General features: G+C 32.3%; 2 protein-coding genes across 4 annotated transcripts; both read left to right on the top strand.

Annotated features, from left to right (window-relative positions):
- The first annotated feature begins 13,708 nt into the window (after nt 1-13,708).
- On the top strand, nt 13,709-14,820 carry LOC117922673 (ethylene-responsive transcription factor ERF084-like). The gene has a single exon (XM_034840850.1). The coding sequence runs from the start codon at nt 13,709-13,711 to the stop codon at nt 14,558-14,560; it is 852 nt and encodes a 283-aa protein (XP_034696741.1). The 3' UTR covers nt 14,561-14,820.
- A 23,414-nt stretch (nt 14,821-38,234) lies between these two features.
- Nucleotides 38,235-71,011, top strand: LOC117921969. 3 transcript variants are annotated; one of them, XM_034839918.1, is made up of 11 exons: nt 38,235-38,753; nt 38,908-39,057; nt 39,234-39,368; nt 40,159-40,245; nt 40,867-41,001; nt 56,935-57,018; nt 57,447-57,557; nt 57,653-57,916; nt 69,862-70,181; nt 70,253-70,587; nt 70,692-70,804. In XM_034839918.1, the coding sequence occupies exons 1-11, from the start codon at nt 38,243-38,245 to the stop codon at nt 70,714-70,716; spliced, it is 2,157 nt and encodes a 718-aa protein (XP_034695809.1). In that variant the 5' UTR covers nt 38,235-38,242; the 3' UTR covers nt 70,717-70,804. The 3 variants fall into 3 exon arrangements, with proteins under 3 accessions (XP_034695809.1, XP_034695808.1, XP_034695810.1); XM_034839917.1 differs by having other exon boundaries at nt 70,253-71,011; XM_034839919.1 differs by lacking the exons at nt 56,935-57,018; nt 57,447-57,557; nt 57,653-57,916 and having other exon boundaries at nt 70,253-71,011.
- The last annotated feature ends 1,078 nt before the right edge of the window (nt 71,012-72,089 follow it).

The raw sequence follows: 72,089 nt of genomic DNA, 5'->3' as shown, positions 1-72,089 counted from the left end.
CAAACCGAAAAGTGAGAGCCTGAATCACAAAATGAATGAGTGCATAACTGTTCGCTAGTTAATAGGATATCATCAACATATACTAATACCAAAACCAAATGACCATTCTTCTGAGAGCGAAATAAGAAATTATCAGAAATAGAAGGCTGAAATCCCCATGAGACTAGAGCACTGCGAAGCTAAACAAACCAAGCTTAAGGAGCTTGTTTAAGCCCATAGAGTGACTTAATCAGCTTGCAGACTTGAGTAGGATGAGTAGAACTAACAAACCCTTCAGGTTGACACATATAGACATCTTCATGAAGAATGCCATTTAGAAAGGCATTATTGATATTGACCTATTGTATGTCCCAATTGTAAGCGACAACAAGACTAAAAATTATCCGAATAGTAAGAGCTTTGACAATTGGAGTAAATGTGTCTGAGAAATCTACATTGGCATGTTGTTGAAACCCCTTAGCAACCAATTTGGCTTTGAATTTATCCAAAGAACCATCAACCTTCGACTTGGTTTTAAAGATCCATTTTTTCTGGACAATATGCATTCCTTCAGTTTTAGGAACCAACTGCCAAGTACCATTGCGAACAAAGGTAGAATATTTAGCCTCCATTGTTATTTTCCAGTGAGGTAATTGTAAAGCTTGTCGAAACACTAGAGGCTCTTGGAAGTAATCTAGCAAAACAACAACAGCTGTGTAAACCTTAGGTTTGTAAATGCCACTTTTAGACATTGTCTGCATAGAATGAATATTGGTAGAAGTGTGGAGGAGAGGTTGAGACATAGTAGCAGTAATAGGTTGAACAACATGCGTGCAAGTTGTGGAAACTATGTTGTCAACAATAGGAACTATAGTGCTAGTAGCAGGACAGGAGGGCAGTGAAGCAGAACCTATCATAGAATTAGAAAAACTAGAGCATGCATTGTCATATAAAGCATTAGAGACAGGCAGGGTAAGAGCCATTGGAGTATCGGTAACAACTGCAGTAAAAGTATTAGACATATTGGCAAAAGAAGAAATATGGAGTTGAGAAGATGAAGTAGGTAAATGAGTAGAAGGTGGAGAAACCGGAGGACAATAAGGCAACACATATGATGGACAACTAAACTTGTGGATAAAAGACTGATGTGGAGTATTGGGTTAAGTAAACAACGTAGAGTTAGGAAAGTCATTTTCATTGAATGTGACTGACTTAGCAACATAAATTCGACCAGAAAGACTCAGGCATCTATACCCTTTATGAGTAGGGCTATTACCAAGAAAAAAGACACTTGGTGGATTTGAAAGAAAACTTGTGAGAATTGTAAGGACGTAAGTAAGGATAACAAGAACAACTAAAAACTTTGAAAAATGAGTAATCAGGTTTAAAACCAAAAAAAGTTTCAAAAGGAGATTGAAAATTTGCTAGAACTTTTATAGATAATCGGTTGATGATGAAAATAGAAGACACACAGGCATCCCACCAGAATGTCAAGGGCATAACAGCTTGGGCAAGAAGTGTGAGGCTAAGATCAATGATATGACGATGCTTTCACTCAACTCTTCTTTGTTGTTGATGGGTGTAGGGACAAGAGTGTCGAAAAAGAGTACCAGATTTTTCAAGAATAGGTAATAAGAGCCAAAATTCCCTTCCCCAATCTGTTTGCAAGGCTAAAATCTTAGAAGAAAGTTGTTTTTCAACAAAAACTTGGAATTTAAGAAATAAAGAAGGTACCTTAGACTTGTGTTTCATAGGATATATCTAACAAAAATGACTAATATCATCTACAAACAGTAAGTAAAATTGATAACCTTCAATGGAAATATTAGGAGAAGGACCCCACACATCTGAGTGTATCAATTGAAGAGGTTTATTAGTTTTGATGGCAATAGAAGAAAAAGATTCTTGATGAATTTTGCCTAGTTTACAAGCATCACAAGACATCTGATGAGAAAATAGTACGATTGACATAGAATAACCTCATCATCAGATATTGGTGATCCAAACAACAATTCTTGGTTTCTAGACAGTGGAGCTACACATCATATTACAACTGACAACTCTAATTTGGCCAACAAGAATAATTACAACGACAAAGAGAAATTGGTTATCGATAATGGTTATAAACTTCATATTAGTCACAGATTCTTCCTATAGTCTGAGCGTATGGTCTTGAAGGATTTTTAACTGGTGATCGTGTCCGTCCACTTGCCATGGTAGCTAATGCAAAGGATCCTCAAGTGTTTGTTGAAAATCCTAATTTCCTCTATTGGACTCGTTAGGGTCAATTTCTTGTTAGCTGTTTAATTGGATCCATTTCTGAGGCAATGCTTTGACATGTTATACGGTGTACTTCCACAATAGAGATTTGGAGCACACTTCATGAAGTATTTGGAATTCAATCTAAGGCAAGAATTCTTTAGTTGTGTCAACAATTACAACTTAAGAAAGGTGTTACACCTGTTGATGAATATGCCTTAAAAAAACGTACATTAGTAGATTGTTTAATTGCTGCTGGTAAACCAATATTTGATGATGAGGTTATTTTTTACATTTTATCTGGTCTTGGTCTAGAATATGAGTCTGTTGTGGTGAATATAACCTCTAAAGATCATATAACACTTCAACATGTTATGTTCATGTTACAAAATCATGAACAAAGAATTTAAAGTTGTGAATCTACTACACATGTGGATGTTAATGGCGCTAGTGCTCACTATGCTACCAAGGAGAACTCCTTCAACTCTGGTTATAACAGAGGCAATGGCAATTACCGTGGACAACCTCGTGGTTCGCGAGGTGCAAGAGGAGAAGGAAATTAGTCCAAGAACAAACCGATCTATCAAGTCTGCAGGAAACTTGGACACATAACATTAAAAATGCTATCATCGGTTTGACCTTAGTTATCAAGGTCAAGAAACTACTGCCAACGCTAATTCAGTTTTGATACCAACTTAACAGAATAACAACTTTGTATATTTGAGCTGAAGAGATATCTTTCTATTCATTATGAATGGTATATATAATATACAAAGGATAACAATATAACCAACAACCAAACTAATCAGCTTAATAACCAGCTAATAACAGAAGCTAGTACAACTAGTTTTGTTGTTCAATAGCATGATATTTAGTAGTCAATCCCATTAATAAGCATAAATGTGACATAGTCTCCTACACAATACTCAGAGTGTTCAAGAGCAGGGAGAGATTTAGCAACCCAAGCATTGCATTCATCGTGTTAGGACCTTCTGAAAATTTTAGATTTGACGCTAAACCAGATTCTAAGGAGCATCAGGCTTCTCTAGTTCCAAGATTCAGTGTTTGTGTTAGCATGCTTCATAGTGACAAAGATTGAACTGGGTTTTCGGGGGGGGGGGGGGGGGGGGGGGGGGGGACAATCCTCTACTCTAAGGGTATCTGAAAATTTTCTTCTTTATGAAGAATGGTGTATATGGGATTCTCCTAGAAACATAACAACCAAGATGGCCAACCCAGCTAAAATACTCATCACCCCAAACACCCCAAAAAAAATATACAAATATAGAGGATAGCAAAGACCAAAAAGAGCATAAATAAACAAACCAAAGACCATTTAACCTTGCTCCATCTTATGGTTTGTCAATGAGCTAGAAAACTGATCGGGGGTAGCCAAAATGGACTCAAAATATAAATAAAAAACATGGTTGTAGACATCTTACAAAGAAACTAAAACAGAGCAAAGAAACAGAGCATGATTGCAGGTTCTATATAAATAAAGAGAAAAAACAGAAAGCGTATGCGAATTATTTTAGGTATGCATGTTTTCTAATGTCTACACTTAATCATCAAAGACAAACCCAAATATTTGCAAGAAACAAAGTAGAATGGTGTCAAAATGGGAGAGTACAGAGTATTCCGCGACTGTACCTGAACGACTCCCTTTGAGCAAGGATTGCTTAGCTTCAAGCACTTGATTTCATAGCTTCTTCAAACTTAGCAAAAGTCTCTATCTGCTTTCTCGTTCTCCTTTCCTCTCAGCTAGTACTCACTTTGTTTCCTACAACCAATTTTTTTTTTTTTCTGCACCCTCTTTTCAAAATGACTACTCTCTGCTTGTTTTTCCATTCAACCATTTTCTTATCCTTTAAGCCTCTACCAATCCCACTGTTGACCATTCAACAAAAAGGTCTCCATCCTCAACCACCACCATGTCGAGGTAGTGATGTCTTTGCCACACGTCCCATGTAATCCGCTCCTTTGCAGAGGCCGTCCCCTACTCCAAATAAAATGCCCAACTCTCCCAAGATGGTAAGAAATATCATTTGGTCTATAAGAGGGGTCTACACATACTTTTAAAATAATATTTGACTAATGTTTTATTCCTATTAATTTTTATAATATTCATATTCTTTTTACTTTTGATTTTTTTCTTTTGAAGAATAAAGTAAGTTCCCCCCATTAGATAATCCTACGAAGGCAACAAAAACATAAAAGAACAAAAAAAAAAGGGAAAAAAATTAAATTAAATTAAAAATAATAATATAGTTTGGCTTGTGCAACTTTGTGCAAACAAAAAAATAATAATAATAATTAAAAAAAACTAAAATTCTTTGGGGCTTGAGAAAGTTTTATTAATCATGATTCTTGATATAAAAAAAAAATTAAAATCTTGGTAAAATGAATAAAAAGAATAGAATTTCTCAAGAAAATATTAAATATTACCAATTATATTATATTTTATATATTCTGAAATATAAAATAAGTTTTTTATTTTTTATTTTAGTTTGAAACTTTGAGCCAAGATGACATCTGAAATTTCTTTATTATTTTATATTTTTATTGTTAACTTAGCTATTATATTTTTACTTTTAGCCTTAAGTGAAGAGAAAGGGGCTAGGTTACTTGGCCCAGAAAACCCTTGTGTTCAAGCTTCTGACCTCAACTTGGGTTTTAAAATTGAGCCTTCATTCATGATTCAACCCAAAAGATTTGGGCTCACTAATGATGCAGGCGTAAGGTAAATCATATTAATGTATGATTATTGATTTTTTTTTTCTTTAAGCAAGCTCAAAATCATTGAATTGGATAGAAATTTGTTAGCCCCATTTGGATTAATAGAAAATGTCAGGAAAAATAAAAGTGAGGAAATGAATTTAAAATTTTAAATTGGACCTTTCATGAAAAAATATGAATATATATATATATATATATATATATATATATATATATATATATATATATATATATATATATAAAATAAAAATACCATAAAAATTTTCAACATTCAAAGTCTTCATTCCTTTTATAAAAGAGATAAATAAATTTGGAGATTTGTTATATAGCTCTAAATGTAAAAAGGGAATAGAGATGTTGAAATGGTAATCAATAAAAACCCTCAATCTGATGGACAATCTGAAAGGGTAATTCAGATTTTGGAAGATATGCTTCAAGCACATTTTATATTTCGGAGGTAACTAGGACAACCATTTACCCTTAGTGGAGTTTACCTACAATAATAGTTTTCAAAGTAGTATTGGTATGACACCTTTTGAAGCTTTGTATGGTTGAAACTGTAGGTCCCCTATTTGTTGAGATGAGGTTGGTGAGCGAAAAATTTTAGGACTAGAATTAGTACAAGCAACTTCTATAAAAAAAAAATGCCTTAATCAAAGAAAGATTGAAAACAACTCAAAATGGACAAAAACACTATGTTGATAATAGAAGGTGAAATTTAGAGTTCCAAGTTGATGATCATGTGTTTCTCAAAGTATTGCCTGTGAAGTTAGTTATGAGATTTGGTTTAAAAGGGAAACTTAGTCCTAGGTTTGTGGTACCATTTGAAATTTTGGGGAAAGTTGGCACCTTAGCATACAGAGTGGCTTGACCCTCAAGTTTGGAAAAGATTCAAAATGTATTTCACACATCAGCTTTGAGAAAGTAGGTTTATGATCCTTCACATGTTGTGGAACTTGAATCGATTCAATTAGCAGAAAATTTATCTTATGAGGATCGAAGTTATAATTTGAATTGTTGACATGATGGATAAGGTGTTACATCGTGCAACAGTTAGATTAGTCAAAGTTCAATGGAGTAATCACTTCGAACGAGAGATGACTTGGGAACTTGAAGGTGAGATGAGGGAAAAGTTTCCATATCTTTTTCTGATTTCAGGCATGCAGAGTTTAGAGGACTAAACTTTTTTTTAGGAGGGGAGAATGTTATATCCCTAATTTAGTTTTCATGGGAAAAAGTTTAGTCTTTTCCCAATTCCAAGTATGCTAAGATTAAAAGACTAAACTTTTTTTTAGGAGGGGATAATGTAATATCTCTAATTTAGTTTAACGGAATAATAATAATAATAATAATAATAATAATAATAATAATAATAATAATAATAATAAGGATAAGGATAAAGATAAGGATGCATTAGTTAAAAAAGAAAAAACAGGAAAATTACAAATTTTAAACCACATTCGGAAGTTTTAGTTTAATATATATATATTTGACAAATCTTAAGAATATGGAAAAGAGAGAAAAACCTTAAAGAGATAGATGAAGAGATTAAAAAAAGAACAACAAAGAGATAAATGTCAAGATTGATTTCACTATTGATTATTTTTATTCTCTATAGAGTAAAATTTAAGGTAAGTCTTCCAAGAAATTTATTTTTGTTCTTTTTTTTTTTTGGACTTTTTAAAGATATATGTTAATTATTATCATTCATCTAATTATTAAGGGTTAGAAAGTCAAAAAAAGAAAAAAAAAAATTATGATTTAGAGTTCATTTTCGTGATGAAAAACTCTTTTTTTTAAAACATTTTTATGTACAAAGAAAAAACAAAAATAAGCATTTTCAACTAGTTCGGTTTGTGAATATTTTGCATTCATTGACTTGGTTTGTCAATTCCAAATCATTTTAAAAAATTACAAGACTTCTAAACTATTTCAACATATCAAGTTTTACTTAATTTAGAGTTTATGTACCCAAAGAAAAAAATTAGAGAATTTAGGGAAAATTTATTAGATGTGGGGTATAATTAAACACACATAAAGGTGTAAGTAAATTTAGGATAATATTATATTAGAAATTATTAGATTAATTGGCTTAATTTTTTTACTTTAAAATTATTTTAAAAATTATTAGTTTTTAAACTAAAAAATTAAAAATTAAATTTTTTTAGAATTTTTTTATACAATAAATCTAAAAAAATCATGAATATAAAAAATGTTAAAAAATATTTCTTTGTTCGTTTCAAAAATTCAATAATTTTTACATTTGAAAAGCATAAAACACATATCGGATAGTCTCCTTAACTTGCTAGTATGGAGAGCAATTGAGATATTTGAGAGAAAAATGTTGAAATTTTACGGCGGAATTAAGTAAAAAGTCAATTTGTTATTAATAAAACTAAAATAAATAAATAAAAGAATGAGGCTTATGTTAAACAGTGCGTGGATTTTTTTTAGATAAAGTAAATAATTAGGGTGATTTTAAGGAATTTCGAACAAAATGAGCATAAGGGTAGTTTTGACATTTTCCAAGTGGGGATGTCTTCTAAAGGTTGACTTGATTAGTAAAGCAATAGCGCGCCCCCCACCCACCCACCCACCAAAATCCTTTTAATGTTTTAGAAAATAAAAAAGTTAAACAAAAACAAAATAAAAAATAATAATTTTCAAAATTTTGCATAATAATTCCAAAAAATTATTAATTTTTAAAAATGTTAAAAATTATTAATTATATTTATTGTTATTTTAAAACAATAAAATCAAATGAAATTTAAAATGATAAATAATTAGAAATATGACAAGACTTGGGAGGCAACTCAAATCCAACCTTTGCGTAAACGTGTCAAACATGAATCATGCAAATGCAAAACACTAAAGAGGGAGCAAAGAGCAACCCCACCATTAATTGCTTCCGATTACTATTCTTACGAAACAGAACCAAGGGAAAAAAGAATATTGAAAAGTGGCTTCCATCCATGGCTTCAAAAAGAAGATGCAGGAAGCACTTTTACATTTCCCATAAGCCCACACACCGCATCAATCTTTGCAAAGAGCAAAGTACAAGGTTAATAAAGATATCATGATAACATACTTTCTTTGTCTTGTTCCTTTTTCTCCATCCCCCAGAGGGAATGGTTGGGAAGATCTCTCGGACCGAAGGGTGTTGTAGAACACTAAAACTCTCGCGTGCTCCGCTCTTCGTCATTGGGAAACTCTCTCTCCCTCTCTCTCCCTCTCTTTCACTCTGTGTTTAGGGGGTTACGCAGACCGACATTCTCTTTTTCTTCCTAGTGATTGTCCCTACTCTTATTATCAATTAGGAGAACCTTCTTGTTTGAGTTTTGCAACAAACAGAGAAAGTTAAACTGGGTGTTCTCTGAATGTGTGCAGCTGGATGACGAGATGGTGCTGCATGGAACACCACCCTTGTACTGTAGGCTTCAAGGGTATAGCTTATGCTTATTTTGGGATCATATATTGGAGTATGACTTGAAATTAATTAAATAATTAATTAATTAATTATGAAGAATATATTTGATAAGATTTTTCAAAAGAAAAATTAAATTTGAGAAAATAAACTTTCTTTATTTCCTGAGGAAAAATACAAGAAAAAAATTAGAAAGAAAAAAATAAATAAAACAAAATAAATTTAAAGCTAATAATTATTTTTATATCTTATTTTAAGTTTATTTTTCTTATTGAAATCTTTTATATAAAATTTTAATAGTTTTAATATATATATATATATAAATTTTTTATTCATTTTAATTATATTTTATTTTCTTTCATATTTTTCGTAATAAAATCAAATATGAAAAAAAAATATTTAATTTTTTTTAGTACTTTTCAGGAATAAAAAATAGCCTAAGAAAATTTTACAAAGATTAAGATTGTGTTTGGTTCCGAAAAATATTAAGAAAAGAAAAAAAATATAAAGAAAAATTATTTTTTTATATTTGATTGTCTTATAAAAATATAAAAAAAGAAAATTAAAATTAATTAAGATTTTATGTATGATTAAATTATTAAATCTTTATATCGATGAGTTAAAATATATAAAATAGTTTGAAGTAATAAATAAAATAATTTATCAATTTTTAATCTATTTTTTATTTTTCTTTATTTTTTCTTTTCTTCTATTTTTTCTTTCTATTTTATTTTCCTTCTATTTTCCCCAAATTTTCCGATTGAAGAGTGGCCTAAAAGTTGTTTAAAATGGGAAGAGATAACTATTTTTGTATAAATTAACTATCAAAATTAAAATTTATATTTGTGAAGAGTCATTTTCATTTATATGATAAAATGAGTTTCAATAACCTCTCTAATCACATTGAGGGGTGGAGCCAACAGGGAGGGCAAGGGCCCCCCTCAAATTGTTTTAAAAAAAACATAAAGCTCCACTTCTTACAAACTCAGGACCCAGCTTTTGTCCCCCCGAAAAATGTCAGAGTTGGACCATTGAGCTAAGACCCACATTCCTTATAATTGATAAAAATTTATATATTAAAAGTTGTCCTTCAACTAAGGTCCTAGCTCTGCCACCTATTACAATTCACAAACTTAAGAGCATGTAGAATCATTAAAAGATTGGTTTGTTTAGGAATCTAAAAAGCTTTTAACTTATTTTTAAATATACTTTTTATATATAATATTTTATTTTTAATCATTTACATTACTATTATTTTAAAACAAAAATAAAAACAAAAATAAAAAACAATTGAAATCACTTAAAAATATTTTTAAACACATCATATTTTTTTTATTTTAAGAATAAAAAATAATTTTTTTATTATCAAATATGTTTTTATTTTTCTTAGAAAATAGAAAACTATTTTTAAAATATTAAAAAAAACCCTAAATGTTAAAAAAAAAAATTGTTTTCATCTTTTTTTTCTTAAAATTGCTTTAAAAAATAATTATAAAAACATGTATAATAATTAAAAATAAAGCTTCAAACATAAAAATTATTTTTAAAATATATTTAAAAATATAATCCAAATAAACTTGTGTTTTATAAAACATCATAAAACAGTTGTTAATTTTTTTTTAAATTCATTTTTCAAAATGATTTTGAAAACTAGTTATCTAATAGGTATTAAATTATTATTATTTTTTAAATGATAAATGTATATTCGTATTTTTAAACTAGAATTTGATACTATTATCATCATTTCTTGAGCCTTTGTTTATAGCCTTTTATTTCCCATCATTAACCCTCATGCAGATAACACAGTACACTTGTATTAATTTGATGGGACGTGTACAATTTATACCAAGTAGTCTAAATCCGAACAATAAAAATTTTAGAAAGAAATATGAGGAAGTTGTGTCTGGATATTAGTAGCAAAAATTCTAAAAATAATGTGAAAATGATGATCATTAAACGAGGATCTCAGTTGTTAATCATATGTGTTTGTACATAAACCTTTGTCTTCTACAAAGGACAGAATTGTGTTTGTACATAAAATTAATTTTAAAATAGAGAATAAAAAATATTTTTTTAGAATTTTTAATAAATCAGAGGGTTTGATAAGATGTTTTAAAAAATAGTTTTTAAAAATAAAAAATAAAAAGTTTGTTTGGATGAAAGAATTTATATTGTTTTTAAAAATAAGGTACCACTTTTATTTTATAAAATTAATTTATAATGATATGAAATCAAATTCAAATTAAGTCTTATTAAAAAATAAAAATTATATCCATAAAAGATAAATATGTTTTTTTTAATTATGAAAGAATTTTTTACTGTAGTGAAACAAAAATTTCTATAAAATAAAATAATTTTAATATTTATTTTTAATACAAGTCAATTAAGTATTTTAATTATTTTTTTAAAAAATAAAATTGTTTGATTATGATTTCTTATGTATTTTTAGAAACTTTTTTAAAGTTAAAGAATTAAAAAAAAAGTTTTTAATGTTTTATAAAATTAAGAATATTTGGGAAGTTATTATTATAGAAGGATTTTAAAAATAAAAACAAAAAGACTTGTTTGAATATTTTGGCTTTTTTTTATAAAAAAATATTTTGATTTTGTAAAAATATTTTAAATTCAATTTATATAATATTAATTAATTAAATTTAACTGAAGTCTTGTTGAAAATGAAAATAATTTGTAATTACAAATAAATTAAAATATATATTTTTTAGTAAAACATAAATAGTAATATTATAATAAAATCATAAATTATATTTTTAGTAGAAATATACTATTTTATTATATGTTAAAAAATATTTTATTATATTAATAAATTTTTGGGTATTAATGAGTTTATTATTTAAATTTTAAATTATTTTAAAAATTAATAGACTTATTAATAAATCCAACACATTAAATCTTGTTTAATTTGGAGTTAATTTACCTAACGGAAAAAATTGAAAAATAAATGTTCTATGTAGAAGGGAAATAATAGTGTATGTGTTTTTCTATTATTTTTAGAAACCGATGAAAACAATTTTTACTTGTTCTCTAAAAGTTGATTTTTATTTCACTTTATTTTTAAAAACTGGAAATAGAAAACAATAACCAAACAGTAATATAAATTTTTAAAAACATAAAACTGTTTTTTTAAACTCCGTTCTTATTTCAATAGTAGTGTTTTTGAAAGTATTTTTATTTGACGTGTTTTTAATGAAAATATTTTCTTTAGAAGTGTTTCTAGAAAAATCACTGTATTTCTTTTATAAATGACTTTTCATATTTTTAAAAGTTTTTTTTTTTCTAAATTTTGCCAAACATACTCATAAATTGTCAAACATACTCATAAATTTTATTTGACAATAATTTTAAAAAGTGTTTTTAACATTTTTAACACTTTAAGATTTTTATCTTTCAATACCATAGTTTGTTTTTTCTATAAGTGATTTTTCAATATCATAAATGATTTTTCAGATTTTTAAAAATGTTTTCTAAATTTTACCAAATAACATTTTAAAAAATTTTTTTAAATATATTTTTTAGGTTAAAATACCTTCCTAGAATTATTGTAAAATTGACTCTAAAATTCTATTTGATAATAATTTTAAAAAGTATTTTAATATTTTTAACACTTTAAAATTTTTATCTTTTAAAGATTAAAAAGATTAGAAAGGCCTTCAAAGAATTACTGTTAAACACACTATAAATATCATAACACAAGGTATTAGTGTATTGTTAAACTTTATATTAATCTAATTTGTTCTATTATTTTTTCATTGGTGTGGTATGTGTGTCCATATATATATATTTAATAGAAACCCACTTTTACCTTATATTGCTCTAATTTTATTTTTGATTTGTTTCCAAAATTTACAATTTAATTTGTATATTCAATCTAATTTATATGCATAAGTCAATTTAAAATTTAATTACTAATATTATAAATTATAATTGTAGTTCAATTTAAATTATTTATTTTATATAATTTTAATAAATTTAAATAATTTAAATTATTAGTTTCATATTAAAGTTAAATTATAACCATTTTATTACAATATAATTTATATAAATTATTGATATTTTAATAAAACAAATATTTATTATAAATTAGTATTAATTACATACTTTAAAATTTCACATTTATTATCTATCCATACAATATCACCGTTGAATATAAAAAATTATAATTATATCATATATATTAATTTTTTAATAAAATAATTTTAATATGTGTATTTTTATTATTTTTGAATTATCCTTTTGACATTTTTATAAAATTTGATCTATTTTTGTTGTAAAACCAATATTTTTATTTTATTATATTAAAATAAATATAATTATAAATAAATAAAATAAAATTCTTATTTTAAATTTTCTAAATCTTTACTTGATATACTTTTATTTGATTTTTCATTCCATCTATTTTTTTAGGACTTAGAATTCATAATAACTCTACCTGTCTTATAGATTTTGTAGCCATATTTAAATAAATATTGAAAAATAATCATATTTTGCAGAATAAAGAAAAGTAAAAATAACAAAAATTTCAACTTCCCTTCATTATGGCACTTGAACGTAATCATGCTCTTATTCGTATACCTACGGGCTACGCATCAAACAAAAGAATGGACGGTGGTGATCAACTTTTGGAATTCGATTTTAGATTTTCCCCTGAGCGGGCCCAACTTGGGTGATTGACATGATCAGGACTTTTCATGTTTCAATGTAGGCCACTGATTCATCCTACTCTATGCAACCAAACCCACATCTCCTTCTTACATAACGGTCCTCCACATGCACCTCTGTACCACCCGAACATCTCTCCCATATAATGCATGCCATCAAATACCCATCACTTAGCAGTCAAACAATCTTGTCCTTTGACGCCACCCTGACGCTGACCTACACGTTAACCCGATCCCACGGCTCAGATATGCCATCAATTCCTCGAGATCATCCACACCATTAAAATCCCATCACTTCATTTTCCTCCTGTACCCATCTCTTCTTCCACAGTGAGACATTCACAAAGCGTATCGTGGGGGTACTTGCGACATTTCACAAGCGTATATCCCTTCCTGCAGAGGTCGGACGAGCATGTAAATATGAGGGATTGGTGTCTCATCGATGTTGACAGGAATATCTTCTTATATTCTTAATAAAATCTTTTTTATTTTCATATTTTATTTAATTAATTACATAATAAATATTTTAATAAATAATGTTTTATCCTGCTGTTATATATAAACTGGGACTGTAGGACTTCATCACTCTCCATGAATGTGTCTCTCTTCTCAGCACAACAACAGCGGGAGAACCATGGACCGAGAAGCTTTACGAGCTGTTACGTTTTTTCCTAAGCCTGAATCCTTCGAAGTTCATGAAACCTTACGCTACTTGAGCGAAACCGCACCGTTTTACGGATCCCTTCTTGGAGCCCACTTCTCACTTTCTTCTGTTTCTGTCCCGGAGCTCGTCAACCTGCCCAGCAATGGTGCTGTTTTGGCCGATTTATCGGGGAATTTGGGGGATGGTACCCAGAAGGAAGCCGAAATTCCTCCGGTTCTTGACGGAATAGCTGCGGTTGTTGGCCAACACGTTCTCTTTGGAGGGAAAAAGAGTGGGAGCAGCTGTGATGATGGCGGGATTTCGGGGTTCGTGCCGGTTTCGCAGCGTTTCGGTGCCGAAAAGACAGTGGTGGATAAGAAAAATATCGGTGATGTTTCCGTGCAGAAGAGCTATAGAGGAGTGAGAAAGCGGCCGTGGGGGAGATGGTCGGCGGAGATTCGAGACAGAATCGGGCGGTGCAGGCACTGGCTGGGCACGTTCGACACGGCGGAGGAGGCAGCGCGTGCATACGACGCGGCGGCGAGGCGGCTCAGAGGGTCGAAAGCTCGGACCAACTTCGAGATCCCCTCGGTGTTGCCTCTCTCATCCCCATCTTCTTCGTCGTCATCATCTGAAATGAAGAGGAATATGAGTAGTAAGCCTAAGGCGCAGAATAGAAGAAAGTGCTCAGTAGTCACTTCTGTTGCTCATCTCTTCAGTTCTAGTTCTATCCCTTCCACCACTGAAGTTAAGGGAAAAGTAAATGTGGAGCTAGATTTGAAGCTGGGTGTCAATTTCAGTAACAGAAATGCTGCATCAGTGCCTCTTTCATCTTCTACATGATCCCTTTATATCTTAGTTTCTACTTCTTTTCTGTTCTTCTTTTTCCGTTCTGTGTATTTTCTTTTGTTTTGTTTGGAACTTTGGTTCTTAATGGCTATGTCTCACCCATGGACTGTGTTTCCCTTGTGCATGGCTGTGCATGATGAAAGTTGCAGTCCATGAGTCAGGAGACTTGGGAAGATGAATACGACACAAGTGTAGTAAAAAACACTTAGCTCTCTCTTGTATGACGATGCTAGCTAAATTATTACTATATTTTCTACCTGGGTGTTTGTATTTTCCATCTAAAATTGCCATGCATTGGTGGGGGTCCTGCGCGAGATTGCTTCATATCCCCACGGCACACCCCTACCACACACAGTATTCTTTTGAAGGTTTTAATTCCTCTGCAGTAAAATAAAGAGAAATCCCTGTTTTTCATGGTGAACAGTCCAAAAAAATCTTCCTCTACAAGTACTGAACGGCAACTTTTTCTCCTTTCATTCATGCATTTAACATTAAGTTCCAGTCTTGCAGAGAGGGCTGAGCTCAGCTTCAGGAACAAAACACAGACTCATCCAGTACAAAATTTACAAGCGGCCCCCTAAGGAGTCCAAAAACAGTACTGGGTGGGTTTTGAAAAGTCGCCCATGAAAGGCGGGTGAGGGGTGACAGAAGAGATTATGAAGAGGGAAACTCAGCGTTTGATGCTCTCTCTCTCTCTCTCTCTCTCTTTTCACTTACAGCTTAAGACTTAAAAAGTACCATTGCAGACTTCTGATTACTGATTGTGTGGGGTGGTGTACAGTTGCACCGCTCAGCTTAGCTATTGTTTATGGGATTGTGATATGATGCGCCAGAGCTGGTGATAGTACGCTAGCTCTGAAGATCTCTTGGCTTATTACTGAGACGGTCAGGTGCAGTGATGCTTGTATGTTGAACACAAATCACTTCACTTTTCATTTTTACAAATTTTAACCCTTGATCCTCTTATCACTTGACCCCGGTCCCCACCCCACTCCACCCATTAGAAGGCTATGGTCTTGTGCTTCTTTTATTTTTTCCATCTATTTTTTCTTTTGTAAATTATTATATTATTATTTTATTTAAAGATATCCAAGGGGATGAGGCACATTTTGGCTGTTATTTTACCTGCTTGGAATTTTCTTTTCTTTCTTTTTCTCAAATGGAATGATTGTTTTAGATTTGCATGGCAAGAAAATAATAAAGAAAAGTGAAAGGAAGAAAAGTGAAAAAAAAAAAGATTTAAAATTCATAAATTAGTTTTATATGTTATTTTAAATTTATTTTAATTTTTTGATATGAAGATTAAATAATTTGAAAATATTTAAATTTTAATTAATTTTAATTATCTATAATGTTTTTCTATATATTTTTATTATATAAGAAAATAATTTTTCTAAGATAATTATATATATATATATATATATATATATATATATATGTGGCCGGACATACAATAATGATACAGATTTTTTTTTTCTTTTTAAAAGATATTATATGTACAAATAGCTTGTCAGCCTATGAGTTGAAGTAGGGTAATTGTTGAAGGTTTTTGTAAGATTGAATATTTCGACCGCTATAGGTTTTAGTAGACATTGAAGCGTGAGAAAAATTAAAACCTAGTCCACTTGTACGATTAATACAAATGGGTTTGGTGATTATTTTCGAAAATAGTTTTAAAAAATAAAATTTTGATGTTTTATAAAATAAATATAAAACTTAAAATAATTTTGACATGTTTTTGATTTTTTGAATATATTTTAAAAATAATTTTTATATCTAATTTCATTTTTAATTATTTTATAGGCTTATATAATCATTTTTTAAATCATTTCTTAAAAAATAAGTAAAAATAATAGAAAATGACAAAAAGATGTTATTTAAAAAAATCTTATTTTTTATTTTTAAAAATAAAAAACAGTTTACATTTATCAAACATGTTTTTTGTTAATTTATTTTGAAGAATAGAAAATCATTCTAAAAAACAATTACCAAATAAGTCCTAAAATTTTATCAAATAAAATGAGTAATCAAAATAAAAAATGGAATATGGCTAATAGGAAAACTGAAACTTGTTATGAGATATCCAAAATATTTGTCATATAATCCACCATGAAAAGAATTTACCTATCATAATATTTTACTTTTGTATTCATCCTTTCTTTGAAAAAAAAAAATCAAATTATAAGGGAATATTTTGAAACAACAAGTGTACACAAATAGGATGGTTTTATATTATATTATATTATATTATTTTATTTTAATTTTCTTCCAACATTTTTGATAAATATATGTGAAGAATGACAATTCTAAAAGTAATTGAGATGTATGATATTTAAGCTATTGAGCAAATTATGCAATGGTGCTAGATTTGGAGAACAATACACACTTGGTGGCCCCATTGTTTGGCAATTCGAGCCAGCAGCCCAAATTTGAAAATAATAGCCTCCAACAGCCCTTAAACAATGCAGGACATGTAATCCCTATAATAATGCCCTGTAGCTTGATTAAAGGCTTAGGCAACCATCACGAAGCTAGCCCATTTAGCTACTATTAAGAATTAAAATATTAGTTTTTAAGGGTATATCGATAACTTTATTTTACGTGTGTATTAAAAAATATCGATAAATATTTTAAAATAAAATATCGATAAAACAAAAATTAATCAAAATTTATGAAAATATTAAGAAAAAATAATATAAAAAGTAATAATAAACCATTTTGAAGTTATTTTATTAAATAAATTAATACATGTATAATATAATTTATGAAATTCAATAATAATATTCAAAATTTAAGAGTATATTTAAATAAATCTATTTAATTTTGATGTATTTAATGACCTCAAAAAATGATGATACATGTATAAATATATATACATATATATTATGAGATATTTATAATATAAATATATAAGTTTAAGATATTTATATTTAAGAACATATATAGATATAAGAGAATCTTATTTTAGTAGCATAAGCAAAGTTAGCTTAGTGGTATGCTCCACCCCTCCCTCCGTGTTTGAGGCCATGGGTTCTCTAACCCATCCCTCCACTTTCATTCAATTTCTTTTTAAAGATAAAGAAGTGGAATCTATCCATCCACTTTCATTCATGTGATAGAGCCTAAAATTGAGTTCTCTACATCTAGATTCTTTCTCATGCATAAAACCCTCACAGAAGAGCCCATTTCTCGTACCGAAGCCTCAACAAAATCTATCGCTAAGTAAATGTTGTAGTACATGATAAGTGATAGTTTAAGCAATTAGTTGAAGGGGACCTCACAGATGGCAAAGATATTTTTGTTTGGGAACCAACTCCTTAGTTATGGGCTTGAATAAGGTTTGAATGATGTTCATTCCCCTCGTCCCTACATCCATGTTCTTTGATTTGGTCGTAGTAATGGTAGGTTTAGGTCTGAAATGGGTAGGAATGACGTTGTCATGTCAATAAATTGTGCTTCAATAATATGAATGTAATTTATGGAAAATGAAGTACCATTCATGGGAATACTTAGCTGATATGGAACTAGTACTAGGTTTCATAAGTTAGGGTTCTTTGTTTGTTCGATTATTCTGTAACTGGGGTTGATATGCTGTTTGGGCATGTTTTAAAGAATAGTAGGTATTGGAATCCATTTGTAATTGCCTTTGTCTAGGTAATATGCTACCCAGACCCTTTATTTAAATGTGTTGATGATTTAGAACCAACTTGATTATATGGGGTTAAATTAGAGTAGTACGTGTGTAAACTAAATTTGTTTAAGTTGCTACTGATGGGAAGCTTGAATTTCTCCTTCCCAAACCTTGGATCATATAGGTACATACAAAACTATTCTAGACTTCTCTATAATGTAATCTAAGTCAAAACATGGTTTTAAAAACCATTTAGATTATTAAAACTAGAGAAAAAGTAACTCTTACCTAGATTTGGATGTTCTCATATGAAATCCATCTAAAAAAAATAAAGGATAATACTTTTAGAGATTTCGTACACCCAAAGTCTTCCACATGATGGCTCTAACCACGATCTTAACACTCAAAAGTGAGGGCAATGGAAGGAGAGGAAGCTTTGGTTTTCTTTCCCTCTAAAAGTGAAAGATGACTCTTTGGAAGATAGTTAGGAATAACTCCTAAAAAGGTATTTATAAGGTTCCTTATTGGATTTAAGTGACTTGAGCCTACATGAGCTTGAGTCACTTAATTTAACCCAAATTGGGTCTTAATTTATTAATTAACTTTACAAGGCCAGTTAATTAATTAATTAGCCCAATCTAGAGTCCTTGTTCGCTATCTCTTGTGCAACCTCGCATAGTTATTAAAACGTCCTTGTATTTGCTTGGAGCCAAAATATGTGCTCAATGACACATATATGATATGATTTATGTAATATAAAAAACTCAAATCATCCAACTTAACTCAAATTGATGCTAAGATTCTAGTTATGGACCTAACTTCTATTTTGAGCCTAATTCCAAATTTAAGGGATGAATAAATGCAAAAGTCATTCTCAACCAAAGAAATAGAAAGGGTTAAATATGCATAAATAAGAGACTTGGGACTTGTGAACTATAAAGAGTCTAAGAAAGGTTGAAATGAGCGACTCATGAGCATGAAATACTAGCAATGAATGTCATGGAGTGAGATAGATGGCAAGCAACCATGAGGAAGGGGGTTGGAAGCAAATACAATCAAGCAAGAAGTTAGGGGTCCAACGCTTGATGTACAAATTGGTCATTTGAAGACAACTGCATAGAGTTGACATTTCGAAATTATTTTGAAATTCAACTTATGATTTTAAAATTCATTTCAAAATCACCCATTGTCACTTTTGATGTTTCACCTCCTCCACCTTGGGAATTGCATCTTGGGTACTCCATCCGCCCTAATTGGGTCTCACACGATCATGATTTTATTATTTTTTAGTCATTTTTATGTAATTGTTTGTAAATAAGTGGCTAATAGGAACATGTTACGTGTTGGGTTTTTGTGAAAGCTATAAATACTCTATTTTTAGGTTTTCTAGGGGGTTCTTAATTTTTTAGAACTAGAGATGACTTGATGATTCTTAGGGGAGAAGAAGACCTTGAAGGTTTTTCCTGGTTTGTTTGGTTTTATTTATTTTTATTATTGAATAAATTATTCTCTTTAATTTCTTTAAAATCAAGAATGGTTTTTCTTTATTCTTTTATGGCCTAGGTATGTGAGGACATGCCTATAAGAGGCTAAAAAACCATCTTGAGGTGAAACATGAAAACCTAGGATTGGATCCAATGAGAAGCAATGGGTGAAATCAAATTAATAATAGAATGAATGAAAGGTTAGAGCACTAGTATTGAAATCAAAATACCCTCTAAAGTTAGTTTGACTTAAGAAATGGTAAAATTGTGCTAGGATAGAGCCCTTAAAAGCATGATGTGATGTAATAAACTCTTGGATTTTATTATTTATTTAATAAAGTTCCAGTTCACTTTTATCTATCCTATTTTCTTGCATTATATTTTATAAGCATTCTAGCCTGTATCTTTTGCATTGTACATTACTTAGGTGCTTTAGGAGTTGCACGGAAGATCAAACTCATGGGTCTTGTAAATAGATGACTTGTTTATAGTTGATTTATGGGTTTAGGCAACTAATTAGAGGCTATAGTGCACCATCTCCTAATTGGAGGGATGAATGGTCTTGGCTATCGGGATGGGTTTTCCATGGTGAGTGCACTAGTATGTATGGTTACACATTGGACATGATCTACGATGAGTCATGACTTAAGGCTATCAAGTAGTCATGACCTCACCAAGCTGCTTCATTATGTTGTCTCTTAACCTTGAGAGAATATTGAGTTTGTGCTGAAGTTAGGAGCGGCTTTGACTTACAAGTGAGATCATAAGTTGATCATATATTCCCTATGAATTGGGTCACTATTGATGAAAACCAGTAGAAATAAGTATTCTTAATAAAGTTACCATGATATCTTTTAGGATTGAGATAGTGTGTCCCATTGGGTGATCTTAAGGAGGTGTGTTAATGGAAACTATGACCACACTAATTTCTTCAGTGGTACTTGATATAGGCTTTTTAAGAGCTAAGACATATTAGTTGAACGCACAATAGGAGGATCGTAACTCAAGGATAGTAGAGTTAGTCTTGAAATGTTAATAGCTTTTACTTTGTTAAACTACGGACACCAGTTCATGGGGAGATTGACAACAATGGATAGCAGGTCATGGACTTGAGCACTTTGTGTCTCATTGTTATTTACATAGGACACTGGAGCTTATAGTCCTATAGGTCTGAATGGCCCCCACTCTGAGCTTATATACCTTGTTGGTGTGAGTTATCAGGGACAATTGACTCTAGGTTCACTTTTATGTATAAGGACATTTTAATAATTATGCACGGTTGTACAAGGGTAAGTGAACAAAGTCTTTGGATTGGGTTAATTGATAAATTAGTAGACCCTATTGGGTTAATTAATTAATTATGACCCATTTTACACTAGATTAAGTGACTTAAGCCCTTAATGGGCTCAAGTCATTTAAACGTAGTAGGGAACCTTATAAATACCATTTAGGGGTTAGGGTTGTTGGCACCTTAGATCTAAGCAATGGAAGCAATAACAATTTTTTAAAAATTGATCTTTTAGGGTTAAAGATCTAACCTTTAGGTTTGGATGTTCCCAAACCTTAAATTCTAAGTGTTGAAGACAGTCTTCAAGTTGTTGGAGGTCACAAACCCACGATATTCCGCTCGATGACTCAAACCTTGATCATGACACACTTTCGATTGGGAGGAAAAGAGGATGGAGGCTATGGCTCTCAATCTCATTGGATGGTGGAAGACAACAAGTATGGAAACCCTAACCCTTAGGGGGTATTTATAGGGTTCCTAAGTGGGCTTAAGTAACTTGAGCCTACATGGGGTTGGGTCACTTAATCTAGCCCAAAATGAGTTATAATTGATTAATTAACCCAATAAGGTTTACTAATTAATCAATTAGCCTAATCTAGAAACCTTGTTCACTTACCTCTATGCAACCTTGCGTAATTATCAAAACAGCCTTATGCATAAAAGTGAAAGTAGATCCAATCCGACCCTCATAACCTATGCCAACAAGGTATATGAGCTCAGAGTGGGGATCACTAAGACCCATAGGAATACTGGCTTTCTCAGAATCCAATTCTAAAGTTGATTCAACATCCCACTATAAAGAATTAACTGACCTACTATCCATTGTGTTTAGTCTCCCAATGAATTGGTGTCCGTAGTTTACTGATTCATGCCTAATTGGTGTCTCAGCTGATTCGTGTCCAGCTGGTGCTCCTTGATTGAGGGATTAATCAACAAAATTTATAACCTATTACACCATATACTAGGGTAGCAAAGACAAAGCTACTATAGCATAGTGGCTCTAGGATCGTTCACTGGGATGGGTTTTCACTTTACAAATGATATTATTTCAAAGATGAATTGGTGCCTTTTCATTTCAAGGTTAGCTTTAAAGGAAAACATAAAGATGTTTGAATGAAAAAGGAAAGGTTTTAAACTAACCAAAAATAGTAACTGATTTTTCTTACAAAGAAAAGGGTTTCTTGGAGTTTCAGATCACTAGGCTCAGATTCTTCATACAAAAAGGGAGTTCCGGTCACTTGTTTCTTTTCCTCGCATTAGAGAATTAACATATAGTTAATTCTCCAACCGGTGTTGTACAGATGTTTCCCATTAATGGGTTCAAACACTAAATCCCTCTCACTGATGCAACTTGCAATGGCTCGTGCCTCTCACCTAGCACTTGCCATTCAAGGTGATCTTTAACCTTGGATTTCCCGTCACAAGCTCGCAAGAGATAACTAATGGATGTATCCTTGGAGTCCAAAAGCTTACCAAGTGTTGACAATTCTAGAAAATCCTACCTTCAAGTCACCTCCCAAAGGCTCGCAAGGGGTAAACTAGTGAATCTCCATGGATGGAGATCACTTGCCTTACCAAGTGTTGGCCCAGGTGACTCCAAGGTGTTTTAAGTTAACTAAAAACATTAGAAACCATCAACGGGTCACACTTTCTCTTCATTAAAAACTAAAAGAACAAAACTTCCAATTTATGCATGTGGAAACTTACCCGGTTACCTTAGCTCCAAGAGACAAAGAGTCTAGCCTCTCATCCTCTGAGAAAACATCTCAGAGAATGTTTGGCTAGCAAGAAAATGAAAATGAAAGAGAAAACAAAAATATATATGAAAAGCAGAGCAAGTGCTCTGTATTTTACTTCCTTCCCAAAACTGTACAAAGGATCTCCTTGAACCCCCTTCCGAGAGTCCTCCTGAGAGTTTATATAGGAAGGTAATTTACCCTTCCTTGCATACTTCCTAACTAAGGAATTACATGAGTGGCTGAATACAAGGAGAAAATGGAAATTTAGACACAAAAATATCAGAAGAAAAGATCTAAAAGAGTCGGTGCACAGCTATCGGGAAGCTTCAGGACCATTTCGCAGGTGAAAATGAGGTCTGCGAGATTTTGCAGATGTACAAAAAGGGCTGCGAAATTTCTTCATAGCAACCAGCTGATTCAACACCTTCACAAAGTTGACTTCCATCTTGTGGTGCTTGGCTTCCATCGTGGCGTGAAGCTTCAGGGGAAATCCATAGCACTGTGCAAAAGTGTTGCGAAATCATTCCGCAACAAAAGGCTGATTTCGCAACACTTTGCTGAATCCTTCCTTCAACTTGGAGTGATTGGCTTCCAAAGGCTGTAACTTCCTCATTTCAGCTCCAAATCGTACACGGTTTAAAGAATTGGATTCTTGACTTCCTGAGCTTTGAAATGGTATATAGCATGTAGAAAATGGACTTCGGGAAGTGCTCCAAAAGTGCGAAGGAAGACTGCAGCTGCTGTCCTCTGTTTTCTTCACTCTGTTTTCCTCTTTCCTTGCTTCTCTCCTTGCATTCCGGATTTGCTTATGGCAAAGGACTTCAAAGCTTTGGTTCTTCATGTATTTGAGCTTTCCATTGCTTTGCCATGGATTCCAAATAACTCTCCTCAATCTTGGATTGCTTTGATGATCAAATTATTAACAAAAACACCAAAACTTACACAATTTGATTAGAATTGATTGAAAGGGGCCTTAACATGCTAATTGGGTTAAAAGGAACTAACTACTACTCAAAAGTGTTTAAAAGGATTAATTAAAGGCTATCAAATAACACTTTTTGAGTAGTAATCATTTACCAAGGTGAAAACTATTAGCCTTCAAAATTGCCTCTACCATCCTTGAGTTACAAATCCTCCTATTGTGTGTTCAGTTGACATATCTTAGCTCTCAAAGAGCCTATGTCAAGTTCCACTTAAGGAACTACTATGACCATAGTTTCTGTGAACACACCTCCTTAGGATCACCCAAGGGGACACACTGTTTCAATCCCAAGAGATATCATGGTGCCTCTATTGAGGATACCTATTACTATCGACTTCCATCAATAATGACTCAATTCATAAGGAATATATGATCAGCTTATGTCTCACTCATAAGTCAAAGTATTACTAACTTTAGCATAAAATCAATATTCTCTCAAGGTTGAGAGACAACATAATGAAGCAGTTTAGTGAGGTCATGACTACTTGATAGCCTTAAGTCATGACTCACTGTAGGTCCTATTCAATGTGTAACCATACATACTAGTGTACTCACCATGGGAAACCCATCTCGATAACTAAAACCAGCCATTCCTCCAATTAGGAGGTGGTGCACTACAACCTCTAATGGGTTGCTAAAACCCATGAACTAGTTATAAACAAGTCATCTATATGCAAGCAACCCATGACTTAGATCTTCTGTGCAACTCCTAATACACCTAAGTCACGTACAATGCAAAAGATGTAGGTAAGAATGCTTATAGGGTATCATACATAGAATAAGGATAAATAAAAGTGAAACTGAAACATCATTAAATAAATAATAAATTCAAAATTTATTACATCATGTCATACTTTTAAGGGATTTATAATAACATTCTCCCGCTAACCCTCAAAGCATTATGCTTATAAAACATGCCGACTACTCATCTAAAACCTATGTTATCCCTATGACCAACAAAGACTCTCCTTGTCAATGTCTTGGTGAAGGGATCCACCAGGTTCTCCACAGAAGGTATCTTGTCAACCATCATGTCACCCTTTGAACTATTTCAACACTTTGGAGCATAAATACATAATCCATCTTTCTCCTAAAATACTTAAGTATATGCTTGACAGTTGTCCAATATTTTGGACCTAGATTATACTGATATCTACTCACCATACCTACTTCAAAGCAAATATCTGGCCTAGTACATAGCAACGCATACAAAAGACTACCTATTGCTGAGGCATAGGGTACTGATTGCATGTGCTCTTTCTCCCCAGGTGTTTTAGGACACTAATCTTGAGAAAAGGGAATTCCATGCTTAAAAGATAACAAACCTTTCTTGGAATCCTGCATCACCTACTTGACCAAAAGCTTATCTATATAGGTAGCTTGAAATAACGCTAGTTTCTTATTCTTACGGTCCCTAAGGACCTTAATCCCAAGAATATACTATGCTTCTCCCAAATATTTCATCTGAAATCGAGTAGACAACCAAATCTTGACTGATGACAATAACCCTACATCATTACCAATGAGTAGAATGTCATCAACATACAAGATCATAAAAACCATGATGCTTCCTTGCACTTTCTTGTACACACAAGACCCTCTGCTATGAAAATATCTTATTACATCATATAAATGATAATATCAAGATAATCGTTTAAGAACACTATCTTGACATCCTATTGTAATATCTTATAAATAAGATACACCACAAAGAATAGGATTACTCTGATGGATCTGAATATGACTATTGGTGAAAAGGTTTCCTATATTCAAAACAATGTTTCAAATTATAACCTTTAACCACAACCTAACCACATAAAACTTAACTTTTTCCATCTACTCCTTTGTTTTTCCTGTAGACCAACTTACACCTATGGGTTTTATCTTTTCAGGTGATCAAATACCCATATTTTCCATATATAAACACAAAAAGGTTCATACACGTGAGTATGCACTAACTCTAAACATTCATTGGTTCCATGTCCTTTAAAAATAAAGTGGCTTTCTGGTTATCTTACCATTTATACAAGATTTGCAGACTGAAAGATCCCCTGGGATAAAAGTGTCCAGACTTGACTAGTCTTTGGATCCTGTTTAGATTAATATGACCTATGCATTAGAAGCCAAATGTTTGATTAATGTTAGATTTTTTCTTTTTGTGAGATATGACTACTCCCATTACTTAGCAAAGTGATGATGGAGTCTCACATAAAAGAGGTAATACTTCCCACTAACTTACACAATTAATCTTGCAACTAAAGCTAAGGTAAGTACAATCCCATCATGTAACCTTCTCACTTGTTGAAAACCCTATAAAAAACTACAAATAGTGGGTCTGGAATCTATCCACCATAATTGATGAAATCCACCACTATGTATTAAACAATGAGAACATGTTGTGTACTCGCCTATCCTTAGGCATTCCAACAATTCATTTTCTAGTGTCCTAAATGGTGACAAAGGAATTACTGCCCATGAGTTTGTCCTCTCATTCATTTTCTTGAACTTTCCTTATTTGGTGTTGTTCTTCTTCTTATTAGTAGAAGAGTCTGAAGAACCTTGAATTCTATATGAACACCCTTCCACTCTTTGAGAATCTTCTTACCCATCCGAAAGGGATCTGGTAAGATCGCTAAGATAACATAAACCTTGGTGTTGATAATAGTCTTAAGGGCAACTCGTCCAGTTGACTTGACCTTATCACCAAATAACCCTTGCAACTTTAAAGAGAATATCATAGACTATGACAATGGACATGTGTTGCTTTTGTAACACATTATAAAAAGACCCAAGTATGAGAGACTTAGTCTTTTGATCCATTTTATGCCACCTTTGATATGCTTATCTTACTTTATGATAGGTTTGTTCAAAGAAAATAACAAATTCTACGAAAATAAATTTCTATGCAATTAATACTATATCCATATTATTTTCAGTATATAATTAGGTCCAATTTAAATAAAAGATAATAAGTGACAGGTTAGAGACATGATATCTTTAACAAATATAATAATTCCATGCATTAATAAAAAGAAACTAAACATTCAAGGCAAGTTGGTAATTAATTTAGCAAAAATGTAATGCTCTCAAACTACATATATCTATGCAAGGTATCCTAGTATCATAAGAATCAAGCCTACCTTAGGTAGGTCATGACTCTTATTCCTAGGTAAAGACCCTTTCTAATTAATCAACCTGCCTTAAACCTCTAAAGGTTATTCTAAGACATTAATAAACATACCTTTATGTTTAACCCTTAACCCATGCAAGCAGGGCCACTTTAGGTGATTTTACCACTTTATGTCTAAGTTAAGTGTGTAACAAAGATCATTGACATCAATGTTATCAAGTGAAGAGTTTCATCTTTAGGATTGGCCACTCCTACTACAAACATATTTAGTCTTGTCCATAAAGGATAGTCCATATCCCTTGATTCCTTGTCTACCCCATCTTTAGGATGGTGATGGGCCCAAAATCAAGATAGGCTCGATCTTGAAGGCTAAGGGCTTGCCTATAGCCTGCTCCCACTTAATATTTTAAAAGATAAATTTTAAGATAATTTTGGTAACTATCTTAGAATAAATTATCTATTATGAGAATTTTCAAAATTTTTATTTATTACTTGAATTGGGACTCCTGTGTCAAATAGGGATATATTTCATATTCCTTATCTTTGAACTTTCCTTTTCAAACTAAACGGTTTCTTCCTTCTTTTAGGGGGAGAGAGTTTGGAGGACCAATTAAGGTGTCATTCTCCTTCTCTTTGGAGGGGAGAGCCTTTCTTCAAATTAGAATCTTGTGCTAAATAGGAAAAATTTTATTTCATAAAGATTTGGAAAAATAAAATTTCTACCTTAAAAAAAAAAAAAAAAGATTCTTAGAGGGCTGAAATCTAAAAAGATTTATTTATTTTTAAAAATCTCTAATAATTTAATTTTGAAAAGGAAGTAAGTTCCTTATTTATTTCCAACTTGTCTTTACCTAAATAAAAATTTCCTAATTCCTAGCACATTCCAATTTAATAAATTATCTAAAATAAGGAAAAAAAATATATAAAAATTCATTAACTTAAGAATAACAAAATATATTTTATACCAAAAAATAAAAAAACATTAAAGACATAAAAGAAATTAAATAAATAATTCCCATGGCCTTAGGGATTCTATTGCAAATTTGGTAACTAAAACTTGGATAAAATCCAAATTACCAAAATAGCCCTACAACCAAAGATAGGGTTAGTGAAAAAAGAAAAACCCAATGGGCCCCAAAAAAATGAGCCCAAAAGACCAAAAACAAATTGGCCCGTACTCCATCCCATAATTGCATACCCTTTATGCAACCTTGTTGATAAGCCATATCTCTCTCATTTCAACTCAGAATTGTGATCCGTTTGAAGCATTGGATTTCTGACTTCCTAAGCTTTAAAACCATATGTGTTTTTCCCTAAAAATCTTATAGTAGATAGCCCCGATTTTGAGTTGAAGTCAGAGTCACTGTGTTGCCATGCTCTGAGCAACCTTGATTCAATCAGCTATAACTCTCTCATTTCAACTCCAAATCACAGACCGTTTGTGGCGTTCAATTTCTGACTTCATAAGCTTCAAAACCATAGTAGCTTGCCACAAGAAACTCACAAGAGGCTACCCCGATTTTGAGTCAAAGTGAACATTGTTGTGCAGCCATGGATCTAAAAAAAAAAAAAAAACCTTCTCATTTTTTTTTTTCCTAATCAATCAAAGGAAGGATTCAACCTTTCTTCCACAGCCATTAAAAATCCTTGAATCTTTATAGATGATGTTCCAATAAATATCCAATCTTTATTGACATCGTTTAGAAATTTATCTCTTGTAGTCCTCTATAGATGACAAAAAACAAGACTTTAAATCATAAAAGAAATCCTATGCTCCTATAATAGAGCTTACAACCCAATCTATGGAAAAGATTAAAACTTTACAAGAGAAAAAGAAAACCTATGCTCATTTCATGGAGCTTACAACCAAATCTATGAAGAAACAAAGAAAGAAAACAAATTATGTCATTCAATCATCACAAACAATAATAAAAAGGAACGTACACGTGTCCTTTGGCCATGTGATAAAATCAAGGCTACAAAAATGATGTTAGCACACCCTAAATAATGATCTAAGCATGCTTATAACAATATTCTCTGATACTAGTTGCTGGAACCTTAGATCTAAGCAATGGAAACAATAGCAATTTTTTTAAAATTGATATTTTAGGGTTAAAAATCTAACATTTAGGTTTGAATGTTCCCAAACCTTAAATTCCAAGTGTTGAAGACGACCTTCAAGTTGTTAGAAGTCTCACAAACCCATGATCTTCGGCCCAATGACTCAAACCTTGATTTTGGCACATTTTTGGTGGGGAGGAAAAAAGGGTGGAGGCTATGGCTCTCAATTTCTCTGGATGGTGGAAGACAAAAGTTATGGAAACCCTAACTCTTAGAGGGTATTTATAGGGCTCCTAAGTGGGCTTAAGTAACTTAAGCCTACATGGGTTTAGGTCACTTAATCTAGCCCAAAATGGGTTTTAATTGATTAATTAACCCAATAAAGTTTATTAATTAATCAATTAGCTCAATCCAGAGACTTTATTCACTTACCCCAATGCAACCTTACGTAATTACCAAAACGCTCTTATGCATAAATGTGAATGTAGAACCAATCTGACCCTCATAACCCATGCCAACAAGGTATATGAGCTCAGAGCAGGGACCACTGGGACCCATAGGAATACTAGCTCTCTCATAATCCAACTCTAAAGTTGATTCAACATCTCACTATAGAGAATCAATTGAACTCCAGTATTCTATGTAAATAATAACGAGACACCAAGTGCTTAGGTTTGTGACATGTTATTCATTGTGTTCAGTCTCCCCATGAACTAGTGTTCGTAGTCTACCAAGGTGAAAACTATCAGCCTTTCAAGACTACCTCTACCATCCTTGAGTTACAAATCCTCCTATTGTGTGTTCAATTGACATATCTTAGCTCTCAAAGAGCCTATGTCAAGTTCCACTTAAGGAATTACTATGATCATAGTTTTCATGAACACACCTCCTTAGGATCACCCAAGGGGACACACTGTCTCAATTCCAAGAGATATCACGGTGCCTCTATTGAGAATACCTATTACTACTGACGTCCATCAACAATGATCCAATTCATAGGGAGTGTATGATTAATTTACGATCTCACCCATAGGTCAAAGTCATTGTTAGGTTGAGAGACAACATAATGAAGCAACTTGGTGAGGTCATGACTACTTGATAGCCTTAAGTCATGACTCATCGTAGGTTCTGTCCAATATGTAAACATACACATTATTGCACTCAACATGGGAAACCCATCCCAATAGCCAAGACTAGTCATCCTTCCAATTAGGAAATGATGCACAACAACCTCTAATGGGTTGCTAAGACACATGAACCGGTTGTGAACAAGTCATCTATTTGAAAGGAACCCATGATTTAGATCTTCTATGCGACTCCTAATGTACCTAAGTCATGTACAATGTAAAAAATGCAGGCAAAAATGCTCATAAGGTATCATACATGGAATAAAGATAAATAAAAGTGAAACTAGAACATCATTAAATAAATAATGAATTCCAAATTTATTACATCATGTCATGCTTTTAAGGACTCTATCCTAACAAGGGTTTCCATAGTTTTTTCTAGATAGACGTCTTCCATCTTTAAATTGAGAGAGAGAAAGAGTAATAACCTCCACTTTCCTTTCCATTCCCATCTAAAGTGTGTCAAGATTAAGGTTTAAGTCATCGGGCAGAAGACTTCAAGTTCATGAGACTTTTGCGATTTTGTTCTTCATTTTCGTCACGTGGATTTGATTCAGGAACATTTGAATCTGAGACATGGTTTTTATTAGCACTTTCTAAATCCCTTTCAAGTTATTTTTTTTTGTTGTGCATAGGATTTAGAAAAGCCTCAGATAGTTATTGACCAATCTTGTCTATTGTCTAAAATACTAAGCCTTTTACGTAGCAACTTTGGTAAAGAAAAACCAAAGAAAGAGTCATTTCGGATTTTGTAGTACTCCGGGTATTGTCCTCAAGGATTGACTTATGGAAATTGTCAATACTAGGATAAATGAATTGCTTTTGTTTGAATCCTAAAGTAAAAAAATAATATGTGAAGTAACTTTTATGAAGTGAAACTAAGTAAAAAAAAACTAAATTAATTACAAAATGAATATTGATTTTTAATTCAATTGATTAAATCTGGGGCTTTTCACAATCTAACTTAAGGTATATAAATAGAGACAATAAGGGTTTCTTAAGTAAAGTGATCTTAAAGTTTTGGAATCCTTGGCGATTAACTTCAGTTCTATAACTCAAAATTGCATACGAAACCTAATTTTTCATTTTTGAAATAGATTCCTAAAACCATCAAATAAATGAGATTGATTACTGATTTAAGATTTGGCTTTTTAACCCTTCCTACTCCTTATAGCTTTGTTTTGGGGCAAATAACAATAAAGAAGACTAGGATAACTAATGATCAAGAGTTACTAAGAATCACTAGTATCAAGTAATAACCTACTGTATCATTCCTTAAACTAAATCACAAGGATAGGATAAAAGAAATTGATAAATTGTCATCCAACCGATAATTAATCTCATTGTTATAATAATTTACCAATCGTTCCTATAAGTTTCTAACCCTTAAGTTTTCATGCTTCAAGCCCCAAGTTGGCTTTTTAGTCTCTTATGGGGGTGATGTCACATTCACAATCCATAATAGGGTAAAAATCCATAATTTGAATCAAAATAAACTAAAAAATATATATTGAAAAAAGAAGAAATAGAAAACAAACCAAGGTTCTCATCTTCTTTTGCCTTTAATGTCAAACTCCTGAAAAATGATCTCAGATCCCTAAAACCTAGAGTTAAGAGAGTTTATTTAGTATCATTAATGACCTAACATGTGGCACACTCTCATTGGTAATTTATTACAAGGAAAAGTCATAAACAACCTAAAAAGCTTCAAAAATTACGAGTTCTAAATGAGTACAAAGTGTTTTGAATTGGATGGAGGCATTTGGAACTTGTGTCGATGTGTCTCAAGGCTCAAACTCGATCACCAGTGGCTGAATTCAAATTTTGGGTGAGTTCCTAATCAATTTCGAACTCATAAGTGGAAAGAAAAAACTCAGTTCAAAATCAGAATAATGAGTTCGAAATTCACACAGAATTTCGATCTCACTCACTGCCCACCCAAAAACTCCATGTTTTTGGGTTCGGATTGCAGGCCTCTTGCTTGAAATAAGTAGTAGGCTTCAAACTTAGCTACTACCAAAAGTTTCCTTGCATTCATTTGAGTTTTAAGTGGCTGAACACCATTTTGAACTCAACTTTCCTCTTTAACTAGTTTGCTTCAAACATGCATAACTTCCTTATTTCAACTCTAATTTGTACACTGTTTGAAGTTTTAGATTTTTGACTTCCAAAACTTCAAAACAATATATGGTTTGCCCAAAATGGACTTTTGAAAGTACTCCAAACGTTTCATCAAAGTTAGAGTATATGTTGCCACTAGATTTTGAGTTCGAAATTTCCATGCAAATTTGATGAATCTTGCTTCATGCCTCATTGTCCATGTTTATGTGCCTTCTCTTTTACTTCATAATGATCAATTCTTATCTCCCAAACTCGTGACATCCTCGTCATGCATTTCCTCAAATTCCACGACTCTTGACTCGCTCAATTCCTCATTTAACCATTTCTTGATCTTCCAAAATCTAACATGGTTTCAACTTGTGCCATTTTCTTTCCTTAAACCTAAGATATATCTCCAAAATGAAAGTTAAACTTATGGCTAGGGCCTTAGCATTGATTTAGGTCAAGTAAGGTGATTTGAGTTTCATTTGATGTACAAATTATATCGAATATGTGACATTAGAGCACATATTTTTGGCTCCAATCAGTTATGCATGTTTCTAACCTAATCCGGGCTTAGGAAATAAAGAGATCTAGGATTTTCCCATCAGCAACAATGGCCACTAGCACTTTTCCTATCATCAGGGCAACTAGCCTAATCAGCATCAATAAAACATGTAAGAGATAAGCTTGATGAACGTTAGAATGAAATGCTATGACAAATGGTGCTCTTGAGATACTACAAGATGCATTTAATGACCTTTAAGTGAACTGTAGTAAGGAAAGGCATAAATTGACAAACTTTGTTCACATAAAAACTGATGTCTAGTCGAGTAATAGTGTAATATTGCAACATGCCAACAATGCTTTAATAAGAAGTAGGATTAGATAACACTCACCATCATAAAGTGAAATAGAGGCAATAAAAGCCATGAGAGTGATGATAGGCTTACACTCAAACATTAAGGCACAATGAAGGAGGTCAAAGATATGCTTCTGTTGACATAAATGCAGCGTAGAAGTAGTAGAAGTCACTTGAATTCCCAAAAAAATAAGGTAAAACACCTAAATCCTTTAAGGGGAAGTGTTGATTAAGCAGACAAATAAGAGAGTTTAGAAACTGAGAATTGTTGCCCGTGACAATGTTGTCATCCGCATAGACCAAGAGAATAGTAGTGGAGGATCCAGAAGGAATAACAAACAGAGAGGTTTCAAATTTGGAGCTAAAGAATCCATATTGAAGTAAGCAGTTGCTAAGCTTGTTATACCAAGCACGAGGACTTTTTTTGAGACTATAGAGTGCCTTGCTGAGCTTACAAACATGATTTGGAGTAGTAGAGGAAACAAAAGCAGTAGATTGCTCCATAAAAACATCTTTAGCCTTGTCATCATTTAAGAAATCATTGTGAACATCTAACTACTTTAAAGACCAAGAGAAGGTAAGAGCCAAGTTGAGCACAATCTGGATAGTTGTGGGATTAACAATGAGGCTAAATATATCAAAATAATCCAACCCAAGAGTTTAATGAAAGCCTCTAGCCATAAGGTTAGCTTTGTTGCATTCCACTGACCCATTGAGTTTCAATTTAACCTTGAAAACCCATTTACAGTCAATAACCTTTTGTCCAGGTGTGAGGGGAACCAAAGTCCAGGTGTGATTGTTCAAAAGTGCCTGAAATTCTGTGTCCATAGCTTGTTTCCAATGAGCATGCCTTGCAGCCTGGTTATAAGTAGTTGTTTCAAAGAGATCCAACTCAGAGGAAACACCATAGGCAGCAAGTAGGATTTTAAGCTTATAAAATTCCAACCTTGAAGCAAGTAACCATTGGATGTGTATTGACAGGGCCTTGTGAGTCAACAATAGGGTCAATGGGTGATATCTCTATTGAGTTCATGGTTTGAGAGTCTTATGAGGAAGAGCGGAAAGAAGAAGAGGATGGAAAGAGGGATGATATAGCACTATGAGGAAGAAAAGATGTAAAAGAAGACGGAGGAGAAAGAGAAAAAAAGGCTGGTGAGTTGGAGAAGAAGAAGAAGGAGAAGAAGAAGAATGAAAAGGAAAAGACAGCTCATAGAACATAACATGACAAAAGATGTAAACATGACCAGTGTCCTTTTGAAGGCAAATGTAACACTTATGATGGAAGCTAAACCCAAGGAAGACGCATTTAATATTGTGAAATTGGAGCTTATTTTGATTATAGGGTTGAAGAAAAGGAAAACAAGTACAACCAAAAACATGAATTGAGCCATAGGAAGGGCGAGAGTGATAGAGCAACTCAAACGGTGTTTTGTTGGAAAGAACTGGTGTAGACAACCTATTAATAAAATAAACAACAGATTGAAAAACGTAATGCCAAAAAGATAAAGACATTGATGCATGAACAAGCAAGGAAAAGCCTTTTTCAACAACATCATGATTCTTTTGTTTGACCCTACTATTTTGTTTAGGAGTAGAAGGATAGGGATGATGATGAAGGATACCTACGTTGGTTAGAAATGGTTTAAGGGGGTCGAAATTCCCCACCCCAATCTGTTTGCAAGGTCTTAATGGTTGTGCTAAATTATGTCTCAATGAGTGTTTAAATTTAAGAAAGTAGGAGAATGTGTCACTTTTATTATTTAATAAGTAAAACCAAGTGAAATGTGTATGATCATCGATAAACAAGAGAAAATATTTAACACTAGTGACAAAAACAAAAGGAGATGGTTCCCATAAATTAGAATGTACTAAATCAAAAGGTTTTATCATTCGAGATTCCAAAAGTGCAAAAGGTAAACTATGGCTTTTGGCTAATTGACAAGCAAAACAAAAATGTTCAGAATTCAGAAATTTCAAATTGTAAGATTGTAGAACTTGATGAACTACTTTAGGAGCAGGATGACTAAGACGATTTTGCCACAACACTACTTGATTTTGTGAGACAGCAGGGCTTGAGTAGGTGGAGCTGGAATGAATTCAGTTGAGGGACATGAAGACATAGAATTGGAAGAGAGAAAGGTAGGCAGAGCAAGTTTATAGAGATCACACTCAAGATAGCCCTAGAAGAGTAGTTGTTTTGTTTGTTGGTCCTTCACAAGAAAGAAAGTGGGGTAAAACTTAACAAATGCTTTATTGTCAGCACAAAGTCTAGTGACACTAATGAGCCATTTATAAATCTTAGGGGGTATGAAGTACATGATTTAAATGTATGGGTTTCATAGGACTACGCAACAAAACATGGCCAATATGAGATATACCAATTTGCTTACCATTGCCTCCAGAGCATGATCACCGCCTAAGTATTGCATTGCATTAGTCATGTGCCTGAATTTAGGGGTAAAATGGTGTGTGGCCCCCAAATCCATATACCAAGAATTCTCGGTGACTAAGAGGAAAAACTTGTTGGTGCAGTAGAAGTGGTGAGCATTATTAAGATTGGAGAACTCATGTAGCCAGGACCATTTGAATTGAAGGCTACTGTATTTGGGAAAACTAGTGGGTGATAATTTAGGTTTGTCCTGTGAAAGCAATTAAGGGCAATATGACTTGATTTACCACAAATTTGACATTAAGGTTTGGAGTTATTGTAACCTAGTTGACGAGGCTAAAAAGAAGAGGTGGTATTGGGATGTTTGTCCAATAAACATGGGAAGTTATTTGGGCAAGAGTGTTGAGAGTGATTATATTAGGTGGTTTGATGTGAGTATGAGAAGGAGTTAGGCATTTGTGGTTGTTTGGGATAATGCTGGTAAAATTTTTTTCTGGTTTTTCTTATTTTCTTGATAGATAGTGACATTAGCTTGAGGAAAATTCAAATTTTGGTCCACAAATCCTTGAGAAAGCCCGTACTCATAAGTGTGCAACAAGTTGTGAACCTCTTGAAGAGAAGGTCTATCAGATCTATTATGAATAGAAGTAACAAAAATGTCATACTCTCCAGGTAATCCCTTTAGAATCGTAACAAATTTATCAAACATAGATTTAAGTCAAGATAATTGCTCAGATAGAGGAATATCAATATTCTTGATTCTCTATAGTTGGGAGTTTAAACCCATTACCGTGGCTGTGGAGAATGACTCATACTCTTCATTCAGTGAAGCCCAAATGTCACAAGCAGTACAGTATTCGACAATTCACCCAATCATTCCCGTAGTTAGAGATGAATAGATCTAACTCATTACCAACTGATTCAGACACTCCCACTGCACAAATTCGGGATTTACTTGTCGCCAAGCTGCATTGAGATACTTTTGTGGATTGGATTGATCTGGCTCGATGAAATCTTTCAGCCCATTCGCTATTATCACGTTGTGAGATTGATTCTTCCATAGCAGCAGATTTGTCTAAGCTAATTTGATAGAGAGGGGTAGAGAAAAGGAAGGTGAAGGTAAAGTCATTTGGGTTATTTGTGGAGCTGGGTTCTAGGTATTATTTGTGGTGGTGTTGGAATTACTTGTAGGAATATCAGGAAAGGTCGACATGGTGAGGTATCACCTGCTCTGATACCAAAATAGATTTTAGGTTGAATAAGAAATTTCAGAGAAGATAAATGAAGAAAGAACCAGCTCAAAAATTGAGCTTGGGTAACAATATATTTATAAGAGGGTTTTTGGTAATAAATTGTATAGGTGGTGGTAGCTAAGCAACTGAAAAAAAAAAAAAGACCCTAACTAAAACAATGCTTTAACAAATTCATTAATGGACCGATTTACATGGACTAACCTTTTTATGAATAATGGCCAAGGATTTCATATTTTAACTTTAAAAATCACGAGGACCAAAAAAAAAAAAAAAAAAAAAAATCATTAGATTTGTACCCTCCAATGTGAAAATCATGAAAAATGTATTGATTTTGGAATGAATTTTGGTTTGGGTTGTATTTATTTGCAAAGATTGTGGGCTTGAATATGGGATATTGATTTTAATTTAGTTTGGGCTTGAGTTTTTAATTATTAAATTGGGCCTTCAATGATTGGGAAATGACTTAAGTCTTGGTTAGTAATTTTATCAACTCATTAGTGGAGACCAAGCTTAGCTTTAGGCTTACAGGGTTGTCTCATTGCCTTCTCACTAACATAACCCTCAAATTTGATCTTGGTTTATAATCATTTCCTTGTTTTCCGTCTTAGGAGTTATCTCAAAGCTTCAGTCTTATTTATTTATTATTTAGTTTTTTTAAAAGAAATTTTAAAAAAAAGGAGGAACTACTCTAAAATAGATTTTCAAAAAAAAATAAAAAATACATTTAAAAAAAGAAGTCTCATCAATAAATGGGGATACAATGAAAAATCTTGTCCACACTAGGCCTTCACACCCTAATGGTGAGCAGAACTTAATGCTTTAGATTCTTTAGTAGATCTACTAATTGTTTTAAAATAATTTAAAATTCAATAAACTCACACAATTGATTGTCGATTGAATTCAAACTAGTCCAAAATACCCTTTCGTGATTAAGTGATTTTTGAAAAATGTTTTTAAAAACAACATAAATACCACCATTGCTTTTACATTTTAAAAGTACCATAAAACTATTTGTTGTTATTTTATTTAAAACAATTTTTAAAAACAAGGTTTAGGAAAAGGATGGACGATATAGTTTAATTACTTTAATTATCATCTTTTGGTGGTTATAAAAATAAATTTTAAATAATTTTAAATGTCGTTATTTTTTATATTGGTAATTGGAGAATAACATTTCTCAATTCCATTAAAATTGCTTTCGATAACTTTTCAGAACCTGCATTCTTATGAATTATCAAAGAAGGTTAATTATAAAGAATTTCATAAACTCTACTTTTCTTTTTTTATCATGAATAACTTATCTTTTTCTTTCTTTTTCAGAACAAAACGCACACCAAAATAAAGAGAATAACCACTTTTGCTTTTCTTGCTTTTTAATCACATCCGAGAATACTTTTAGCTTTTGACCGCCAAAATTTTTACAATAAAAATGGAAAAGAGAGAGATCGAAACAAGAGATTGTATTCTTTTGTATTGATAAGATTCTATGAGGCTTCTTTTACTTTAGTTGCCCCAAATCTGAAGCAAGGTATTGGTTAGCCCCCGCCTCTATATGCATATATTATATATATGTATGTGTGTGGATCAACCAACCTTATGGTCAGTTGTGGTTGTTGTTTTAAGAGGAAGAATGGCATTTGGAATTGAGGATGCAGAACTGGAAGATATTGAAGTGAAGTTGTTCACTTGTGCCATGCAAAGCGACTGGGAAGAAGTTGTAAGAATATGCGAGCAACACCCCAGTGCTCACAAGGCTATCATCCCTGCATCAGGGGAGACAATATTGTATATGGCAGTCTTAGATAAGGAAGAAAAAATAGTCGAAAAACTGGTTGAACAGATTAGTCCGTCCGAGCTTGATGCTTTGAAGATTGGAAATGAGGAGGGAGACACTCCTCTCCATTTGGCTGCATCAATAGGAAATGTTCAAATGTGCAAGTGTATCACTGATAAGGATCGAAAATTGGTGGGTTTTCCCAACAGCAAAGCCGAAACACCGCTCTTCTTGGCGGCCCTCCGTGGTCAGAAAGAAGCTTTTCTTTTCCTACATGGAATGTGTGAGAGCTCTGAACGCCACGATTACTGTCGGAGGGATGATGGCAGAAATATCCTTCACTGCGTTATCGATGAAGAATACTTCGGTGAGCTTTTTATCACAAGTGATTTAGTCTACATAAGAGTCTTTTCTTTCGTATACTGTCCTTTCTATTGTGAAATATTTTTGTTCGTTTTATACTTTTATGTTTCTGTACATTTAATAAGGCATTTTTGTTCTTGTGTTGTTGAGTACTGCAGATTTGGCATTCCAAATAATTCATCAGTATAGAGATCTAGTTGACTCGGTTGACGAGAATGGACTTACCCCTCTCCATCTCCTGGCGAGTAAGCCCACTGCATTCAGAAGTGGTACTCCCCTCAGCTGGTTCGAAAGAATTATCTATCATTGTGAGTCTCTACATGATCTGTTCTGTGACAGTCTAATTTAACTTTGAAACTGGTACTTTGTATCGATTTTCCAAGGAATTTTCCTCTATGACAAACAATGGAGTTGGTCATATGCAATTTATTTTTACTATTAACTATATCAAACTATTTATTGATGTCGTTATTTAATCTGCCAGGCGTGTATGTTGAAGACCTCAAGGAAGAAGAGCTTCAACAACAAAGCCCTCAGACTTCTAAGAGAAAAAAGATACTCGAGGGTCCTGAGAACTATCAAACATGCATGTACTTCGGGGACATGATTAAAACAGCAGGTATGTGTGATGAAGGGAATGGCATAATTTCTAATATTTTGAAAATTGGACCAGAGTTGCGGGTCCAATCGGTTTGCCGTCAAACCGCTTGAACTATTGTTTGACTAAAAACTATGGACTGTGGGCTTTCTATTCTCAACTGACCCACTAGCCTACAAAACAAGCAAAGGACCACTAGCCTACAAAGCTGCTTTGATAAATATTACGTTAAATATATATATATATATATCCTCCTTTTAAATTTTTATCATATAATAAACTAATTAATATAATAATTTTTAAAACTTTAAAATAAAAACAATACATGGATATGTAATTACAATTATACATTTATATTAATAATAGTGTACATGGTTTTACTTGCAAATGGTTTTAAGATCCTTCAGATGCAACAATGTTTAGTTTACTCATTTTCCATGAGACATTCTCTTACCGCATCCCTGCATGAAAAATGAACGATAGAAGCTTGTGATTACATATCAGTGTAATTCCTTTCCTTTGGTGAAAGAAAATCTGCCACATCATCAAGCCCTTAACTACCAAAATCAGTCCTACAATGGTGATGAGAAAACTCATGGAATGACAATAGACATGGAAAGCAAACTTCAACCCAATCAGTTTGAGAAGGTTAGGTTTTCAACACATACATAGGAGAATGTTTTTGGAGCTCGCAGGTTGGCTAAATGATTAATGCATATATATAATTCATCTGGCGGCCCATTGCTTGCAATCATATTTGCATTTCTTTATCATCATAATGCTGAAACCAATTGCTACTTTAAAATTTCAGCAATTACTATATTTGCACCGAACTGTCAGAAGGATGATGATGCAGAGAACCCAAACCAAGGAAGAAAAGCAACTTCCGAGCATCAAGGTGAGTGTTAGATCCACTTTTTTAGATTACAATTTGAAGCAACTTCAAGGAAAAATTAGTTACACCTGTATGAGGGAATTTCCTGGAATACTCTACAATAAGCTAAATGCCAACCTACGTCTTCCCAAAATAAACTTGAAATATGCTATGAAACTTAGGGAATGTTTAAGAATCCCAAAAGAATGCTCTATTGTGTGAGCTTTGTTATTATTTATATATAATTTGTACATTGAATCTGGAGGAAGCAAAGCTCTTATACACTATTATAATTTGTTAGAGATTTATATTCTGTCAAAGACACTAAGTTGTATTCTAACAGATTAAGTTTAACCAAGTAACAGAAGTAGGTAACTGATTCTAACACAAAATATAGCTTAATTTATTTGCTTCAAAAAGTTACTTCTGAATCTGCTTGGAGTTTAACTTTTTATATGATTCAGGTAATTTTAATCAACATGTCATAGTAGTATGACTGAGCATGAAAAGTACTTGTAACATCTATTTGAAGTTGGTACTTTGTATCGATTTTCCAAGGATGTTTCTGCTATGATAATCAATGGAGTGGATCATATACAATTTATGTTTAAAAATATTTATTGACATTGTTATTTAATCTACAAGGTATGTATGTTGAAGACCCAAAGGAAGATGAGCTTCGCCAACAATGCCCACAAACTTCTAAGAGCAAACAGATACTCCAGTGTCCTGAGAACTATCAAACATGCATGAACTTTTGGAGCATAATTAAAACATCAGGTGTGTGTGATGAAGAAAATTACATAATTTCTTCATAAGCACATTTTGTACAAACATGGCATCATCACTCATACCACATTATGTCAGTATGGCATAAGACCTCAAACTCTTCATTAGCTACAAATTATTGCATATTTCAAGCATATGGTGAAGGGTTAAATGTTTTGAAAACTTTGTGCATGCCATATCATTGAAATTTATGTTGCATTGTGGCTTCAAAATTACCCTGTACATGGCAAATATCTACTGTATAACTAAGTTTTATATTAATTCATAATAAGTTTTCTAGATTTTTATTATTATTATTTTTTTTTTATGTTCTTGAACTTGATCATTCTTTCAACTATGAGATAGATTTTGTATGGAATGGTAGAAGACTATGGAGTAATAGGTTTAAAAGAGAAATAAAATACTTACAAAAGAAGATAAAAATTGGAAAGAATTAAATTTTTTTTCTCCTTCAGAACTTTTTTTTTTAAATGTTACATAATTTCATATTTATAAATACTCACATGTAACTAAATATAAACACCTAAAACAATATATAGAAACCATCTAGGACTTGACCACTCAATTATATAGAAACTAAAGTAAAATAAAATATTCTTCTTGGCTTTTAGAGACTAAATCTAATTTTAATATTTAGAAACTTTTAAAATTAAGTTTTACTTTCCAACATGTACCCTTATACTTGATTTGTAGCTCCAAGAGGTATCCTTAACCTTCTAAAATCTTCAAACTTGATAAGTTTGATAAAAATATTTGTAATTTGAACTTGAGATTTATAAAGTTTAATTACACTTTAGTTTTCATAGTGCACTATATAATAAAATGACATTGTGTATAAATGTGTTTGGTTTGATAATGGAAAACTTGATTTTTTGTTAATAAAATCAATGATTTCTTAATTCACACAGTAGATGCCTTGTTGCTTATAACCCCTAGTTATCAATCTTTCTTTGTATCTTTGCACCTTTGCACTTCTCCTTTTGTATTCTTCCTTTCATTATACACCCACCTTACTCCAATTGTCTTTTTCCCTTTTAGAAGGGATTTGAGTTCCTATGTGTCATTCTTCCTTATTACTTTTATTCCTCATCGATAGCATCTTTTCATTTTCGGTCTTGAATTGCTTTTTCAAAACTTATTGGTTCACAATTTTCAAAAGACAAAAAAAGGTTAGATCATTTTGATTTTAAATCTCTTGTAGACTTCTAAAACATGGTGTCCTTTTAATATTTTAACTTTTTAATGAAGATGATGTTGTTGGAAATTCATGAGTTGATAAAGGTGGTGATGAAAGTAGAGTAACGATCACTTGTAAGCTTCCAATTGTTTGTTTTTCTTCTTCATAGAGGGAAAGAGTATCATAGTGTATTCTTGAGCATCCCAATCCCATGCTTCTTCTTCATTAAACTTAACATCTCAGTTAACAATGATATTTCCATTGTTTGGATTGTATAATTTCTATCCTTTGGAGATTAAAAACTAAAGAAAATATATTTTCCACTTTTGTCATTTAACTTTGTTTTTTATTTAATGCATGAGCTTATGTAATGCTTCCAAATACACTTATATATGAAAAACCCAACTTTCTTCCATTCCAAGCTTGTTGTGGTGTTTTATTCTATACACTTCAATTAGAAGAATGATTTGACAAATAACCTACACTATCAATCTCTTTTACTCAAAATTGTTTAATCATCTTCTTATTCTTCGACATACCTTAAGTCATGTCAAGAATAGTTCTATTTTTCTTTAGACTACACTATTTTTTTTTATTTTATTTTTATGGAGAATGTAAAACTATTAAAGGTTGACGAATACCATGATTTGCACAATATTGTAAAAATTTTTTTTATATGAATTCCTCTTCTCTATTGGATCTCATTGCCTTTATATTGTGGCCACTTTCCATTTCAACAAGTGCTTTAAATTTCTTAAAAGCAAAAAGTACTTAAGTTTTTTTTTTTTTTGTAAAAAAATACACCTAAGCTTTTTTATTTTTATTTTTATTTTTAACTCAAATCGTCCATGAAAAGTAAAAAATATTTATTATTACCAAAAGAATTTAGATGAATTGGCCAATACATCCACATTAATTAGCTCTAGAGGCTTCTTTGCTCTTGCAGTTGCTTTTTTTTGAAATACTCTTCTGAGCATTTTTTCTAAGTGTGCATCCTTCATATGATTAATTCAGGTGTTCTATAGAAGACAATCTTCTCACAACATTTTTCTTGCTCAACAATTTCAATCCTCCAAATTTAAGGTTCCGAATCTTAAGTGTCAAATTCAAGAGAAATCATTGACACAAGATTTTAGACATTTTACACATCATTTAAATTTTTTAACAAAGACATTCTATTCTTGTCATAGACACATTAATAATTGAATTGACATGTTAATCTCTTATTGAGAGACTTTGATTTTTCATATGAATTTTTCTAAGAGTTCAGCTAAACTTAATATATTATTTTTCATGTTGGGCACATAGTAAACATTCAGGATGAATTGATGACTTCCATTTTCAAATGAATTAGAATTTTACCTTTTCCTTTGACTAGAATTTTGAATGTATCTCTAAAAGTAACATGATCACTTTTTGATTAATCAAGCTCTACAAACATGCTTGTATGTGATTGCTTGCTTCGAGTGTTAAGATACCATGTGTTTTTCATTTTTATTTTCTCTTTCATATTCTAACTATATTTTTGGTTCTTAATATTTCTTTTTAACATAGTCAGTGTTGGGAACTTTAGATTATTTTGTCCCTTGGCCTTGAATCATATAAGGTGCTTGATATCTACCCTAGGTTTCTTTAGATTTAATGCAACAGAAAACATGGTATCCAAAATCATAAAGGAACTTAGATCTAAAGATAGAAAGAACATACCTTCGATCTTGATGCTCCTAAATCAATTCCAAGTTGATGAAGTCATCAAAGACGATTCTAAAATTGTAGAAAACACTATGGAGCTAGTCTACCTATTGTTCTTCCCTCTAATCACATCTCATATGGATCTAGGCATAAGAAAAGTGTGGGTGGGTTTTTTTTCACTAGAGAATGGCTAGGTTTCCTCTCTCAAGGCTTTTTGGAATATGATAGGGAAAAGTCTGAACCTTAAACCCTTAAGGGGTTTTATATAGGGCTTCCTATGAGTTTTAGTGACTTGAGCCCAAACTGAGCTTAGGTAAACTAATATAGCCTAATTGTGCCCTTATGCACACTTATGAACCATAAACTTAAAATCTTCAAAACAAATGTGCCACCATGAACTAGGAGCTTGGGAGGGGACCACTAGGACCCATAGAAAAAATACTAGCTCTCTCAAAATCCAATTATGAAGTTGATCTAAAATTCTAATAAAGAGAATCAAATGCACTCTAGTATCCTATGAAATCAAGTGCCCTACCATCTATTGCATGTAAACTCCCCATGAACTAGTGTCGATACTCTCACAAAGTAGTGTTATCAACCTATCAAGATTACCTCTTCATTCCTTGCGTTATATATCCACCTATTATGTGATGAATTGACATACTCTAACTCTAAGGAGCATATGTCAAAATCTCACTAAAGGAATTGCTATGCCCATAGTCTTCCTGATCACATGTCCTTTGGATAACCCAATGAGACATACTATCTCAATCTCATGAGATATCATAATGCCAATATTGAGAATATCTATTGTCACTAGTCCCCATCAATAGTGAACCAATTCATAGGGACATATGACCACATTAGGGTCTCACCTATAGGTCAAATCCTCTTATTGATGTTAGCACATAATAGCTTCTCAAGGTTGAAAGTCCATGTAGTATGGTAATTTGGTGAATCATGACAACCTGATATCTTGAGGTCATGACTCACCATAGGTCCTATCCAATGTGTAACCATACACACTAGTGCATTCACCATGGGAAACCTATTTTAGCGACCAAGACGAGTCATTCCTCCAATTAGGAGTTGGTGCACTATAGTCTATGCTAGATTGCCCAAATCTATGAATCAATTGTGAACAAATAATCATCTTATAAGGAACCTATGACTTGTATCTCTATGAAACTCCTAATACACCCGAGTTATGTACAATGCGAGTGATATAGGTGTGTATGCTCAGGTAACAAATTAATGCAAATGAGATATTAAAGGAATCTAGATACATAAATGGATAAATTTATTAATGAATTGACCATTTGTTACATCATGTCATACTTTCCAAGGTTATATTCCAACAGTTGGCTCATTTTCCATTGTGTTACTAGAACTTCTATATTGATAAGCATAATGACCGTATTTGTTACAATTATAACATTAAATTTGGGATTTATCATACCTTTTCCTTTCATTTTGCCTTGAGTTGTGCCATCTTCCATGTTCTCTTGATGAATATGAGTTTTTGCTTATTCTTTTATTGTTTAATGAATTGAAACCACTCTTCCTCTATCATGTTAGCCATGTCTACGATCACATCTATGAATATTAAAACTTCTTTCATCAAAGTTTTCTTCATTCTTTCCTAGTGTATTTTTGAAGAATTTTTTCTATTTTTTCATGGTTCTTCCTTTTTAATATTTTTTCATGATTTCACAATGGGGATATAAGTTGATTGATGGTCATAACATCTAAATCTTTAGATTTTTCAATGGCCATAACATATAATCAAACTTTGAATCTAGAGATCACAATATTTTTTTCAATCACACGAGTATCATTTAAAATTTCATTTATTTATTTTAATAAATTTGCAATACTCAATAATCTAGAAAATCATCAAATATTGATTCCAATTCTTTTATATCGAAACCTTCATACTCTCCTTTAAGAGTTTGAAGAACTTTTTATTTCTTATAATCTTTCTTGTGTGTATTTTGTAATATCTCCCAGATTCCCTTGTAGGTGATTGTAGTTGAAATCTTCTTAAAAGTACATTCATTCATGGCTAGATAGATTTTGGTGAGAGCTTTCTGCTCTCTTATTGGTAACTCCAAATTGCTCCATTCTCAGGCCTTAGATTTTGTTAGGTATGAAACTATTCTTAGAGCTAGTGGAAACAAAGCATTTAAAACATTAGTAGGATCTAAATCTATGAGTTAAAAGTGCTTATTGAAGATTTGGGGTGTTCCTAGATCAATTTCTTGCAATGAAGATGATTTTCGAATGTTGTAGTAGTCATTGGAGATCTTGCAAACCATTGATCTTCCACTTGATGACATTTTTTTAAAGCTAAGTATTTAGATGGTAGAGATTTGGAGGGTGGAGACTAGGGTTCTCTTTTTGGAACATAAGTGATGATGTCAAAAATTTGAAGCCTTAACTATTGAGAGGCTATTTATAATAGGTTTCCAATTGGATTAAGTGACTTGATCCCACCTTAGGCTTGGGTCGCTTAATTTAACCTAAAAGGGTCTTAATTGATTAATTGAGGCTTCAATTAATTAATTAACCTAGTCTAAAGATTTTGTTTACTAGCCCTTGTGTAACCTTACGTGGTTATCAAAACGCCTTTATGCATATAAGTGAATTAAGAACTAATCTAACCCTCATAAATTGTGTCATCAAGGTATATAAACTTAAGTAGAGACCACTAAGACCCATTAGATGGTATTGAGTCCTTATGAATATAATTCTATGGTTAACTCAACATCCTACCATAGAGAGTCAATTGTACTCTAGTACCATATGTATGTTACAATGAGTCTCTAACTGGTCAAGTTTGTGACCTGTTATCCATTACATATAGTTTCTTCATGAATTGGTGTTTGTAATCTAACAAGGTGAAAGCTATCAACCCCTTAAGATTACCTATATCATTCTTGAGTTATAGATCTTTTTATTCTGTGATCAATATGAAATTAGCTACCTTATAAAGAGCTTATGTCAAGTTCCACTTGAGAAACTACAATGGTCATAATTTACTTGAATACATGTCCTTAGGATCACCCAAGATGACACACTATCTCATTCCCATGAGATATCATGGTGTCTCAATTGAGAATACCTATTGCTATCGACTTCCATCAACAGTAACCTAATCCATAGGAAATATATGATCACTCTAGGATCTCATTGTAAGGCATTTTGGATTACTCTATTACTTATGTCATGATTAGGTTAGGTGTGTTATTCTTTCTAGGGTTTTATAAACCCTATGCACAGTAGAAAATGTGAATTCAAAACTTTTCTAGGATTTAGAAAATAAGTTTAGTGTGCTTACCAATGATTTGGATGTTCTCAATTTTTTTCTTTCGGTAATGAACAAAACAATGTTGTCGGAAGTCTCATAGAGCCATGATCTTCCATTCAATGACTCAACCTCAAACCTTGAAACTTAGATAGTGAAATTTTTTTAAGTTGGAGGGTAGGGCTCTCTTTCTCTATATGGAATATGGAGAATGTTAGAAGAAGAAGAAGACTTAAACCCTAATCCTTAAGGTGGTATTTATAAGGTTCCTATTGGGTTTATGTGACTTGAGCCCACCATAGGCTTAGGTCACTTAATCTACCCCAAATGTGTTTTAATTGATTAATTAACCAAATAAGGTTGTCAATTAATCAATAGCCTAATTCAGAGATATCGTTCACTAACCCTTATGTAACCTTATGAAATTATCGAAATGCTCTTATGCACATAAGTGAACCAAAAGCTAATCCAACCCTAATAAATCATGTTATCAAGGTATATGAGTTCAAGAAAGGACCACTAGAACCTATAGGAAAATATTGGTTCTTATAGAATCCAATTTTAAAGTTGATCCAACAACCCACTACAAAGAATCAATTATGCATTAGTACCCTATGTAAATAACAATAAAACAATAAGTGTTCGAGCCCATGACTTGTTATTCATTGTTTACAGTCTCCTCATGAACTAGTGTTTGTATTCTAAAAAAGTGAAAGTTGTCAACCTCTTAACATTACCTTTACTCTCCTTGAGCTCTAGATCCTCTTATGGTGTGATCAATTGACACATCTTAGCTCACAATGAGCTAATGTCAAGTTCCACTTAAGGAACTACTATGACCATAGTTTTCCTGAACATATCTTTTTAAGATCACCTAAGAAGACACAATATCTCAATCCCATGAGATATCATGGTGCCTTTATTAAGAATACTTGTTGATTTATTTCATCAATAGTGTTCCAATCCATAAGGAATATATTATCACTTTAGGATCTTACTCATAGATTAAATTCATTACTAACTTTAGCATACACTCAGTATTCTCTTAAGGTTAAGAGAAAATACAAAATAGTAGTTTAGTGAAATCATAACTACTCAATAGCCTTACATCATGATTTAATATGAATCTTATCAAATTTGTAACCATACATACTAGTGCACTCACCATGGGAAACCCATCCTGAAGACTTGTCATCCCTTAATTAGGAGGTAGTGCACTACAACCTCAAATGGGTTACCTAAGCCTACGAAACGATTGTGAATAGATCATCTACTTGCAAGGAACCCATGACTTGGATCTTTCATGCAACTCTTAAGGCACCTAATTTATGTACAATGCAAGAGATGCAAGCCAAAATGCTCATAAGTTACAATGCATGGAATAAGAATAGATAAAAGTAAAATTGAAGCTTTATTAAATAAATAATTAACTTTGAATTTGTTACATCATGTCATGTTTTTAAGGCTTTATCCTAACAACTTCCCACTAGCCCTTAAAGCATCATGTTACTATAGCAAGCAAGGTACACATTTGACACGCATATGCTATCCCTATAACCATCAAAGACTCTTTGTCAATGTTTTGGTGAAGGGATCCACCAGGTTTCCCACAAAGGGTATCTTCCCAACCACTATATCACCTCTTTGAACTATCTCTTGAATCAAGTAATACTTTCTTTTATTGTTTTTACCCTTTTAGTGATTCCTTGGTTCTTTAGACTATACTGTAGCCCCACAATTGTCACAAAATAGTATCATTGGTTGTACAACCAAGAGGGTTACCCTAAGTTCCATAAGAAACTTCCTAAGCTAATCAACTTATTTTGCAATCTCAAATACTGCAATGTACTAAACTTCTATAGTGGAGTTAGGAATACAAGATTGGTTCACACTTCTCCAACTAACAACCACACTACCAACAGTAAATATGAAATAAGAGATAGATTGACAAGAATCCTTATCAGACCAATAGTCTGAATCAGTGTACCCTCTAAGTACTTGATCCCAAGAATATATTGTGCTTCTCTTAGATCCTTCATTTGAAATTGAGTAGACAATTGGATCTTGATAAATGACAATAACCTTGCACCATTACCCATGAGTAACATGTCATCTATGTACAAGATCATAATGACCACCATGTTTCATTGCAACTTCTTGTATATACAAGGTTCATTCTCATTTTGATCAAAATTAAAGGTTTTGACTACCTAATTGAAACATTTGTTCCATGAGTGGGATGCTTGCTTCAATCCATAAATGGATTTATGCAACTTATATACCATATGTTCTTGGTTTTTTACTATAAAAATATTTGATTGCATCATATAGATGCTGTCATCAAGATTGTCATTCAAGGATGCAGTCCTAACATCCATTTGCCATATCTCATAATCAAGATGTGTCACAATGGACATGTATGATAAACATAAGCAGGGCTACTAATAAGAAGGTCTCTTCATACTTGAAACCAAGTTTCTGACTATAACCTTTCACTACAAGCCTAGCCTTATAAGTCTCAATCCTTCCATCTACTCCTTTGTTCCTCTTGTAGGCCCACTTGCACCCTATGGGTTGTATCCCTTTAGGTACTTTTACAAGCTCCCACACTTGGTTAAAATACATGGATTCTAACTTTACCTCCATAGCTCTTTGCCAAAGATGTGCATCCACATCACTCATTGTTTCATCATAATCTATGGGATTAATCCTATGTTTCTCCAGAATAGCCTCAAAAGACACTCCCAAATACATAAATTAGCCTGGTTGCATAAGAACCTTCTCACAACAATGAGACATTGGTGTATTAGAAATTGGAATGGTTGGTATTAGATTCATAGTTTTTATGCTATTATTAAGAGTCTTATTTAGTGCTCTTAAAATGTCTTCATTTCTAGTCCTATTACTCATGGTATAGTCATCTTCCAAAAATCTAGCCTTTGTATTAACAAACACCTTCTAATCGACCTAGCCATAAAAGTAATAACTAACCTACAAACTGACAAACTTCTAACCCTGGTCTCAACTTATCTACCTTTGGTTTCAGCACGTGTGCTAAACACCCTCATATGAGAATATGGTGTAAACTAGGTTTACTGCCCATCCATATCCTTGTAGGAGTCGAATGTACCTACTTAGATGGAACTAAGTTATGAAGATATCTAATAGTATCTAAGACATCCCAAAAAGGATATAGAGAGTGTTGAAAAACTCATTCTGGATTTCACCATGTCCATAAGAGTTTGACTTCTTCTTTTCGCCACTCTGTTTTGATGTGGAGTCCTAGGAGGACTCAACTTACATATAATCCCATACTTCTTCAAGAAATTAAGAATGAAACTCAACTAATATATATTCTCCACCTTGATCGGATCAAAGTACCTTGAGGCATTTACCTAACTAGTTCTTCAATTTTGTTTTAAATTCCTTGAATTTATTCAAGGCATCATATTTCCTATGCAAAGGGTAAACATAACCATACCTAGAGTAATCATCCGTAAAAATGATAAAATACTCATACCCTCCACATGCTTGAACATTAAATGGTCCACAAAAATTAGTGTGCACTAACTTTAGACATTCTTTGGCTTTAACACCCTTAGTATTAAAGGGTTTCCTAGTCATTTTACCTTTTAAATAGAATTCATAGACTTGAAATTCTTCTAAAACTAGTGAGTGTAATGTTTCAAACTTAACCACTCTTTGGATCTTATTTAGATTAATATGACCTAGGCGTAGATGACATAAATATGTTGGATTAGTGTTAGACATCTTTCTCTTTAATGAGATATGATAATTTTCAACAACATACAAGATAGAAATAGGAGTGATATGAAAAATATTGTCAACCAGTAGACTTGAGCAAATAAATGAATCATTCTTTCTAATAGAAACAATTTTATTGAAATAAACTAAATAACTTAATTTATTTAAACTAGAAATTGAAATCAAATTCTTTCTAGACTCAAGTACATAAAGACAATCCTTGAGTTATAAATGTTTATTATTCTCTAATACTAGAGTAATGTCTCCCACTATTAGCACAACAATGCTCACAACAGATGCTAGAGTAAAATACACTTTTTCCTCATTCAACCTTCTTTTAGTTGAAACCCTTATAAAGAATTACAAATATGGTTGTGGCCCCGAAATCTATCCACTATGAATTGGTAGAGTCTAACACTAAACATGATTCACCTAAAAGTAAATGAAACATACCTTCTGATCTCTTCAGGAACATAGTACATTCCTTATTTCGATGACCTTTCTTAACCTTTGGTCTTACCTTTCTCAACCTTTGTCTTTCCTTGCTTGGTTTTCTTGAAAGTATTTTTCTTTTTCTTCTTATTATGAGAAGAACTTAAAAGGTCTTTCACCATCATGTGAATACCTCTAGCATTCTTGATAATTCTCTTAATCATTTAGAGTTCCCTTACCAATTCAAGCAAACTCACCATTAACTTATTCATAGTGTAATTAAGGTTAACATTCTTGAATGAATTCAATAAAGTCTCTAGGATCATATCAACCTAGGTTTCCCTATTTATCTCAACTCCAAAGATCTTCATCTCATTAAAGAGTGCAATAATGTGAATTATATGATCTTTAACCAGAGTTCCTTTTGTCATTTTAGTGTTCATAAAGGACCTAAGAGCAAATTGCGTAGTTGGCTTAGCCTTATCACCAAACATCTCTTATAGGCTTAAGAGAATCTCACAAGTATAATACAATGGGCCTTTTCATCCACTCTTTGCTACTAGGAATGAGTACTTTTTTATTCCTGCGTGGTAAACTCTTTGGGAATGGAAAGAACAATCTTCTGAGTTACTTGTTTCAATCGTTCTATTATGAGCACTATGTCTAAGTTTTTTTCCTGTCAACATAATTCAATTTAATTAACTTATTATTAGTAAGAATTAGGGTGATATGGTTATAAGACGTGATTCTTGTCACGAATAAAACATTCCATGCATTAATAAAGGAAACTGAGTATTCAATGCAAGATAGTAATTAATTTAGCAAAAATGTAGTATTCTCTAACTAGATATATCTATGCCAAGTATCCTGTATCATAAGAATCAAGCCTACTCTAAGCAGGTCATGATTCTTATTACTAGTGTATAAATTCACTCTAATTAATCAACCAACCTTAAACCTTAAAAGGTTATCCCTAAGACATTGATTAACATACCTTTTGTGTTTAGCCCTCAAACTTTGCAAGTTAGACCACTTTAGGTGATTCTACCACTTCACATTTGAGTTAAGTGTTCAACCAAGATTCTTGACATCAATGATACCAAGTGGAAAGTTCCATCATCAGGATTAGTCACTCCTATTACAAATATATAAGTCTTGTCCAAACGTCCATATCCTTTGATTCGTTGGGTTGCCCCATCTTTAGGATGGTGATGGGCCTAAAATCAAGATAAGCTTGATCTTAGAGATTGCGAGCTTACCTATAGCCCTTTCCCACTTAATATTTCGAAATAAGAGACTAAGAAAATTTAGTAACCTTCTTTAAAAAAATTATCTATCATGCGATTTTCCAAGGCCCTTATTTGTTACTTGAATTGGAACATTTGTGCTAAATAGGAATTGCATTCATATTCATTGTCCTTGAACTTTCCTTTCCCAATCATAGTTCTTCTTCTCTCGAGAGGAGAGGTTCTCCTTCTCTTAAGGTGGGAGAGCCTGGAGAAACACCTAACCTAATACAATAAGAAAGTTCCAAAATGAATGACAATTCAATAATAGCAACATCCAATTCTCAATAAATATATTTGGAAAGAATCCTCATGAAAATTTATTTTCTATAAGAAAGTCCAAAATTACCATTTTTGAAAAATATTTCATATCATATGAAATATTTAATAAAAACATAAAAGGAAATTAAATAAAAGAGGAAATCCTATAGCCATAGGGAACCTATTTCTTATTTGGTGACCCAAATATTTAGATTTTGAAAATCCAAATATACTAAATTAAACTTACAACAAAAATAGGGTTTGTGGCTTTACAAAATACCAAAAATAACCGTGAAAACCCTAAAAACCCTAAAAAGGTCGTTGGAGCTACCCGGAGCACTTGAAATAACTTTAGGTGTTGGAAATGACACTTGAAGTGCTTCGAGCACTGATACAACTTTGAGCATTGGAAGGACTGCTTGAGTGTTGTGATCGCTCAAGCAATATATATAGCTGCTCAAGTGTTGTGAATGCTCAAATGCTATATAGTTGTTCGAGTGCTATGGTTGCTCAAGTGCTATATAACCTCTTGAGAGTTGCAATTTATAGAATTCAACAACAGATTTTTTCATTTCTGGCCCCCCATTTTCCCTAAAGCAATTTGCTTTTTTTGGTAGGGGAATATGTAAAATCTTCTTATGATTGTCCAAAATGCTTTCATACTCTCCATGGGTTACATAGATTGATTAAAACTTGATTTTTACATCAAAATCCTAACTCTAATAATTTGTAGTTTACAAACCAATTGATGAATAATAAAAAAAAATGGATTTTTACAGTAAACAATACACTCCTTATAGGGTTTAAAACCTATCTAGGAAAAAATGGAGCAATCATGAAACAAAACAATAACAATATATGGTCATCATATTAAAAGAACATAAAATCACATGCACATGCATTCATTCCTATGAATAAAATACCCTATAAAAAATGATTAGCACACCTTAGAAAATATTTAACATACTTTTACTAATCTAGGGCTTTGATACTAGTTATAGGGAATTTTGGATTACTTCATTCCTTATCCTAGGATCAAGTTAGGCGCTTAGTATTCTTCCTAGGGTTTTCTAAACCTTAGGTACAACAAAAAACCTGCATTCAAAACTTTTCTAGGATTTAGAAAACAAGTTTAGTGTACTTACTAATGATTTCGATGTTCCCAAATCTTTTCCTTTCGATGAAGAGAAAAATGATGTTGACGGAAGTTTCGTAGACCCACGATCTTCTACCCTATGACTCAACCTTGAACTAATTAGGCTTAAATGACTTGATCCCACAATGGGCTTAGATCACTTAATCTAGCTTAAAGGGGTTCTTAACCTAACATGGCTATCCAATTAATCAATTAACTCAATCCAGGGATACCATTCACTAACCCTTGTGTAACCTTGCTAAATTATAAAAATGTTTTTATGCACATAAGTTATCCCAAAGCTGATATAACCCCCATAAATTATATCATCAAGGTATATGAGCTCAAGCGATGACCATTGGGACTCATAGGATAGCATTTGCTCCCTTATAATATAATTTGGAAGTTGCAACATCTTATTACAAGGAATGAATTACACTCTAGTGCCTTATGTAAATAACTACGAGATTGTAAGTGCTCGGGTCCATGACCTACTATCCATTGTACACAACCTCCCCATGAATTTATGTCTGTAGTCTAATAAGGTGAAAGTTATTCGCCTCTTAAGATTATGTCTATCATCCTTGAGTTCCAGATCCTGATATGGGTCAAGTTCCACTTAAGGAACTATTATGACCATAGTTTTATTGAACATATCTCCTTAGGATCACCAAACGGAATACATTATCTTAATCCCATGCGATATCATGGTGCCTCTTTTGAGAATACTTGTTTCTATTAGTTTCCATCAATAGTGAGCTAATTCATAAAGGATATATGATCATTTTAAGATTTCACACATAGGTCAAAGCCTCTACTAATTTTGGCACAAGCTTAGTAATCTCTCAAGGTTGAGAGAATATAACATAACAACTTGGTGAATTCATGACTACCTAATAGCCTTACATCATGACTCACCGTAAGTCCTACCAAATATCTAACCATACACACTGGTGCACTCACCATGGGAAACTCATCTCAATGACCAAGATTAACCATCTCTCCAATTAGGAGGTAGTGCATTATACACTTAAATGGGTTGCCTAAGCTTACAAATCAGCTATGAACAAATCATCTACTTGCAAGGAACTCATGACTTAGACTTTCCGCGTAACTTATAATGCACCCAAGTTGTACAATGCAAGAGATGCAGGTTAGAATGCTTATAGGTACAATTCATGGAATAAGGATATATTAATGTGAAATTGGAACTTTATTAAATAGATAAGAAACTTGGAATTTGTTACATTGTGTCATTCTTTTAAAGGCTTTATCCTAACACTCACTCGAAGGTAAAAACCACTACTAAATTTGACACAAACTCGATATTCTCTTAAGGTTGAAAGACAATACAACATAGAAGCTTAGCAAAGTCATGACTACCCTATAGCCTTACATCATGACCCACTGTATGTCCTTCCCCATGGGTAACCATACACACTAGTACACTCACCATGGGAAACCTATCCCAATAGTCAAGACTAACCATTCCTCTAATTAGGAGATGATGTACTACAACTTCAAATGGATTGCCTAAGTCCACAAACCGGGTATGAAAAAATGATTAACTTGTGAAGAACCCATGACTTGGATCTTCTGTGCAATTCCTAATGCACCCAAGTCATGTATAATGCAATAGATGTAGATAAGATTGTTTATGAGAACATAACTCATGAAGCAAGGATAGATAAAAGTTAAAATTAGAATATAATTAAATAATAAATCCATATTTGTTGTATCATGTCATGCTTTTAAGGGTTATCTTAACACTCTCTTTCATATTAAAAAAAAAAAAACCCTTCGATTTGGGGATAAAGCAATTTCATCTTGTGGATTTTTGTGGCATTTCTCTACAACCTCTCATGCATCTTGTAAACCAAGCCAAGCTTTTATCTTGATAATTCAATTATCATAATGGTCTTTGTTGAGTTAAGGACTTGAAATAGATACATCCCACTTACCATTTTTTTTTAATTGTTTATGGCTCTTATACCAATTCATTAGAGTAGTAAGTTTGAAAGAGAAACACATACAATTATTAAAGAAGATTAAAATTATGGAGAATTAAAACTTTATTGTCTTCCACTACTCTTTATTTTTCAAAATATTAGATAATCTCATATTAGAAATACTGACACTTAAAAAATATAGAAACCTTCTAAAACTTGACTACTCAAATATAGAAACTAAAGTAACCACTCCAAATAAAATATTCTCCTTGACTTTTAGGGACTAAATCTAATTCTAATATTTAAAAACTTTCAAAATCAAGTTTAACTTTCTAACAAAGACCCTATAGCCCTAACCATACAAGTAATATTAATTTATATGAGTACTAGTGTGCTTAGTTTTAATTGAAAATGGTTTTAAGATCATTTAGATGTAACAATATTTAGTTTACTCATTTTCCATGAGACATGATCTTTTTGCATTGTTGCATGAGAAATGAACAAGAGAAGCTTTGATTGCATACCAACTTAATTCCTTGGGTATAAGAAAACATACCACACTATCAAGCCTTAACTACCAAAATTAGTCTTACATTAATGGTGATGAAACAACAATAGACATCAAAAACAAACTTCAGCTTAATGAGTTTGAGAATATTAGGTTTTTAACATACATATGAGAATGGTTGTGTGATTCCATGTAATACTTAGAGCTAGTGAGTTGGTTAAATGATTAATACATATAATTCATCTAGCCCATTTCTAGAAATCTAGTAGGTAAAGTAGGGCTTAATATGAGGGACATAATAGGCCTCAAATAATACTCACAACGTTAATACTAACAACACTAAAGGCATGTATCATATTTATATTTCTTTATTTTCATAATGCTACACCTAATTGTTACTTTATAATTTCAGCAACTAGTATATTTCCATCAAAGTTTTGGAAGTGTGAAGATGCAGAAAACCCAAGAGGAAGAAAAACAAATTCTAAGCATCAAGGTGAGTGGTAGATCCACTTTTTAGATTACAATTTAAAGCAACTTCAAGGAAAAATTAGTTTTACTTTTATGAGGGATTTTTCTAGACAAGTCTACAATAAGCTAAATTCCAACCTACATTTTCCAAAAAGAAACTTGCAACTTATAGATTAATGTATTTGCTTCAAAAAGTTACTTCCAAATATGCTTAGAGTTTAACTTTTTTTTATTTTTCATTTTTTATGATTGATGTTTTAATCAACATGTCATAATAGTGATTGAGCATGAAAATTTCCAGGTAAATATATATATTTGAACCTAAAATATGCTTGAATAAATGAAGTTCAACCAATTCCTATATATATATATATTTTTTTTTTCTATAATACTAGTGTTTTTTGTTCTCAATATTCAAATATACTCTTCAATTACTAAAACATATGCTTGTAGCTCACCAATCAATGAATCGAACTCAAGAACGAATGTTGCCACCAAATTATGATATCTGCTTCAAATTCATCAAGTTTGCATACACAACAATGCTGGTCTTCTTAGGAATTGGTATCACACCATCTTACCTATCTAATTTTATATTTTTTTGTTCTTATTTAAAATAATGGCTCAAAATATGCTTTTGTTTTGTATGTCTATCTCAGGATTTGAGAAGATAAAAAAAATAAAAGATATGAAAAAGAAACATTCAAGGGCTCTTCAGCTTGTAGATGAACTACTCCAGCATGGGTCAAAGTCTAAGTATAACCTTAAAGAGCAACCACGACCAAGTAACTCTTCCCCTTCAGATACTAACCAAAATGTGAAAGAAAGAAGTTCTTCAGTAAAATATGAAAAGAAAAAAGATGGGGAGAATGAATTTTCACTTGCTGGAAGTTCCTCAGAAACTACTAATAAGAAAGACGAAGGTTATTTTCTCTTTTCCCTCTCAACTATTTAAATGGCTTGTTGTTTTCTCTATCCTCTAAATAGTACTTCATTATTTTGGAGTTACTTTTTCACTTTGGAGTTTCCTCCACAATGGCCCATTTTGTGATGAAAGAGCATTCCACATCCTTTATCATAGTCCTACCATGTTTTTTATGCCTTGGATTTTGTCATTATCATCATCAATCTGCATGTTTTCATTCTTCTGACATGACAAGAGAGTTGTAGTCACTTTGTGTTTGTTCAAGAATGTCTAAGATTTGAAACTTATACAAAGCTAACCAAACCTAAAACAAAACAAATAGGAAACTTAAAAAAGATGGAATTAAAGCACTTATTAGATTAGAGTGGCTAAGGCATGACAAAGCGTTGTTTTTAATATAGATCTACTCTTTTTTGAGATTAGTATCAAATGCACTAGGGAACTGGTGTCTTACCTCTAGGATTCAATAGCCAAAACCTTTTCTAAGGTGCACTCTTTTTACAAGGTATGTAAAACTTGAGCTATAAAATGGTTGAGTCTTTAAAGAACCTCTAGAAGATATATGGGATGAAGGGGTTGCAAACATAGATGTAGAAAAAGAAAGGTTGTAACATGATATAGCATAAGTAAGGATGTAACACAATCTCTTATGGCTACAAGAAGCTTAGTTTTTGTACAATAGGGATGAAAAAATGTTGAATGGAGCAGGGTTGAATGCAACACTCGATTTGGGTACAGTAGTAGACTTGGATGTTGCAATGGAAATGGTTAACATGAATGTAACATGGATGGAATAATGCCTCAAATGCTATTACAGTGAATAGTAATAGAGAATAGCAAAGGTAGGCAAAGTAGTAGGTAGAGTCAAAGAGTAGTGAGAAAGTAGTGCCAAAGAGTAGTGAGATAGTAAAGCTAAAGAGTTGTGAGAGAGAAAAAAAAGAGATCAGTAAAGCCATCAATAAGAGACTCTGAGGGTGTTGGGAACCTTAGATCCCTTCGTTTGCATACCCTAGTTTGTATAGGTGCATGTAGACTACCTTGAGCCTCTAAATCCTATGCAACAGAAGCAAAAAACATATTTTTACAAATCTAAGATCTAGAGAAAAGGCATTAAAAACACTTTACCTCTTATTCAAATGTTCTTAAATCAATCTCGCTCAATGAAGATGTAGAATGAAGAATTCAAAATTCTCGTACACCCAAGATCTTTCACCCAATGACTCAAACCATGATCTTGGCACTCCAAAGTGTGGGCTTTGGAAGAGAGGAATCCTAGTCTTTCTTTCTCTCTGAAGGTAGAAGACAACCGCCTCTCAAATGTGATGGAAGCCCTAAACCTTAAGGGGGGTATTTATAGGGTTCTTCTATTAGGTTTAAGTTACTTGAGCCCACCAAGGCTTCTAGTTAATCACATAGGGCCATCTAGTTAATCAATCAGCTCACTCCAAAGAACTTGTTCACTATTCCCCGTGTAACCTTGTGCAATTACCAAAATGTCCTTATACACAAGAGTGAACCCAGGGGCAATCCAAGCCTCACCATGCCATCATGGTATATGAGCTCAAAATGGGAACCACTAAGACCCATAGGAGTATTGACTCCTTTAGAATCCAATTTTGAAGTTGATTTAACATTCCACTAAAGAGAATCAATTGCACTATAGTACCCTATATAAATAACAACGAGACGTAGCTCGAGTTTGTGACCTACTATCTATTACATGCAAACTCCCCATGAACTGGTGTTTGTAATATAGCAAGGTAGTACTATCACCTATCAAGATTACCTCTCTAATCCTTAAGTTATATATCCCACTTAGTATGTGATAAATTGATATACTTTAGCTCTAAGGAGGATATGTCAAATTTCTACTAAAGGAAATGTTATGACCATAGTTTTCTAGATCACATATCTTTTGGATCACCCAAGGGAACACACTATCTCAATCTATGAGATATCATGGTGCCTATATTCAGAATACTTGTTGCCACTAGCCTCTATTAACAGTAACCTAATCCATAGGGGTATAGGACCATCTTAGGGTCTTACCCATAGGACAAAGCCTCCTATTGACTTTGGCATAAACTCAATATCCTCTCAAGGTTGAGAGTCAATGTAGTATAGTAACTCGGTGAATCATGACAATTGATAGCCTTACATCATAATTTGCTATAGGTCTAGACCAGTGTGCATTAGATGCACTAGTACTATCACCATGAGAAAACCATCTTTAGGGCCAAGATAAGCCATCCCTCCAATTAGGAGGTAGTGCGCTACAGATGGATTGCCTAAATCCATGAACCGATTGTGGACAACTCAGCACTTTGCAAGGAACCCATAACTTGGTGAATCATGACAATTGACAATCTTACATCATGATTCACTATGGGTCTAGCCTAATGTGCATCAAATGCACTAGTGCATTCACCATGGGAAAACCCTATTGAGGGCCAAGATAAATCATCCCTTTAATTAGGAGGTAGTACGTTACAGTTTTCGATGGATTGCCTAAATCCATGAACCAACTATAGACAACTCATTACTTTGTAATGAACCCATAACTTGGATCTTCTATGCTTCTCCTAATGCACCCAAGCCATGTGCAATGCAAGTGATGTGGGCATGTATGCTCAAATAACCAATTAACGCAAATGGGATAATAAAGGGAAACTAAGAAACATAAATAAATAAATTTATGAATGAATCTCTATCTATTACATCATGTCATGCTTTCTAGGGTTCAATCCCAATAGAAGAAATGAGCATATTTATAAGTAAAGTTTAACGAAACACTCTTATAAAAACTTCATGATGAAAAAAATAAAAATTAATTCAAATAATTAATTTCACGCATTCTAGCTTACTCATTCAAACATTTGTGATATGTTTTTATCTCTAATTAAGAAGGCTTGCCCAAGACTCTAGAATTGAGAGTAACCAAGTCAAGGAAATAAAAAATATATTAATTTTCACTTTATAAAAAGTTATTGGAATTGTGCAGTTATGTAGGAGGGCCTTACACGATGCATGCGAATGATGCACATTAAAGTTTCCTAGAATAGGCTACTTGAAATCCCATTGGAATGGTCTTTAACCCCAATGGATGTGCAAGAATTAGGACACTATATAAAAATAAAAAGGCTTAAATCCCTTTCAAAAGTGTGATTGACAAATTTTAACTTTTGTACTCAAAACTCTCTCTCTCTCTCTCTCTCACACACACACACACACACACACACACACACACATTCTTCTTATATTCCCCTACAAAGTGAATGAGTAAAGAAAAAAATGACTACAGAAAAGCTAGAATCCAATGCATCAATACTATTGTCCATAGGCTATGAGTCAACCTTAGTTTTAAGTTGTAGAAACTTAGCAAAAAAGAAATTTCTATGAACTAATGTTTCTTTATGTAATTTAAGAAACCTATTATCCACATTGGTCTCTTAACTAAGAGTTATACATAATGCGTTGGCACAAGTAGGCCATGCGCCCTACCTAGATATTCATGAGAGCTTTAGGGAACCTGCTTAAGTTCTTATAAAACTACTCTCATATAAGTGAATCCATCAAGTGTGTCCTAAAACTAAACATACCATCCATAAGGAATATGGTATTCACTAAGAGTAAATACTCATTCTCAATCATTATAGAATACGCTTCATTTGCACTTTAGGGATGGACTCTCAAATATGTATATACAGTAAATACTAATTTTCAATCATTATAGACATGTTTTATTTGCACTTTAGGGATGGACTTTCATATATATATATATATAGTTGATAGAGCATCTCACAGTCAATTGTCCTTCCCATTAAATATCTTACTCTTAGCCTTAGCTATTGTAACTTGGCTATCATAATACATATACACAAATGGTGTTGGTCTTATCTACAAAAGGATATATGCTAAGAGGTTTCTAAGCCACTTTTCCATAGAACTTTCCTTCTCAAAGGTAATAAACTTAGTTTCCACAATAAATCAAGTAATAGAAGTTTGTTTAGCATATTTCTAAGAAACTACACCTTCTTTAAGGGTAAAAACATATCCACTAGTGGATTTCATCTTATCTGAATAAAAGATCTGATTAAACTCATTACATCTTTCAAGGACATTAGAAAATCCACTATAGCATTGACCATAGTCAATGGTGCCTCTCAAGTACTTAAATGCTCTATGAATAGCTATCTAGTGATTTTGATTAGGCCTTTAGGTGTCTCAACTCAATGTTCCTACTGCATAGGAGATGTTAGGTTTGGTAGAATTAGTTAAATAAATTAGGCTCCTGATAGTCTAGGCATACTCAGTTTGGGTCATACTATATTCTCTATTTTTCTTCAATTAGTTGGGATCATAAGGAATTGGCACTAGTTTACAATCAAAGTATTCAAACTTCCTTAAGATCTTCTCAACATAGTGTTCTTGAGAAAGTTTAAGCCCAATAGGTGTTCTAATTATCTTGATTCCTAGAATTATGTCTACATTTCCTAGGTCTTTCATGTCAAACTTAGATCATAAGAATTTCTTGGTCTTATAAACAACCTTTAGGCTAGTTCCAAAGATTCACATGTCATCAACATGTTGGTAGATGACAACACTTACGTTATCCTCAAATTTAGTATAAATACTTTTATCAACATCATTAATAGAAAATCCATAAGTTACCAACACGTGATCAAAATTTTTGTGCAACTATTTAGGTTCGTGTTTCAATCCGTATGGTAATTTAACCAACATACATACCTTCTACTCTTATTTCAGAACCACACAACCCTCTGTTTGGCCCATATAAATTTCCTCTTCTAATTCCCTATTCAAAAACGTAGTCTTAACATCCATCTAGTATATCTCCAAGTTATGAGTGGAAGCTAGAGTGATCAACATTCTAATTGAGGATATTTTAGTCACAATGGCAAAAGTGTCAAGGTAATTTACACCATTTCTTTCTATAAACCATTTATCAACTAATTGTGCCTTATACTTCTTTATGGACACATTTGGATCTAACTTCCTTTCAAAGATCCATTTACAACCCATAGTCTTTACACTAAGAAGTAAATCCACTATTTCCCATGTATGGTTACACATGATCAATTGATTAGTTTTCTCTCATAAGCTCAAGTATTCTCCTAAACTTACCAATATTGTGTTCATTATGTCCTTTAAGGTCTTATTTTTTCCTCTCTAGTACTTCATTAGATTGAGGGGAATAAGGATTAGTAGTCTCATAAATGATCCCATGATCTTCAAAGAAAAAGTTAAAGGGGTTGGACTCATACTCTCCTCCCTATAAGTTACAAGTCTTTTTTTATTTTCTTATTATTTGATTTTCTACTTCTTTTTTGTATTTGATGAAAGCATATCTTGCTTAATCTTTGTTTCTCAACAAATATACCCTTGTATACCTTGAGTAGTTAACTACAAAAGTTGTGTAGAATGTTTTACCATCTCTTGTCATTGTACTTTTTAGATCTCTTAAATTACTATGAATTAAACTTAGTAGTTATGATTCTCTTTCTATAGATTTGGAAGATTTCTTTGTGGTTTTAGATTCTATGCATGATTGACATATTCCATAGTTTTTTAAGGATAATTTAGGAATTATACTTAGATAAACCATTTTCTTTATATAAGAAAAGTTTAAATGTCCTAGTCTACCATGCTAAATATCAGAGGAATCGACTAAGTAAGCAAAAGAAAATGCACTGTTATTATTAATAATTTAAGAAACATTTAACATAAAGAGATCCCCATTACAATAGTTTTTTCCCAATGAGTACATCATTCTTAGTTAAAATGATTTTAGCATAATCAAACAAGATCTTTACTCTTACTTTTTCTATTAGAGATACTAACACTAACTTCCAATGAATATCTAGCATGTGAAGGACATCACCTAAAGTAAGCATTTTGCCTGAGGTCAGCTTGAGAACTTTCTCTTTGTAATTACTAAGGACATTCCAGAATCGTCTATGAACACTTGTTCCTCTCCTTTCCTTACAGTAGTATATGAAGTGAATGCACTTCTCTTGCCATAGATGTGCCTAGTAGCCTTAGAGTCTAAGAGATAGTCCTTCACATAAGTGACCATGCTCACCTTAGAGGAGACTACAACAATGATCCCCCTTCTATCTCTACTAGGTTTGCTCTTAGACTGGACTTCTCAAATCTCTTCCTATAATGACACTGAGTTGCTTGATGTCCATGCTTACCATAGATAAAGTAGTTACCTTTTTATTTTTATAGTTAGATTTTGAACTTTGTTTAGTGTATTGGGTTTGGCCTTAGAGTATTGCTTTTTAGAACTTTTTTTTTTCTTTTTCATTTTTAGCCTAAGTTTTTCTTCTACCACATTAGCCTTAGAAGACAATTCTTTGTCTTTCTTACTTTGTCCTTATTTTTGTTCTACTCTTTAATATAGATTATATATTCTAAGGACATTTGTTTTCTTTGTGCTTTATGTTATTTTTATAATCTTTCCAAGATTTTAGAAGAGTTTCAATTAAATACCCAACCACAAAAGGTTCATTTACATTTATATTCTCATTAGCTAAGTCATTGATTTAGCAAGTGGTAGTTGTGGATTTGAGATGATACATCTCTATCCTCAGCTTGCATATTTCTAGGTTCTTGATTCTTCTAGGATATATTTTTATTCATGAGATCCCAAATGTCCTTAGCTACTTTACATTGACAATAAATGCCAAACAACTCATTCAAGAGTCGGCTAAGTATGGTATTTCTAACTTGTTTGTTTCTAGTTTCCCAGGTAGGCAAATTCTCAAAGTTGCCTTTAGGTTTTGTGTTAGTGAAAACATACCCCAAGTTTAGAATATCAATTGCAAAGAAGACCCTTTCTTGTCGTCTCTTGAAGAATGCCCAATTAAAAGGATCAATCTTACAAGTGTTTGGATGGGTGTGAACTAGGGAAGTATTTGATAAATGATGCACTTTAAGATTGTTGGTTCAAGAATTCTTAGACTTGAAACTTATATAATGCTAATTGAGCCTAAAATAGAATAAACATGAAACTTAAAAAGATAAGATTAGAGCACTTATCATATTAGAGTGGTTGAGACAAGATAGAGCATTTTTCTTAGAGTAGATCCACCCTCCTTTGAGATCAGTCATTGTATAGTAAGGAAATGATGTCTTACTTCCAAGATTCATAAACCAAAACCTTGTGTAAGGTGCACTCTTTATATAAGGTGAGTACAACTCATGCATATAATGGTTAAGTTTTTAAAGAACCTCCTAAAGATGTATGAGATGAAGGGACCACAAACTTGAATGTAGTAAGAGGAAGGTTGCAACATGATATTGCTAGGAATATTTGGATTTCTCCATTCTCTATCCCTAGATCTCGTAAGGTACATGCAAGTTATCCTAGGCTTCTCGAAATCTATTATGGTGGAGACATTTGACTATAAAAACCATATTAGAATAAGGATCTAGAGATATAGTACTCATACATGGATTTGGATGTTCCTAGATCAATTCTTAGTACTGAAGAACATGTCTCAAGGTCTCTTACACCCAAGATCTTCTGTCCGATGACTCAAACCACAATCTTAGCATTCCAAAGTGTGGGCTTTGGAAGAAAGGAAGTTATAGTTCTCTCTTTCTCTCTCTCTCTCTTTGGAGATGGAAGACGACTCAACAAAAGTGATGGAAACCATAATCTCTAAGGGGGTATTTAAAGGGTTCCCCCTACTGGGTTTGAGTGACTTGAGCTCAACAAGGCTTAGGCTACTTAATCTAGCCTAAGATGGGTCTTAATTGATTAATTAACTAACCACATACTGCCATCTAATTAATAAATTAGCCCAATTCAAAGACCTTATTCACTATCCCCTATGTAATCTTGCATAATTACCAAAATACCCTTATGCACAACAGTGAACCTAAAGCCAATCCAACCTTCATAAACCATGCCACCATGGTATATGAGCTCAAAGCGATGACCATTGGGACTTATGGGAACACTAGCTCTTTCAGAATTCAATTATAAAGTTGATTCAAAATTCCACTAAAGAGAATCAATTGCACTTTAATACCTTATGTAAATAACAATGAGACGAAGCTCGAAGTTCATGACCATATTACTTCCATCCTTTCTTCATTCATTACCTTGTGGATTATTTCCTTTTAAATTTGAAAGAAATGAGGTTTAGTAGGGGAATTTATTTTCATCATTTCATTTGCATGCGAACCTTGATTAAATAGCCAAATGGTTATAGGTTTCAAATCACAACCATTGTGATTTACATTGGTGTCATAGAAAATTTAACAAAAAATAAAAATAAAAATTAGAGATTATCGTTTTAGGTTGGCTAACATAAATTTGGTGGAAATATTCTTTATCATGTTATAACTCTTGTTATATCCGTGCACCATACAAGATTTGTTCGATAAGAGTTATCCTTATCCCTAGGAAGGATGAGAACACCAACTTAGGCTACTTTGAAATACTCTCCATAATTAATCAAATTCTTGTTTGGTAGATATTCCTTTCCAAAAAGAATATTGTATAACCTAAGTAGATGTTTTCTTTTGAAAATATGTTTCTTGTAGTATTAGGAATGATATTAGAAATATCTTTATAAATAATCATGACATTGAAATGTAATTGCAAATATTATATTGGGTAAGTAGAAATATGAGAAAAGGTGGGAGCTAGGCAACTAAAATAGAGCTTTCTTGGAAAATAGCAATACAAAATTATTTATTTCTTTATTTATTATTATTATTATTATTCATAACATAATCTTGGAAAAAATTTAATGGCACTTTTAATAAAATTAAATATTTGATTTATTCCAAATAGGAACAAGTTATTAAATAATCATAAATTACAAGTTCTAAATTTTTCTTAATAATTAACTTAAGCTTTACATGATATTAAAATAATTCTCTTATACCCAAAACATAATAAAAAATTAATCAATATCCATAAATGAAATCACAATGAGACAATGATACAAATCAATCTCATATTCATATATGCAAATATTAGAACACATGATATACAAAAAATGCCTTTAAGGAACCTTTTTCATGTGCATTGTGAAAGTATGATCCGAGTCTAGCATATTCCCAAATTACTTTAGTCAATTCTTTAAGCCATTTATTCATTTCAAAATACTTTTCATAAGCAAAAGATAGATTTGGCTAAGTCCATGAGAAGCCATTGTTAGGATAATGGTCATTCTACTATTTGATTCCCTATCAAAAGATTAACACTCCAACCAATTCCTATGATGTAGTTAATATTGATCACAATCCATGAACGTATCCTATTGTAATGTCATGGGTGAATGTACTAAAAAAGATAGAACATATTAAGTTATGACCCTAAACTTGTTAGATTACTTTTAGTGGGCCATCTATAAAAATAATTAGTTCAAGAAAGTTAAAAGCTTGTCATGTATGATCGCTTATTAAAAAGAAACAAAAGTCTCTTTGATAAAATGAATCCCTTATATATAATAGAAAACAATTTCACAAATCATTTTCTTTGAATGAAACTATTGAGCTTATATTCTAAGTGACCATACATTCTCAACCAAGAGTACATTTTCTACGTTGATTTCTTACTTGAATCTATGAACACACAAGCTTGATACACTATTCACTCAATTGAAGCATGAGTAGTAAAAGAAAGTGTACAATGTTGGAACCTTGGATCCATTAATCTTCTCAAAATAAGAGCTAGCACTTACTGTCTTTAACCTTCTCAAAATTAAGAGCTAGCACTTACTATCTAACAAACTAGTCAAGCTTTTTATGATGATCATTTAGTGAAGCAATCTAGGTAGTGATTCTTATATATCCAATACAGCAAGTGGCAAAGCATGAGTTGTGAGCTCAACCACTCCTATGATTAAGTCAAATAACACTAAATAATATAGCAACCATACATTGCAATCAATCAAAAAAGATTGCTCATTTTTAATTTAGAATGAACTAATAACAAAACTCTTGTACTCACCTAATGCTATGCACCATGGTCATCAATAATCCAAATCCTAGGCACATTAATGTACTACTCATATATTAAAATAAATGCAATTTATCCAAGATACACAATTAAATTCAAAATAAATATTTTATTAGAAAAGTAGCTTTTAGATAATGCAATCACAACACATATATCATCTTTTTTTTTTTTTTTTTTTGTTTTACCATGGGTTTTGATCTCTAATCACAATAAAGAATAATTAACAACCCACATGACACCTATGAGATATATGTAGTTCGGTAATCATACCATTTTCTTTTCAATCACATAATAATAATAATGATGATGACGATGATAATGACGACAACAACGATGATGATGATGAAAATTTCAAACAAAAAACTTATATATTGTCATGTAGATGGAAGCTTTAATGTTAACATATTTTTAACATCTTTCAACCAACAATGTTTGCATATGCAAATAAGAGAGAATTATTATACCATATTATAAAGAGTATTACTAAGGACAAAAAAAAAAAAAAAAAAAAAAACCCTACTATTGAGTCCTTAAATTTCTCATTTTTCCTCATTCCTTGTCTCCACACCCTGAAACGTGAGTTCTTCTTCACCAAGTGTTATCCATTCTCCCCATGTCCGTATTTATTTTGTATAGGCTTTACATACCCAGATTGATCATATATCTTGTTCTTTCTTATGATCTAGAATATTTATAGTCATATTCCTAATAACTTTCCTTAATTATAAAAGGAAAATTAATTTTTGTAAGGAATTACCAATACATGAAATATTTGATACAATACTCTTTTACCAAAAATGACAATTTTCAAGAACAATGGACTCCATCTTGAATAAAAATTCTTGTCATAGTTGGTTTTTTTTTTCTATATTATATTCTCTTTGACTCTTCTAGATGTCTCTATTGGAGCTTTGACTTGTCATGGTAGAAACTTAAATATTAGCATATTGGTGCAAGGATGGCTCTTCTAGATATCTCTATTGGAGCTCTGATTGGTCATAGTAGAAACTTAAATATTATCATATTAGTGCAAGGATACAAAGATGAAACAATCAAAATGATAAAAAGATACATGGAGTTTTAACATGGTTCAACTAATCATAATTCATGGATGAAAAATAATCATTCTACTATATAACAGAGAATATTATAGAAGATAAAAAAATAAGTATAACTACTAAGTCCTAAAATATTTCATGTTTCTCACCCTTTGTACCTATAACTTGAATCAAGAGTCCTCCCTCCACCACGTATCACTTACTCTTTTTTATATCTATACACATTCTATATGAACTTTATATAGAATAGTTATAAAGATATTCGCTCTCATCTTATAACTTTTTCCTTCTCATGACCTAAAATAGTTATAGAGATATTCCTAATAACTTTGTTTATTCTAGAATAGGCTAATTTCCCTAAGGAGTTACTAATACATGAAATATCTTATATAATATTCTTTTATCAAATGAAATGTATACTAAATAGGTATCGAAGACATATAGTATAGTAAAATTTAGCTAAAAACTATCTTACCGAACTCACAACTACTCTCCACTCTCACTCTTACCCATCTAGATTTAAACAAATAAATATGTAGAGATTTTAAACTCAAATTCATACAATCCCCTCTCACTTTTCTACCTTTGCTACAATCAAACAAGTATATAGTAATTTTAAACTCAAACAAGTGTTACAATACTGTTTCTGCGACCAATTCCATCTCTTTTAGAAAATCTTATCACGAGTTCTCTTCTCCACAAAGTTCTTTAAGTAAAAGGAGTTTAACGAGATAAGAATTTAGTGAAAGGAGTCCGAGATAACATCAATGAAGTCCAAAATTTCAGGAACACAAATGCATCTCATATGCAACACTAGGTTGAGCCTCCCAAACTTTTAATTTGACCTTTTATCCTGAATTGGATATGTGCTTTTGGCAGAAAAAAAGAACACACCAATATTAATTGCAGCAAAGAATGGTGTGAAGGAAATGGTGGAGAAAATCCTTGAAGTTAATCCAGTTGCCATTAACGACAAGAACGAAGAAAAAAAGAATGTAGTATTGTTAGCAGTGGAGAATAGACAACCTGAGGTGTATGAGCTCTTAGTTAAGAGGAAGTTTCGGAAAGATAGTGTGTTCCGAGCAGTTGACAACGACGGGAACAGCGCATTGCATCTGGCTGCAATGTTAAGTAATTATCAACCTTGGCATATCCCTGGAGCTGCATTGCAAATGCAATGGGAAATGAAGTGGTATAAGGTATGAGATTTGTGTAGTGTGTAGTATTAGAAACTTTTTTCATTCTGACCAGAATCTCAAATTTAATCTAGTATGTCAAGAATTCCATGCCACCGCATTTCTTCACTCATTACAATGACAAGAAACGCACTCCAAAGGAGATCTTCACGGAAGCCCATTCTGAACTTCTGAAGAAAGGAGGCAAATGGCTGAACAGCACTTCCAGTTCCTGCTCCGTTGTTGCAACCCTCATTGCAGCCGTTGCTTTCGCCACAGCTGCCACTGTGCCAGGCGACTTCAATGAAAATAATGGGAAGCCAAATCTTGCACACCAATCAGCTTTTAATCTCTTTGCAGTTTCATCACTAATTGCTCTCTGCTCTTCAGTGACTTCCCTGGTCATGTTTCTGGCGATTCTCACCTCTAGGTACCAAGAGGATGATTTTCATGAGGAATTGCCTCGGAAGCTTTTATTTGGTTTAACTGCTCTATTCGTATCAATTGCAGCTATGTTGGTCTCTTTTTGTGCAGGACACTTCTTTGTCCTCAAAGATGAACTCAAAAATGCTGCACTTCCCGTATATGCAGTTACCTGCCTTCCAATATCATTTTTTGCTCTAGCCCAGTTTTCCTTATACTTTGATCTTGCGTGGGCTACTTTTAGGAAGGTACCACAACGAAGTTATAAGATGGCTTTCTAGGATTTGATGGTTAAATAAATATGTTTGTATGTGCTTTGTGAGTAGCTGGGATTATGGTTTTGATGTGTTTTTGCTTGTTTTGTTTCTTCTACGTTTCTGAACACTCATGTCGAGGAAGAAAATTTATGGAATGACCATTAATTGTCCTTACAATATGTCTCTCAATTTCTTTGTGAATGACATAAGTTTTAGAGATTTATGATATACTGTAAATGTTTGAAATATTATTTATCGCTTAAAAATGAAAATGCAATTCTTTGTTACTATGATTTTCAAGTGAAGTGATGTCCTTTTCAAATTTAATAATAAGCGATAATTATCTTGTCTGAAAATGGAGAAAATGTTAGGGGATGTTTGACCATGTTTTTTGAATCTTGTTTTAAAAAATTGTTTTTTAGTTCAAGAACAAAAAACTGTTTCTAAGTGTTTTATAAAAATGAAGGTGTTTGACAATTGTTTTTAAAAAACAAAAAACAAAAAACTTGTTTAGATAAATTATTTTTAAAAATAATTTTTATGTATCAAATATAGTTTGATTTAAAATTTATTTGTTTAATGAAAAATTTTAGAAAAAAAAAAGAAATTTAGAAAAGCAATTTTGAGCATTGGTATTAGATGGTGAAAAGAGAAGAAAAAAATGATATCATATTCACTCTTATTTTTTTATGGTTTTTTTATTTCTTTAATTTTTTTATTTTTATTTTTCTATGTTTTCCTTCTGTTTTTAAAAACTGGTAAAAACAACTTCTATTTTTTTTTTTAAAAAAAATTGTTTTCTATTTCACTTTGTTTTTAACAACTGTTCTTAAAGAACAATGACCAAACATTTTTATGAATTTTCAAAAATAAATTTTTGTTTTTAAAAATAGAAAACTGTTTTTTAATCACATGGCCAAACAGACTCTTAACTTCTTTAAAATTAAAGACCACTTAAATTGTAAAACAATGGTTTTTTTTTTTGTCCTTTTCTTTCATTTTTTTTTAATTAAATAGAATTGTTCCTAATTTTTTTATAGACCCTCAATTTAAAAAAAATTAAAAGTTCTAATTTAATTTTCACCTTGTTTAGAGGGTTCATGTGAAACCAATGGCCAATTAAAATAAAGAAACTTCAATTCCCTTAAATTTAAATTCTATATATTGTTATAACCAAAATTTGATTGTAGTTTTTTTTATCACAATCTTGCTAATAATGTTATCAAAAGTATGGAGCTTGTCTCTTCCAAAG

Source organism: Vitis riparia, chromosome 9, assembly GCF_004353265.1.
Source record: "Vitis riparia cultivar Riparia Gloire de Montpellier isolate 1030 chromosome 9, EGFV_Vit.rip_1.0, whole genome shotgun sequence".
In the NCBI taxonomy this organism is placed as follows: Eukaryota; Viridiplantae; Streptophyta; class Magnoliopsida; order Vitales; family Vitaceae; genus Vitis; species Vitis riparia.
This window is presented reverse-complemented; position numbering and strand designations above follow the sequence as displayed.

Coding starts and splice junctions, on each gene's coding strand:
- LOC117921969 (XM_034839917.1), top strand. CDS start 38,243: ATGGCATTTGGAATTGAGGATGCAGAACTGGAAGATATTGAAGTGAAG. Junction 39,058..39,233: donor CGAAAGAATTATCTATCATT/GTGAGTCTCTAC, acceptor TTAATCTGCCAG/GCGTGTATGTTGAAGACCTC. Junction 57,019..57,446: donor AACAAATTCTAAGCATCAAG/GTGAGTGGTAGA, acceptor ATATGCTTGTAG/CTCACCAATCAATGAATCGA.
- LOC117922673 (XM_034840850.1), top strand. CDS start 13,709: ATGGACCGAGAAGCTTTACGAGCTGTTACGTTTTTTCCTAAGCCTGAA.